The sequence below is a fragment of the Oncorhynchus tshawytscha genome, linkage group LG17 (genome assembly GCF_018296145.1).
Source record: "Oncorhynchus tshawytscha isolate Ot180627B linkage group LG17, Otsh_v2.0, whole genome shotgun sequence".
NCBI classification, from domain to species: Eukaryota; Metazoa; Chordata; class Actinopteri; order Salmoniformes; family Salmonidae; genus Oncorhynchus; species Oncorhynchus tshawytscha.
This window is the reverse complement of record NC_056445.1, coordinates 5,396,941-5,469,029: the sequence shown is the minus strand read 5'-3', so window position 1 is coordinate 5,469,029 and position 72,089 is coordinate 5,396,941. Positions and strand designations below refer to the sequence as shown.

Here is a 72,089-nt window from a genome sequence, read left to right as displayed (position 1 = left end):
CATGATTGGTTGACGGTAGGTGAGGGTGGGAGATCCTGTACAACACAAACACACTTCCTTGACAGCTTCCTTCGCAACAGCTCTCTGATGCACCGCGAAGTATGAATGCCCTTACTTCTGTAGTGGCCATATCACCATTAATGCTGCACGGCCAATGCAGACATTGGATTGACCATGGCGAGCCTTTTAGCTTCAATGCTAGTTGCCAACAACTATTGTTCCTGACGCAACCACTAGATGTAGCTGTCGACCTACTCCATCGAGCCACAGCGGCAGAAACTTAAACAAAGCATCTGTGGTGACAAATCATCGGTATCATAACACCGGGCCCTGTTCTGTTTGACCACAAGGGAAAACTCTGGGAACAAATCGCCTAACACATGCTGCATGGACAGAACCCCTGTTAACCCAATTACCTAGTAAATCTGAAAAGGCATGACTCCACATCTGAGGCTAACAATGCAGCAGTCAGCCTCATAGTAAAAGCCAAGGATATCTGGTTTAAGCCTGCACGAGTTCAGTGGCTGAGCCTTGTGCTGCTCTAAGAGGGTAAGAATGTCTCTGAGTAAAGAGTAATAGAATAAGTACTAGAACAGGGTCGTATAACATAATTTATTGAACCTTTATTTAACTAGGCAAGTCGGTTAAGAACAAATTCTTATTTTCAATTATGGCCTAGGAACAGTGGGTTAACTGCCTTGTTCAGGGGCAGAATGAAAGATTTTTACCTTGTCAGCTCAGGGACTCGATTTACCAACCTTTCAGGCTACTGGCCAAACGCTCTAACCACTAGGCTACCTGCCGCCCCAAAGAGGAGAATGTATGGAGAAACTGTGTGTGTGTGTGTGTGTGTGTGTGTGTGTGTGTGTGTGTGTGTGTGTGTGTGTGTGTGTGTGTGTGTGTGTGTGTGTGTGTGAGATAATATCATAGCTGTGGTTGGTTGAAACCCCATTCTCCAAACGAAGCTACAAGTAGTTTTAACTTCAGATCAAGCTCTGGATCAAGTTTTACACAGAATCCAGATCTTGCTGTGAAATTGGCACTCCTCCAGCAGAGGATTACAATCTCACATCACCAATCACATGCTTTTTGCATTTCCTTTGGTCTTGTGAAATAGAGCAGCCACTCACTCACCATTTGACTAATATTTTGTAGTTAAGGCTACAAAATGATGGATATGGTGATGGCCTAACAATGTATTTGTTAAGGTTTGATATTATTTACAACATTGATCAAATCAAATTAATAGTCAGTAAACTATCTGTGAACAATATTATAAATGTATCACTTGCTGTTACCACATTATCCCCCTACAAACCATCCTGATATCGCAAACTTACATTCTGTTTCGCTACAGGAACGTGTAGTGTAACAGAATGTAAACTCGCGAGAACAGGGTGGTTCGTACGACGCTAAACAACAGGTGAGGCATACCTGGAAAAACCTGTATTTATCGGGTGATAAGAATGGGGACTTTCGATTTATTTTACAAACACTACATTGTTGCTTGATATTCCAGGCAAATAAAGGTGAGCTTTTCTGCAGCAATTATTAAACAGAGTAGGCCTACCAGTTGCTGACCATAATCTGGGGTCTATTCATTCTACGAAACAGTTGCAAAACGTTTTGCAACTAAAACCAATACGTTTACATTGGACGGTAGGTACTCCCCGTTCCGTTCGCTTCCATTTAAGAACAGTTTTGCAACAGAATTGGCGGAATGAATACACCCATAGTATTTTCTTAGTTCGCAAAGAGTTTACAGTATCCGAAAATAATATTTTACCTGTCGGTCGTAGTTGTGACAGTGTACAAATCACCAGTTAATGCGATGGTGTCATAAAAGTAGAGACCGATGAATGTAGATTAGAGGCTAAATGAAAGTTAAGACAAAAAGTAGACTGAGAAGATTCAGCAAATTCAATTCTGTAAACTTCCTCCCTCTTTCTCCGTTGCTCTGCTGGGGTGGGGTGGAGTGACGGAGGGAGGGACCATCCCAGCAGATCACGCTGTTGCTGAACATACCGAAACCCCGCACAGTGATTATGAACGAGCTAGAGGATCAAAACAGCAATGTATCATGGGAAAATTGTGACCAACTGATCTATAAATATTAATGAGTAATAATTTATTATGAAAGATTATTTTGTCGATCAGTCAGTCGGCTATTCCCTGCAGTCGTTTTGATGTTCTCGAACACGGCCAATGGGCGTAAACCGAAAGTAGCTGACTGTAGACGGAAGTCGAAGAGAGAGGTAGGTCTACACCATGCACGGACAGCAAGTCTGACAACTTCTGCTGTTTCTAGGGAACGTGACAGTAGCTAGGTTTTCATCCAATTCGCGACTGATTTTCATGCAAATATTCAAAAATCTGCATAAAGAAAATATGCGCATTTTACCACCAGTGGTGTGTTTCTACCAGACGGACCAAAACGGAGTTTTCATGTTGGCCTAACGAATACAAAGTTAAAGTTCAATGTGTTTCCATCACATTTTCATAGTAGTAGTTTTGTCACAAAAACTGTTGCATTAAATAGCAAATGTGTCTACTCTAGCCAACAGCTCACCGATACAAGGCCAGTTAAAGGTTAGATAAATAGTTTTAAATAAAGGTTAAATAAAAAATAAAATAGTATACATTATGAGATTATTATGGATAAATGCAATAACACTTTTATTTGTCAAATGGTAGTCAAGCATCATGTCACCAGAATAAGACCCTCAATATGTATTAAAGGGAGCATCAAGCTCATCAACTTGCATTGCTCCTTTCCAATAAATATCGAGGGTCTTATTCTTTTGACATGATGATTGATGCCATTTGACAAATAAAAGTGTTATTGATCTTATCCATAATAATCTCATAATGTAGACTATTTTTTACAACCCTGTGAGAATTATGTATTTCTTGCAGTGAAAGTATACAACAAATGTTCATTTTGTCTCAGGAACAGAATATAAATATAGCATATTTATACACACACATATATATATAATATTTATTTTTGTCAGCATCTCTTGAGAAAATGTGAATGAGTATCATTGACACTGTTATGTAAGCAGACAGTATTTCAACCACATAAAATATGCATCCAAGACCAACTGAAATCTTATGTTATCATCTTATCAGAATCATGTTTCTTCATTTTCTCAGCTTTTAATTTCCTTAAAACAGGTCAAACTGATGACATTTGGACATTTTGCACAGGACCAATCTTTTCACTGTTATGGAGTTATTGCATTTTCTCCCCGGTTCCTAAACGAAACCAACAACTGTACCTGTGTTAGACTAAGGCATTAATTATATCAATGTATTTAGTCTTCTGGTGCAACAAGTTATGACAGAAGAGAAGCTGCATGTATCAAGCTATAGTTGACAAACAAATGGCCTACCAAATGTCAAATTATAATATGGCCTACCAAATGTTGGAAATCAGGTGAGAAAGTAGCCAGTAGTAAATTATAGTAAATTATTTATAGTAGGCAAAATTATGGTGGATCGAACAGGTTGTCTACTTTATGAAGTGATTTGTTTGACAATCAGATGAAAACATCATCACACAACACCCATGATATGTGAAACTGAGCCTGAACAGACTGCAAAAACATCAGCAAAAACAACATTAAATGGGATAAGATGTTTACATGCCATTAGATCAGCATATCCCAGGCCTCTTATCCGGGTTTCTCATAACCAAGATACAAGATTTTTTATCTGGTTATTGTAAACGGGATATGATGTTTATATGCATTAACTCAAAAACAGAATACTTGAGTAGCCTATCCCCAATCATAAGGGGATAATGGTGTGCACGTGGTCAGTGTGGAAGGACCACACAACAAATCATCGTGTGACTCCAAGTTTACTTCTATGTGGTGGTTATTATATCAATATTTGCACATCAAGGTGTTTCCACAACCATTTCTCGCAGAATTAAATTTACCTACACCAAAAGATCCCACCATTGTCCAACGAACAAATGATCTTTCAGCCTTTATACAATTGTACCGAAACTACGTTTCCATTACAGCTGTAATAATTTACTTTTATATGATATGACTTTACTTGCATAAAAATTGTGGATGGAAATGTGGTTACTATCCAGCTTTCCATCCAACCTTTTTATGCGAGTAAAGTAAAACAATTAGGCAATTAGGCTAGACAAGGTGAGATCTTTTTTTGTTGGTATAAACGCTTTTATGCACAAATATTGATATTGACAAAAATCAATATACACTGCTGAAAAAAACTAAAGGGAACACTAAAATAACAAATCCTAGATCTGAATGAATGAAATATTCTTATTAAATACTTTTTTCTTTACATAGTTGAATGTGCTGACAACAAAATCACACAAAAATGATCAATGGAAATCAAATGTATCAACCCATGGAGGTCTGGATTTGGAGTCACACTCAAAATTAAAGTGGAAAACCACACTACAGGTTGATCCAACTTTGATGTAATGTCCTTAAAACAAGTCAAAATGAGGCTCAGTAGTGTGTGTGGCCTCCACGTGCCTGTATGACCTCCCTACAACTCCTGGGCATGCTCCTGATGAGGTGGCGGATGGTCTCCTGAGGGATCTCCTCCTAGACCTGGACTAAAGCATCCGCCAAGTCCTGGACAGTCTGTGGTGCATAGAGCGAGACATAATGTCCCAGATGTGCTCAATTGGATTCAGGTCTGGGGAACGGGTGGGCCAGTCCATAGCATCAATGCCTTCCTCTTGCAGGAACTGCTGACACACTCCAGCCACATGAGGTCTAGCATTGTCTTGCATTAGGAGGAACCCAGGGCCAACCGCACCAGCATATGGTCTCACAAGGTGTCTGAGGATCTCATCTCGGTACCTAATGGCAGTCAGGCAACCTCTGGCAAGCACATGGAGGGCTGTGCGGCCCCCCAAAGAAATGCCAACCCACACCATGACTGACGAACCACCAAACCGGTCATGCTGGAGGATGTTGCAGGCAGCAGAACGTTCTCCACGGCGTCTCGAGAATCTCACGTCTGTCACATGTGCTCAGTGTGAACCTGCTTTCATCTGTGAAGAGCACAGGGCGCCAGTGGCGAATTTGCCAATCTTGGTGTTCTCTGGCAAATGAAAAACGTCCTGCACGGTGTTGGGCTGTAAGCACAACCCCCACCTGTGGACGTCGGGCCCTCATACCACCCTCATGGAGTCTGTTTCTGACCGTTTGAGCAGACACATGCACATTTGTGGCCTGCTGGAGGTCATTTTGCAGGGCTCTGGCAGTGCTCCTCCTGCTCCTCCTTGCACAAAGGCGGAGGTAGCGGTCCTGCTGCTGGGTTGTTGCCCTCCTACGGCCTCCTCCACATCTCCTGATGTACTGGCCTGTCTCCTGGTAGCGCCTCCATGCTCTGGACACTATGCTGACAGACACAGCAAACCTTCTTGCCACAGCTCGCATTGATGTGCCATCCTGGATGAGCTGCACTACCTGAGCCACTTGTGTGGGTTGTACACTCCGTCTCATGCTACCACTAGAGTGAAAGCACCGCCAGCATTCAAAAGTGACCAAAACATCAGCCAGGAAGCATAGGAACTGAGAAGTGGTCTGTGGTCCCCACCTGCAGAACCACTCCTTTATTGGGGGTGTCTTGCTAATTGTCTATAATTTCCACCTGTTGTCTATTCCATTTGCACAACAGCATGTGACATTTATTGTCAATCAGTGTTGCTTCCTAAGTGGACAGTTTGATTTCACAGAAGTGTGATTGACTTGGAGTTACATTGTGTTGTTTAAGTGTTCCCTTTATTTTTTTGAGCAGTGTATATACAGTGGGGCAAAAAAGTATTTAGTCAGCCATCAATTGTGCAAGTTCTCCCACTTAAAAAGATGAGAGAGGCCTGTAATTTTCATCATAGGTACACTTCAACTATGACGGACAAAATGAGAGAAAAAAATCCAGAAGATCACATTGTAGGAATTTTAATGAATTTAGTTGCAAATTATGGTGGAAAATAAGTATTTGGTTAATAACAAACCTTTATCTCAATACTTTGTTATATACCCTTTGTTGGCAATGACAGAGGTCAAATGTTTTCTGTAAGTCTTCACAAGGTTTTCACACACTGTTGCTGGTATTTTGGCCCATGGGAAAAAACCCTCAGTCCTCTATCAAATCAAATTTGTTTATATAGCCCTTCGTGCATCAGCTGATATCTCAAAGTGCTGTACAGAAACCCAGCCTAAAACCCCAAACAGCAAGCAATGCAGGTGTAGAAGCACAGTGGCTAGGACAAACTCCCTAGAAAGGCCAAAACCTAGGAAGAAACCTAGAGCGGAACCAGGCTATGTGGGGTGGCCAGTCCTCTTCTGGCTGTTCCGGGTGGAGAGTCCAACGTACGAGTGGATTTGGTGGGTGCCAGGAGAACGCTACCTGCCTGAATGCATAGTGCCAACTGTAAAGTTTGGTGGAGGAGGAATAATGGTTTGGGCCCCTTACATTCTAGATGATTCTGTGCTTCCAACTCTGTGGCAACAGTTTGGGGAAGGCCCTTTCCTGTTGTGTATACAGTGGGGCAAAAAAAGTATTTAGTCAGCCACCAATTGTGCAAGTTCTCCCACTTAAAAAGATGAGAGAGAGGCCTGTAATTTTCACCATAGGTACACCTCAACTATGACAGAGAAAATGAGAAAAAAAATCCAGAAAATCACATTGGAGGATTTTTAATGAATTTATTTGCAAATGATGGTGGAAAATAAAGTATTTTGGTCAATAACAAAAGTTTATCTCAATACTTTGTTATATACCCTTTTTTGGCAATGACAGAGGTCAAACGTTTTCTGTAAGTCTTCACAAGGTTTTCACACACTGTTTCTGGTATTTTGGCCCATTCCTCCATGCAGATCTCCTCTAGAGCAGTGACGTTTTGGAGCTGTTGCTGGGCAACACAGACTTTCAACTCCCTCCAAAGATTTTCTATGGGGTTGAGATCTGGAGACTGGCTAGGCCACTCCAGGACCTTGAAATGCTTCTTACGAAGCCACTCCTTCGTTGCCCGGGCGGTGTGTTTGGGATCATTGTCATGCTGAAAGACCCAGCCACGTTTCATCTTCAATGCCCTTGCTGACGGAAGGAGTTTTTCACTAAAAATCTCACTATACATGGCCCCATTCATTCTTTCCTTTACACGGATCAGTCGTCCTGGTCCCTTTGCAGAAAAACAGCCCCAAAGCATGATGTTGCCACCCCCATGCTTCACAGTAGGTATGGTGTTCTTTGGATGCAACTCAGCATTATTTGTCCTCCAAACACGACGAGTTGAGTTTTTACCAAAAAGTTATATTTTGGTTTCATCTGACCATATGACATTCTCCCAATCTTCTTCTGGATCATCCAAATGCTCTCTAGCAAACTTCAGACGGGCCTTGACATGTACTGGCTTAAGCAGGGGGGCACGTCTGGCACTGCAGGATTTGAGTCCCTGGCGGCGTAGTGTGTTACTGATGGTAGGCTTTGTTACTTTGGTCCCAGCTCTCTGCAGGTCATTCACTAGGTCCCCCCGTGTGGTTCTGGGATTTTTGCTCACCGTTCTTGTGATCATTTTGACTCCACGGGGTGAGATCTTGCGTGGAGCCTCAGATCGAGGGAGATTATCAGTGGTCTTGTATGTCTTCCATTTGCTAATAATTGCTCCCACAGTTGATTTCTTCAAACCAAGCTGGTAACCTATTGCAGATTCAGTCTTCCCAGCCTGGTGCAGGTCTACAATATTGTTTCTGGTGTCCTTTGACAGCTCTTGGTCTTGGCCATAATGCAGTTTGTAGTGTGACTGTTTGAGGTTGTGGACAGGTGTCTTTTATACTGATAACAAGTTCAAACAGGTGCCATTAATACAGGTAACGAGTGGAAGACAGAGGAGCCTCTTAAAGAAGAAGATACAGGTCTGTGAGAGCCAGAAATCCTGCTTGTTTGTAGGTGACCAAATACTTATTTTCCACCATAATTTGCAAATAAATGCATTCAAAATCCTACAATGTGATTTTCTGGATTTTTTTTCTCATTTTGTCTGTCATAGTTGAAGTGTACCTATGATGAAAATTACAGGCCTCATCTTTTTAAGTGGGAGAACTTGCACAATTGGTGGCTGACTAAATACTTGTTTGCCCCACTGTAACTAGTTAGAAACTTGAAGAAATGTGCACTAGTCTAGTATTGACATAGTGTAACATGCTGTCAATGGTGATTTTGAATAGGCAAACAGTAAATGTGTCAGTTTTCAATAGTAATTAAAGGGTTTATGTAGGAAATGAAAAGGGATTAGGAGCAATTCAGCAGTGACAACACTACCCACACAAATTCAATAGAGATTGAATAGGCATAAACAGTAAGGTGTAGGCATTACGTAGTAATTCAATCGTGAACATGTAGGAATTTTGTTGGTACAGGGCCTTGCGAAAGTATTCGGCCCCCTTGAGCTTTGCGACCTTTTGCCACATTTCAGGCTTCAAACATAAAGATATAAAACTGTATTTTTTTGTGAAGAATCAACAAGTGGGACACAATCATGAAGTGGAACGACATTTATTGGATATTTCAAACTTTTTTAACAAATCAAAACCTGAAAAATTGGGCGTGCAAAATTATTCAGCCCCTTTACTTTCAGTGCAGCAAACTCTCTCCAGAAGTTCAGTGAGGATCTCTGAATGATCCAATGTTGACCTAAATGACTAATGATGATATACAATCCACCTGTGTGTAATCAAGTCTCCGTATAAATGCACCGGCACTGTGATAGTCTCAGAGGTCCGTTAAAAGCGCAGAGAGCATCATGAAGAACAAGGAACACACCAGGCAGGTCCGAGATACTGTTGTGAAGAAGTTTAAAGCCGGATTTGGATACAAAAAGATTTCCCAAGCTTTAAACATCCCAAGGAGCACTGTGCAAGCGATAATATTGAAATGGAAGGAGTATCAGACCACTTCTACAAGACCTGGCCGTCACTCTAAACTTTCAGCTCATACAAGGAGAAGACTGACCAGAGATGCAGCCAAGAGGCCCATGATCACTCTGGATGAACTGCAGAGATCTACAGCTGAGGTGGGAGACTCTGTCCATAGGGCAACAATCAGTCGTATATTGCAAAAATCTGGCCTTTATGGAAGAGTGGCAAGAAGAAAGCCATTTCTTAAAGATATCCATAAAAAGTGTTGTTTAAAGTTTGCCACAAGCCACCTGGGAGACACACCAAACATGTGGAAGGTGCTCTGGTCAGATGAAACCAAAATTGAACTTTTTGGCAACAATGCAAAACGTTATGTTTGGCGTAAAAGCAACACAGCTCATCACCCTTCCCCACTGTCAAACATGGTGGTGGCAGCAACATGGTTTGGGCCTGCTTTTCTTTAGCAGGGACAGGGAAGATGGTTAAAATTGATGGGAAGATGGATGGAGCCAAATACAGGACCATTCTGGAAGAAAACCTGATGGAGTCTGCAAAAGACCTGAGACTGGGACGGAGATTTGTCTTCCAACAAGACAATGATCCAAAACATAAAGCAAAATCTACAATGGAATGGTTCAAAAATAAACATATCCAGGTGTTAGAATGGCCAAGTCAAAGTCAGACCTGAATCCAATCGAGAATCTGTGGAAAGAACTGAAAACTGCTGTTCACAAATGCTCTCCATCCAACCTCACTGAGCTCGAGCTGTTTTGCAAGGAGGAATGGGAAAAAATGTCAGTCTCTCGATGTGCAAAACTGATAGAGACATACCCCAAGCGACTTACAGCTGTAAATCGCAGCAAAAGGTGGCGCTACAAAGTATTAACTTAAGGGGGCTGAATAATTTTGCACGCCCAATTTTTCAGTTTTTGATTTGTTAAAAAAGTTTGAAATATCCAATAAATGTCGTTCCACTTCATGATTGTGTCCCACTTGTTGTTGATTCTTCACAAAAAAATACAGTTTTATATCTTTATGTTTGAAGCCTGAAATGTGGCAAAAGGTCGCAAAGTTCAAGGGGGCCAAATACTTTCGCAAGGCACTGTATGTAAAGGTTTTAAGACAGGCCTGGGCAACTCCAGTCCTCAGGGGCTTGATTGGTGTCTTTATTGGTGACTTTTTCCCCAGCCCCAATAATCAACTACTCATGATCTTCAGTTAAATGTGCAATTAGTTTAAATCACCACTAGGTTTGTATAGATCTTGTGTAGTAGTGATTAAGTAGTACTCTTTCATGAGGGCTTTAGGACTAAATAACATTAGTGGAGGAACCCGCACTAACGCCCTGGATCAGAGCTAGGGCAGGCACACCTCTGCATGCTACTCATCAATAGAAGTGATGCTGCAGGACTGACATGTTACGTCTTCCAACATCAACTCAGACAACAGAACTTATGTACGGCAAATGTTTTTGGCACCATTCCTTTCCCAATTCTTCCATTTGAGTGTCAGCAAAATAGCCTGCTACTGAATTATTTCCCATGAATGCAACAATCTAGGCTTTTAGGCTACCAGTGTTTGTGCTACTGCGATCATCAGCTGTTAACCATATCATTGCCCTCTTCCACTCTTATAAATGGAAAAAAACAAAGCAGTCGCCATAGAATCATTACAACATCAGTTTTATTATAGGGTGTAAAAAAGGAACATGAAATCAATTAGAATGTTGGTTGAACCATTATAAATGCCCACACAGCTTTTAGGCGAGTGTGACTATATGTACAATAAGAAAAAGAGATGCTATTTGTGCACTTTACTGCATGCACCCATCATATTTTCACATACAGTGGCAAGAAAAAGTATGTGAACCCTTTGGAATTACCTGGATTTCTGCAAAATTGGTCATCAAATTTGATCTGATCTTCATCTAAGTCACAACTGACAAACACAGTCTGCTTAAACTAATAACACACACATTATTGTATTTTTTCTATATTGAATACATAATTGAAACATTCACAGTGTAGGTTGGAAAAAGTATGTGACTAATGACTTCTCCAAAAGCTAATTGGAGTCAGGTAACCTGTAGTCCAATCAATGAGACGAGATTGGAGATGTTAGTTAGAGCTGCCTTGCCCTATAAAAAACAATCACAAACTTTGAGTTTGCTATTAATAAGCACTGCCTGATGTGAACCATACATTGAACAAAAGAGATCTCAGAAGACCTACGATTAAGAATTGTTCACTTGCATAAAGCTGGAAAGGGTTACAAAAGTATCTCTAAAAGACTTGATGTTCATCAGTCCACGGTAAGACGTTGTTGAAAAAAGTTCTGCACTGTTGCTACTCTCCCTAGGATTTGCCATCCTGCAAAGATGACTGCAAGAGCACAGCGCAGAATGCTCAATGAGGTTAAGAAGAATCCTAGTGTCAGCTAAAGACTTACAGAAATCTCTGGAACATGCTAACATCTCTGTTGACGAGTCTACGAAACGTAAAACACTAAACAAGAATAGTGTTCAGGGGAAGACACCACAGAAGAAGCCACTGCTGTCCAAAAAAACCCATTGCTGCACATCTGAAGTTTGCAAAAGTGCACCTGGATGTTCCACAGCGCTACTGGCAAAGTATTCTGTGGACAGATTAAACTACAGTTTAGTTGTTTGGAAGGAACACACAACACTATGTATGGAGAAATAAAGGCAAAGCACACCAACATAAAACCTCATATCCCAACTGTTATGTATGGTGGAGGGAGCATCATGGTTTGGAGCTGCTTTGCTGCCTCAGGGCCTGGACAGCTTGCTATCATCAACGGAAAAATGAATTCCCAAGTTTAGCCTAACATTCTTCTGCAAAATGTCTTTATCTATCCGCCAACTGAAGCTCTGCAGAAGTTGGGTGATGTAACAGGACAGCGACCCAAAACACAGAAGTAAATCAACAACAGAATGGCTTCAAAAGTGGCCCAGTCATTGTCCTGACCTTAACCTGATTTAGATGCTGTGGCATGACCTCAAGAGAGCAGTTCACACCAGACATCCCAAGAATATTGCTGAACTGAAACAGTTTTGTAAAGAGGAATGGTCCAAAATTCCTCCTGACCGTTGTGCTGGTCTGATCAGCAACTATAGAAAATCTTTGGTTGAGGTTATTGTTGCCAAAGGAGGTTCAACCAGTTATTAAATCCAAGAGTTCACATACTTTTTACACGCTGGTCTGTGAATGTTTACACGGTGTGTTCAATAAATACATGAAAACGCATAATTGTTTGTGTGTTAGTTTAAGCAGAACATGTTTGTCTATTGTTGTGACCTAGATGAAGATCAGATCAAATTTTATGACCAATTTATGCAGAAATCCAGGTATTTCCAAAGGGTTCACATACTTTTTCTTGCCACATCCCCTGTTTTCTGACAATTCCTTTGCTACTCCAGAAGCTAGTTTCAACACCTGCACCAAAAGTCCTCGCTCCCAGGCACCTAGTCTCTTATCAGCCAATCAGATGGCTGTCTCGCCCCACTCAGCCAAATACAAGCCAGTGTCAAATGGCACCCTATTCCTTATATAGCACAATACTTTTGACCAGAGCCCTATGGGCCCTGGTCAACAGTAGTGCACTATAAAGGGAATTGTTTGCCATTTGGGACACACCCAGAGTCTCAGTGCGGGGACTGTGTGCTGGCGCTGGGGGAGTCTGAGCAATCCACCTTTATCCTGGCTTCCAGCAAGATGGGGGAGGCGGAAGAAGAGGGAGGGAGCACCCCACTCTTACTTTCCAGAGAGGAGGACGAGGGGAGGGACACCACAATGTACTTCTGGAGGGGTCGCGACCCCCCCAGGCCGCCGGACCCTCCGGACTCCAGCTTGACCAGAGGCTGAGGCGTGGAGGTAGCGCTGGTCAATGAGGAGGAAGTCCGAGTGATCACCTAAAGTAAAGGAGAGGGGAATATTACATTTCACATCACCACTACTAGGGCATCTAGATAATGATTTTTTTTAGAGAAACTTAAATGTTGATTAAAAAGTGAATGTATGGGATATTAATGACTGTATATTAAATGTTTATTTACGACCACAACATATACAGCACCAGTCAAATGTTTTGGGAACAACTTCTCATCCCAGGATTTTTTTATAATTGAAAAAAAAAAGATTCTACTATGAAATAGCATGGAATCATGTAGTAACCAAAAAAGTGTTAAACAAATCAAAATAGATTTTAGATTCTTCAAAGTAGCCACCCTTCCCTTGATGACAGCTTTGTATTCTCCCTTCCCTTGATGACAGCTTCATGAGGTAGTCACCTGGAATGCTTTTCCAACAGTCTTGAAGGACTTCCCACATATGCTGAGCACTTGTTGGCTGCTTTTCCTTCACTCTGCAGTCCAACTCATCCCAAATCATCTCAATTCGGTTGAGGTTGAGTGATGTGGAGGCCAGGTCATCTAATGCAGCACTCCATCACTCTCATTCTTGGTCAAATAGCCCTTACACAGCCTGTAGGTGTGCTGGGTCATTGTCCTGTTGAAAAACAAATGATAGTGGGACTAAGCGCAAACCAGATGGGATGGTGTATCGCTGCAGAATGTTGTGGTACCCATGCTGGTTAAGTGTGCCTTGAAGTCTAAATAAATCACTGACAGTGTCACCAGCAAAGCACCATCACACCTCCTCCTGACATGCTTCACGGTGGGAACAACACATGCTGAGATAAGACCGTTCCCCTGCTCTGCATCTCACAAAGACACGGCAGTTGGAACCAAAAACCTCAAATTTGGACTCATCAGACCAAAGGACAGATTTCCACGGGTCTAATGTCCATAGCTTGTGTTTCATGGCCCAAGCAAGTCTCTTCTTATCATTGGTGTCCTTTAGTTGTGGTTTCTTTGCAGCAAATCGACCATAATGGCCTGATTCACTCAGTCTCCTCTGAACAGTTGATGTTGAGATGTATCTGTTACTTGAACTCTGTTAAGCATTTATTTGGGCTGCAATTTCTGATGCTGGTAACTCTAATGAACTTATCCTCTGCAGCAGAGGTAACTCTGGGTCTCCCTTTCCTGTGGCGGTCCTCATGAGAGCCAGTTTCATCATATCGACTGCACTATTTGCGACTGCACTTGAAGAAAGTTTCAAAGTTCTTGAGATTTTACAGATTGACTTGTTTATTTGAGTTGCTCTTGCCATAATATGGACTTGGTCTTTTACCAAATAGGGCTATCTTCTGTATACCACCCCTACCTTGTCATAACACAATTGATTGGCTCAAACTCAATAAGGAGGAAAGAAATTAACTTAACAAAGCACACCTGTTAATTGAAATGCATTCCAAGTGACTACCTCATGAAGCTGATTGAGAGAATGCCATTAGTGTGCAAAACTGTCATCAAGGCAAAGGGTGGCTACTTTGAAGAATCTCAAATATAAAATATGTTGATTTGTTTAACACTTTTTTGGTTACTACATGATTCCATATGTGTTAGGTTTGATGTCTTCACTATTATTCTACAATGTAGAAAATAGTAAAAATAAAAAGCCTTGAATGAGTAGGTGTCCAAACCTTTGACTGGTACTATATCTGGTGAATGTAGGAGGACAGAGTGAATAGTATTTATGCTCTTAAATACAATAGTCTTTGTTACTATTTCAAAGAAAACAAAAACAACAAAACTGCCATCCACAGTACCTGCTGGGTGGAAGATGATCCTGAGCTGGTTGCCATGACGATGTACTTGGTTGCCGGGGGCGATAGCTGTGTTGGGGTGCCTGGTCGGGTGGACATGAGGGTGAGGGAGCTGGGTACCTTGATGATGCTGGCGGTACGGGACCCCCCTGACCCTCCTATTCCGCTCTGAGACACCGTTAGGGTGGGCCGAGGCTGCAACACAGAACCAGTAGAACTTCAGATTGGGTTTTGTTACGTTACTTTACACTAACAGGATGAAGTTGCTGATATTGTCAGTCACTTTGTTTTTCAATGAAGATAATTGGAATTTAAGTTTACTTCTTGAACTGACTGAATTTACATATTTTTTTACACAAAATGTCATGTTTACCTAACACTAAGCCGGGTCAATAGATGTTGACATCCATGTGCCCTACCTGTGTGATGGTGAGTGTGGTTCTGTTGACCTGCTGGGCCTGTAGTGCTGCCTGGGCCCTGGCCTTGACCACATGAGAACACAGCATGGGCCCCAGGTAACCGTAGTCTGCCCGGTACTGCTCCACGTTGTCAGGCAGGGGACGAGCTTTAGCGATGACGCTGGCACAGTGTTTCTGAGAGAGAAGAGGATATTAGTCAAGTATCTCTGTATCTCTCACAGATGGGTATGTGACTTTAAAGGCCAGTTTCCTGGACACAGATTAAAAACCATGTCCAGAACTAGGTTTCCTCTGTGTCTGGGAAACTGGCCTAAATGTACTGTATGAAGAGGTGTCTATAATACTGTGTGTTGTCTATGATCTTATTTGTGTTAACAATCAGGTACATAAGAATAAAACAAACATATTCTATTATAAAGAGGCATTGAGTATTACAATTTGAGTTAACAATAATGAGCAGAACAATAAGTTTGGCTCCTCACCAGTAGAAGGCTTTGGACGTGGTCTGCTCCTATCTTATCAATGTTGGAGACAACAGGTCCATCAGACACAGCTTTGATACGAGCTCCTTCTACAGTGAGCCTGGGCAGGATCAACGTCTTGATCACCTGGAGAGAGTGAGAAGAGGGAGGTAGATAGAAAGAGAGGGGAACATAAAATTCAACATACCATTTTGTGAATTCTTGGTTGGTGAGCGGATCCCAGACCTTACAACCATAAAGGGCAATGGGTTCTATAACTGATTAGGATCTGGCTAAAAATACTTGAATCAGTTGTAGAACCCATTGCCTTTTATGGTTGCGATGTCTGGGATCCGCTCACCAACCAGAATTCGCAAAATGGGACAAACACCAAATTGAGACTTTGTATGCAGAATTCTGTAAAAATATCCTCTGTGTACAATGTAAAACACCAAATAATGCATGCAGAGCAGAATTAGGCAGATACCCGCTAATTATCAAAATCCAGAAAAGAGCCGTTAAATTCTATAACCACCTAAAAGGAAGCGATTCCCAAACCTTACATAACAAAGCCATCACCTACAGAGATGAACCCAGTGAAGAGTCCCCTAGGCAAGCTGGTCCTGCGGCTCTGTTCACAAACTCAAACAGACCCCACAGAGCCCCAGGACAGCAACACAATTAGACCTAACCAAATCATGAGAAAACAAAAAGAGAATTACTTGACACATTGGAAAGAATTGACCAAAAAACAGAGCAAACTGGAATGCTATTTGGTTCTAAATAGAGAGTACACATTGGCAAGACACCTGACCACTGTGACTGACCCAAACTTAAGGAAAGCTTTGACTATGTACAGACTCAGTGAGCATAGCCTTGCTATTGAGAAAGGCCGCCGTAGGCAGACCGAAAGGACCGTCCTTTTCCTTGGCCGTCATTGTAAATAAGAATTTGTTCTTAACTGACTTGCCTAGTTAAATAAAGGTTCAATAAAAAAATACCACAGCAGCAAGATTTGTGACCTGTTGCCACAAGAAAAGGGTAACCAGTGAAGAACATGTTTATTTATTTACTTGAACTATTTGCACATTGTTACAACAGTGTATGTAGCCACAATATGACATTTGTAATGTTTACTGTCCAGTGGCGGCAAGCTTTACACCACTCCAGCCGACGCTTGGCATTTCGCATGGTGATCTTAGGCTTGTGTGTGGCTGCTTGGCCATGGAAACCCATTTCAGGAAGCTCCTGACTAACAGTTCTTCTGCTGACGTTGCTTCCAGGGGTAGTTTGGAACTCGGAAGTGAGTGTTGCAACCGAGGACAGACAATTTTATCATGTTACACGCTTCGGCACTCGGCGGGCCCGTTCTGTGAGCTTGTGTGGCCTACCACTTTGCGACTGAGCCATTGCTTCTCCTAGATGTTTCCACTTCACAATAACAGCACTTACAGTTGGCCCGGGACAGCTCTAGCAGGGCAGAATTTTGACGAACTGACTTGTTGGAAAGGTGGCATCCTATGACGGTGCCACGTTGAAAGTCACTGAGCTCTTTAGTAATGCCATTCAACTGCCAATGTCTGTCTTTGGAGATTGCACGGCTGTGTGCCCGATTTTATACACCTGTCAGCAACGGGTTTGGCTGAAATAGACAAATCCAGTCATTTGAAAGGGTGTCCACATACTTTTGTATGTTTCCCATGCCAATAAGGCACTTTGAATTGAAGACAGAGAAAACACTATGGGGAGAGAACATTTCTTCAAGTGTGCAAGAGACAAATGCACAACTCACGTCAGGTCCTAGTTCAGACAGTCCAGCGATACAGCCGTAGCGTGTCGTCCACTGAGTCTTGTCATCCAACCAGCTCTGAGAGAAATAGATGGAAGGTGATGTTCATGGCTAATAATAATACCACCACTTATTGTCTCAATCCCAGTATTATATGTTTAATGAAATGGTGTTCATTTTTTTTTTTTTTTTTTTTTTTTACAAAAAGTCACACACACACCCTGATAAATCGGATGCATCTCCACATACCTTGGTGAAGGTCTTAGTGATGCGTGACTGGATGTTGTTGGTGGTGGTGCTGAAGGTCTTACAGCTCTGGGCCATCAGACGGGCAGCGAAGTCCCTCAGAGCCCAGTGGTTGTCCACGTCAGGCCGCAAACACAGCTGCTTACTCACTATACACGTCACCACCGCTGGGATCAACTCATGCAGCTAGACCATCACCAGGGAACCAAGAGAGGGACACATTCATGTGTTATGATCAGCACTGAGTTGAGGACTGTCTGTATTGAAATACTCTATAAAGTTTGTTATGATTATGTTAAGATTTGGTTTTCAGTTTGTGTGTAATATTGATCTGCGTCATAGTTCGGTTTAATGCGTTTCGATTTCATTTTCAGTTGACTTTGTATGATTTTTAGCTGTGTTATAATTTGACATAATCGGAATCATGGCGGCTCTTACATATTTCTCTAGGTAGAGAGTGGGGTTGTCCATGAGGGCCTTGACCATCCTCATCAGGTAGATGAGCAGGGCCAGGTTGTTCTGCACCACGTTCACACGGACCTACAGGAGGACGTAAGAGAGAAGGCCATTCCAGAAAGATTTTTTATGACATAAGGGACTGAAACATCATATTTAAATAATTGTTGTTAAAAACAGTAGGAGAGAAACATATCTTGTCAGCTGGATCAGAGATGGTAAAGAAGCGGGCATAGATTTGGCCACATCCTTAAAAAGTACAGTAAGTCCAGAGGGGATTGCATCAATAATGATCATAGCAATGAATGACAGCTCTCTTGCATTTCATCATCACAAACCTGACATTTTTAAAGAGACAGTGTACAATTTTCATGTAATGCATCCCAATAGGAAAATTGTGCTTTTACACAATGTAGAGAACCGTTTAGAAATTACAGCACTGTTGCACATAGTCCCCCAATTTTAGGGGACCAAAAGTATTGTGACAAATTAACTTACAAACCTTTCGCTACACCCGCAATAACATCTGCTAAACACGTGTATGTGATCAATAAAATGTGATTTGATGTAGTCAAAAGTTTAGTATTTGGTCCAATATTCCTAGCATGCAATGACTATATCAAGCTTGTGACTACAAACTTGTTGGCTGCATTTGCTGTTTGTTTTGGTTGCGTTTCAGATTACTTTGTGCCCAATAGAAATTAATGGCACATAAGTGTCATTTTGAAGTCACCTTTATCGTAAATAAGAATAAAATGTTTCTAAACACTTCTGCATTAATGTGGATGCTACCATTATTACGGATACCGCTGAATGAATCCTGAATAATGACGAGTGAGAAAGTTAAACGCACAAATATCATACCCCCAAGACATGCTAACCTCTCACCATTACAATAACAGGGGAGGTTAGCATTTTATATCATACCCCCAAGACATGCTAACATCTCACCATTACAATAACAGGGGAGGTTAGCATTTTATATCATACCCCCAAGACATGCTAACATCTCACCATTACAATAACAGGGGAGGTTAGCATTATATATCCCCATTACAATAACAGGGGAGGTTAGCATACCCGCAAGACATGCTAACCTCTCACCATTACAATAACAGGGGAAGTTAGCATACCCGCAAGACATGCTAACCTCTCACCATTACAATAACAGGGGAGGTTAGCATTTTAACCCCATTACAATAACAGGGAAGGGTAGCATTTTTTCTGGGGGGGTATGATAGATTCAAACATATATTTTACCCTCTAGTTAACTGTTGAGCTATTATTAGCATGTAGGCTATTACTGTTTGTCATCTCTTGTCCCAAAAAATACATCACCGACACTCGCAAACAAGGCCATAAAGTTGATTTACTTTTTTCAAACGATTCATATAATTAAACTATTATTTTCAACGAAACAAACGATTAACTTTGCCATTGCATTAGTTGGTATTCGGTTCAATTGTGTTGAATCGAATCATGTGAATCAAAATAATAGTGAATCGTGAACATTCATTTTAGTCAAAAAGATTAGAGGTAGCCTTTCTTTTGGATTATGTGGCTTCAAAACTTGTTTTGTAGATACTTACAGTTGATTTGGGCATCCAATGTAGGGGATATTTCAACTCAATAGATGCTTCTCAGCCTGCAAAGTAAACACCTATAAAGGTAGCTAAGATAAATATGACCAAACTAGAAAAGGTACATTTTCATGAACAACATTTGTGGACATGCTTCAGCTGAATAAAATGACTTGTAGCCTACCATAGCCATTTGATATATTGAATGAGGGAATTATTTCAAAAGGCATAAAACGTATTTGTTTGTAATGTTGCAGTGTTTTACATCAAGGGTGGTCAACCATCCCTCATGAGATCTAATGGGTGTGCAGGCTTTCATTTCTGTCCCCCTCTAACAAACCACATTTGTGACTCAGTGAATTCAGTCTTCTGTAGCAAAATGTTGTTTTTTTTGTTTTGTTTTTTTACATTGGTAAAAAGTAGAGACTCAGAGCTACAAAATGGTATATCATACACTGCATTTTTGAGGAACAATGGGAACGTATTTCTGCTTTGGAAGTTGATAACAGCCCCACCCATCTCTTTAATGATTCACATGAGGTCATGTGCTAAACAGTGAGCCTACAATAAGGAAAAATGTCAGGTAAACAGCAAGTGTCCAGACAGAAATATTTGATAAATATTAGATGACGCTTTCCCAGACACACTAAATTGATGGGTCATGTGAAATAAATGCTATGACCCCCAGCCACATCCAGTGGTGGAAAAAGTACTAAATTGTCATACTTGAGTAAAAGTAAAGATACCTTACTAGAAAAATGACTGGAGTAAAAGTAAAAGTCACCCAGTAAAATACTAGAGTAAAAGTATTTGGTAAAAAAAAAAACTTAAGTAAATGGAATTGCTAAAATCTAAGTATCAAAAGTAAAAATATAAATCATTTCAAATTCCTTATATTAAACCAGATGGCCCGATCATTTTTTTTCATTGACGGATAGCCAGGGGCACACTCCAACACTCAGACATAATTTACAAACAAAGTATTTGTGCTTAGTCTGCCAGATCAAATGCAGTAGGGATGACCAGGAATGTTCTCTTGATAAGTGTGTGAATTGGACAACAAGTACTTTTGGGTGTCAGGGAAAATGTATGGAGTAAAAAGTACATCATTTTAATTCAGAATGTAGTGAAGTAAAAGTTGCAAAAACTATAAATAGTAATGTACAGATACCCCCAAAAAAAAAAAATACTTAACTAGTACTATAAAGTATTTTTACTGAAGTATTTTTGACTACTGCCCAAATGCCTTCCCCCCTGTACATTACCATACTTTATATAATGTTACACACACACTTATTCCATACATAAGTTAAGGCCATGCAACCTGAGTTGAAACCTCAGTGAGGTGCACATGTACAGTACATAAACAGATGCATGCGCCATATATTTATGTGGTGGACACTTGATATTGTGGTATGTCACAAAATTATGTTACGACCACACATATCAATAGTATACATCAATGTCTTGCTAAGTGGATGGGTCTCTGCAGAAGCTGTAAACGGTACAGCCAAATGGTTACTTGCATAGTAGCAATATCAGAAATAGAAAGTGTCAATATAAATAACATTATACAGTATGTACAAGAACAATATCAGTGAAAGATAAGGTAGTTATATGCATACAATCAGGGGAAAAGTGGCTGAGCAGCAGGATAAAAAAGAAAAATAGTAGCAGCAACGTATGGTGTGCATGTTAGGAGAGAGTCATTTGAATAGAGGCACTGCAGATAGTGCTGATGACTGGTCCGTCAGAACCACGCATGAACAAGGGAAAGTTTTAGGCCTTTTCGGAGAGCCTGTTTCTGTCCTGCCCTTGACTTTGGTGCAGGGCATGTGATGTCCATAGCCTCTTCATCGCAAAACTCCCTGATCTTCTCAAAAAGTACAGAGTCAGGTGTTGTTGCCAGTCATAGCTTTCCACCAGCACCGCATCATCCTCCAGTCCAACATCACTAACATTACACACAGTTCATACACGCATGTTAATGTTAGCTAGCAAGCCAGCTATCTAACCTCAGCTAACATTAGCTAGCTAACAGCAAGCTTTAACTTGGGGTCTTTTCTTTAACAGTAGACATGTAATGTTAATGTTAGCTAGCTAAACATTGAACTATCATCCCATACCATAGAATAATAGCAATACAAACTGATTTTCATAGCTAGCCAAATAGGTTCACTGTTAGCTAGCAAGCCAGCCATCGAACTTCAGCTAGCTAGGTAACAGCAAGCTTTAACTTGCAATGAAAACAACTTTGACAAAATTAGACATGTATAATATCCAACTGTAACTAGACTCTTACCCGTCCATATACATGGATGAAAGCTTCACGGCAAACTGCAACCCCTTTCATTAAATAAGACGCCCTGTGTCATTTCTGTTTTGTATGTACAGCTTGCTTGGCCCACTGTTTTTGTGTCAAGTCACTCTGGTTCACACTGACTGTGTGCAATGCGTGTGCAAAGAAGCATCTTAAGCTTTAGCCCCCACCCAAACTCTGACCATTTTACTCGCCCTAACAGAGCCCTAACAGAGCTGGTTAGATGTTATCCAGAGCGTTGGTGACTGTAACTGTGCTCCTGGCAACAATTTAATTACGCTATTTTGACGACTTTACTGACACCGGCCATATTCAACCGGTATTGAGCATTTGTATATTCATCAGTTATTCTGCACTCTGGTACACTTAGAGGAGAGTGATCTGAAACAGTTGTTGCAGTGATGTTCTATTGAAATAGATACTTGCATACTGGAGATTTTTGTTAAGTTTTAATACACAAAACATTTTTAAGATGTTGTGACTTGCGACATACGCCTAGTTTCCTGAAACGGGTCACATTGTAGAAATGAGCTGCTCACCAGATCTTGATAAAGTGTCTCTGATGTGTTGAGCAATACTTGAGCAAAAGCTTGCGCACAAAGTAAGTCTCCAGACTGAGGGTTGATCACGTTTCATACAGTTGCCTAAGAGGTATTCTACTTTGGGTGGGTGCCTTACTCTACGACAGGACATGTGATCCGAGAGCAGCATCCCAGTGTCGATATTACGCTTGCTTTTTAAAAAGTACAGTACCAGTCAAAAGTTGACACCTACACCTACCACCACCTAGTTTTGAGAATTACACAAATATTCATTTTCACAAAGTCTGCTGCCTCAGTTTGTATGATGGCAATGTGCATACACAACAGAATGCTATGAATAGTGGTCAGATGAATTGCAAAGTCCCTCTTTGCCATGCAAATTAACTGAATCCTCCCCCAAAAACATTTTGACTGCATTTCAGCCCTGCCACAAAAGGACCAGCATGTCAGGGATTCTCTTGTAAACATGTCAGGTATTCTCTTGTAAACACAGGTGTGAGTGTTGACGAGGACAAGGCTGGAGATCACTCTGTCATGCTGATTGAGTTCGAATAACAGACTGGAAGCTTCAAAAGGAGGGTGGTGCTTGGAATCATTGTTCTTCCTCTGTCAAACATGGTTATCTGCAAGGAAACACGTGTCGTCATCATTGCTTTGCACAAAAAGGGCTTCACAGGCAAGGATATTGCTGCCAGTAAGATTGCACCTAAATCAAACATTTATCGCATCATCAAGAACTTCAAGGAGAGCAGTTCAATTGTTGTGAAGAAGGCTTCAGGGCGCCCAAGAAAGTCCAGCAAGCGCCAGGACCATCTCCTAAAGTTGATTCAGCTGCGGGATCGGGGCACCACCATAGCTTGCTCAGGAATGGCAGCAGGCAGGTGTGACTGTATCTGCACGCACAGTGAGGCGAAGACCTTTGGAGGATGGCCTGGTGTGAAGAAGGGCAGCAAAGAAGCAACTTCTCTCCAGGAAAAACATCAGGGACAGACTGATATTCTGCAAAAGGTACTTGGATTGGACTGCTGAGGACTGGGGTAAAGTCATTTTCTCTGATGAATCCCCTTTCCGATTGTTTGGGGCATCCGGAAAAAAAGCTTGTCCGGAGAAGACAAGGTGAGCGCTACCATCAGTCCTGTGTCATGCCAACAGTAAAGCATCCTGAGACCATTCATGTGTGGAGTTGCTTCTCAGCCAAGGGAGTGGGGGCTCACTCACAATTTTGCCTAAGAGCACAGCCATGAATGAAGAATGGTACCAACACATCCTCAGAGAGCAACTTCTCCCAACCATTCAGGAACAGTTTGGTGAAGGAACAATGCCTTTTCCAGCATGATGGGGCACCTTACCATAGGGCAAAAGTGATAACTAAGTGGCTCGGGGAACAAAACATCGATATTTTGGGTCCACGGCCAGGAATCTCCCCAGACCTTAATCCCATTGAGAACTTGTGGTCAATCCTCAAGAGGTGGGTGGACAAACAAAAACCCACAAATTCTGACAAACTCCAAGCATTGATTATGCAAGAATGGGCTGCCATCAGTCAGAATGTGGCCCAGAAGTTAATTGACAGCATGCCAGGGCAGATTGCAGAGGTCTTGAAAAAGATGGGTCAATACTGCAAATACTGACTCTTTGCATCAACTTCATGTAATTGTCAATAAAAGCCTTTGACACTTATGAAATGCTTATAATTATACTTCAGTATTCCATATTAACATCTGACAAAAATATCTAAAGACACTGAAGCAGCAAACTTTGTGGAAATTAATATGTGTCATTCTCAAAACTTTTGGCCACGACTGTACACATTCCAGGGTTTTTCTATATATATTTTTTTTTTACTAATTTAGAAAAATAGTGAAGACATCAAAACTATGAAATAACTCATATGGAATCATGTAGTAACCAAAAAAAGTGTTAAACAAATCAAAATATATATTTTTTCAAAGTAGCCACATTTTTCCTTGACAGCTCTTGGCATTCTCTCAACCAGCTTCATGGGGTAATCTGGGATGAATTTCAATTAATAGGTGTGCCTAAGTTATTTTGTGGAATTTATTTCCTTCTTAATGCCTTTGAGCCGATCAGTTGTGTTGTGACAAGGTAGGCGTGGTATACAGAAGATAGCCCTATTTGGTAAAAGACCAAGTCCATATTATGGCAAGAACAGCTCAAATAAGCAAAGGGAAATGACAGTCCATTACTTCAAGACATGAAGGTCAGTCAATCCGGAACATTTCAGGTGCAGTCGCAAAAACCATCAAGCTCTATGATGAAATTCTCTCATGAAAACCGCCACAGGAAAGGAAAACCTCAAACATTGCAGCCCAAATAAATACTTCACAGAATTCAAGTAACAGACACACCTAAACATCAACTGTTCATAAGAATCCGGCCTTCATGATCGAATTGCTGCAAAGAAACCGTTACTAAAAGACACCAACAGAAAGAAGAGAATTGCTTGGGACAAGAAACACAAGCAATGAACATTAGAACGGTGGAAATCTGTCCTTTGATCTGATGAGTGTCTCTGTGGTTCCCACCGTGAAGCATGGAGGAGGTGGTGTGATGGTGCTTTGCTGGTGACACTGTCTGTGATTTATTTAGAATTCAAGGCACACAACCAGCATGGTTACCACAGCATTCTGCAGCGATACACCATTCCATCTGGTTTGGGCTTAGTGGGACTATCATTTGTTTTTAACAGGACAATGACACAACACACACCTCCAGGTTGTGTAAGGGCTATTTGACCAAGGAGAGTGATGGAGTGCTGCATCAGATGACCTGGCCTCCACAATCACCCGACCTCAACCAAATTGAGATGGTTTGGGATGAGTTGGACTGCAGAGTGAAGAAAAAGCAGCCAACAAGTGCTCAGCATATGTGGGTACTCCTTCAAGAACGCTGGGAAAGCATTCCAGGTGAAGCTGGTTGAGAGAATGCCAAGAGTGTGTAAAGCTGTCATCAACGCAAAGGGTGGCTACTTTGAAGAATCTCAAATATAAAATATTTTTTGGTTACTACATGATTCCATGTGTTATTTCATGTCTTCACTATTATTCTACATGACTCATTCAGGACTATCTGTAATCAAGGTAGCATCCACATTAATGTACAGTGGTTGCTCAACAAAAAATGTAGAGATTATGCAGCAGGATTTAGAGGTAATTTGTGTTTTAGTACGGTACCCTGTGTCACTGCTTCATTGCTCCAGACCACCACAAGGGGGAGTTAGATCACTGATTATGCTTTTGGGTTCCAAGGCCTAATGTGTCTCTACCTGACAATGAACGGGGGATATAAACCAAATAGAAACTGATAATTATGCACGACTTCAAATTGGAATTTCGATGAACTGAATGATGAGGAAGAAGAAGGTGATTGAATTTAGAACAATAGTGTAAGAATTGCTATTCCTCTGTCCTGCACACACATTATTTCATGAATTCATGAATTAAATCACTTTAGCTGACATGTTGCAGTTCATCTGATGAAGATGCACATGGGCCTATTTATATGAATTCGGAGGGCAGAAATGATTAAATATCAAAGCATTAGACCTTCTCACTAAAGGCGTTAGTCACACAAAAGATTCCAGATTGCCTTTTCCGAGCGCTCATCATCTTCAACCATCAGGGAGTCGATGCCTTGAATAGTCTTGCTGGAAATGGAATACCACTGTAGATGCTGTGTTTTTGGTTAATTGCCAGGCGGCATTGGTGGAGAGTCAGGCGGAGAGCGACCTGTTTAAATGATATGAGGAAAAAACATTCAATTTTATTTGGAATGGCTAGCCAGACAAAATTAAAAAGGTACTATTGTCTCACCCCATGTTCAAGAATGGCCTTTATCCCTTTATTCAGATTACAACCGCTCACTTTTGGTTATTTGAAAACAAAATAATCTCAAAAATAGTTATTTTTTAAACAAGGACTTGAAAATGAGATCATGAACTCTGCAAACTACGTTTCCAGTCAGAGAATGAGAACGGTAAATTACTAATGAATCCATCCACCCATTATGGGCTATAAGCAGGACAAAAGACTCTTGCCAAGGAGGGTAGGGGGAGAATTGTATCATTACGGAGATATGTTTTCAGTTGATGCCAAACAAGTTCGATTGGGTTTAAATCAGGAGACCTACATGAAGAGATGAAAAATATAGTTTTAAATATACTGTCGATTTTCCCGCGTGCCGCAGCGGTCTAAGGCACTGCATCTCGGTGCAAGAGGCATCACTACAGTCCCTGGTTCGAATGCAGGCTGTATCACATCCGGACGCGATTGGGAGTCCCACAGGGCAGCGCACAATTGGCCCAGTGTCATTTGGGTTTTGCCGGGGTAGGCTGTCATTGTAAATAAGAATTTGTTCTGAACTGACCTGCCTAGTTAAATAAAGGTTAAATAATATATATATATATAAAAACTCAGCAAAAAATAAGTCCCCTTTTCAGGATCCTGTCTTTCAAAGATAATTTGTAAAAAGCCAAATAACTTCACAGATCTTCATTGTAAAGGGTTTAAACACTGGTTCCCATCCTTGTTCAATGAACCATAAACAATTAATGACCATGCACCTGTGGAACGGTCGTTAAGACACTAACAGCTTACAGACAGTAGGCAATTAAGGTCACAGTTATGAAAACCTAGGACACTAAAGAGGCCTTTCTACTGACTCTGAAAAACACCAAAAGAAAGATGCCCAGGGTCCCTGCTCATCTGTGTGAACGTGCCTTAGGCATGCGGCAAGGAGGCATGAGGACTGCAGATGTGGCCAGGGCAATAAATTGCAATGTACTGTGAGACACCTAAGACAGCGCTACAGGGAGACAACAACATTGTCTATGGGCACAAACAACGTCGCTACAACAACGTCGCCTATGGGCACAAACCCACCGTCGCTGGACCAGACAGGACTGGCAAAAAGTGCTCTTCACTGACGAGTTGCGGTTTTGTTTCACCAGGGGTGATGGTCGGATTAGCGTTTATCGTCGAAGGAATGAGCGTTACATCGAGGCCTGTGCTCTGGAGCGGGGTCTATTTGTAGGTGGAGGGTCCGTCACGGTCTGGGGTGGTTTGTCACAACATCATCGGACTGAGCTTGTTGTCATTGCAGGCAATCTCAATGCTGTGCGTTACAGGGAAGACATCCTCCTCCCTGATGTGGTATCCTTCCTGCAGGCTCATCCTGAAATGAGCCTCCAGCATGACAAGGGAACACATAACTGTAGAAAATGGTTGCAGGTCAGAGGGACATCTATCAAGTGCAGATTGGAGGGCCATCAAGCAAAACAGACCAATGAAGCACGGGTAAACGGCGGGAGTATCTATGACTCTCTGAGGACTGGGTAGGGTAGGGGGCCCACGCCCTCCGCTTCTCCCTTCCCTCGGCAAGGGTTCTGGGCCAGGAGGGTGGCTTTGGCTCTCGCCCGAGCTCGGATTCCCACATCTCCATGTCGCCTGGGTCACCCCCTTTCCCCATTAGGCACGGCCGCATGGAGTACCCCCTTTCCCCATAAGGCACAGCCGCATGGCGCACCCTCAATATCAGGGTTCACATGGGCCTATTTATATACAGTGGGGAGAACAAGTATTTGATACACTGCCGATTTTGCAGGTTGTCCCACTTACAAAGCATGTTGAGGTCTGTAATTTTTATCATAGGTACACTTCAACTGTGTGAGACGGAATCTAAAACAAAAATCCAGAAAATCACATTGTATGATTTTTAAGTAATCAATTTGCATTTTATTGCATGACATAAGTATTTGATCACCTACCAACCAGTAAGAATTCCAGCTCTCACAGACCTATTAGTTTTTCTTTAAGAAGCCCTCCTGTTCTCCACTCATTACCTGTATTAACTGTACCTGTTTGAACTCGTTACCTGTATAAAAGGCACCTGTCCACACGCTCAATCAAACAGACGCCAACCTTTCCACAATGGCCAAGACCAGAGAGCTGTGTAAGGACATCAGGGATAGAATTGTAGACCTACACAAGGCTGGGATGGGCTACAGGACAATAGGCAAGCAGTTTGGTGACAACTGTTGGCGCAATTATTAGAAAATGGAAGAAGTTCAAGATGACGGTCAATCTACCTTGGTCTGGGGCTCCATGCAAGATCTCAACTCGTGGGGCATCAATGATCATTAGGAAGGTGAGGGATCAGCCCAGAACTACACGGCAGGACCTGGTCAATGACCTGAAGAGAGCTGGGACCACAGTCTCAAATAAAACCATTAGTAACACAGTACGCCGTCATGGATTAAAATCCTGCAGCGCACGCAAGGTCCCCCTGCTCAAGCCAGCACATGTCCAGGCCCGTCTGAAGTTTGCCAATGACCATCTGGATGATCCAGAGCAGGAATGGGAGAAGGTCATGTGGTCTGATGAGACAAAAATAGAGCTTTTTGGTCTAAACTCCACTCTCCGTGTTTGGAGGAAGAAGAAGGATGATTACAACCCCAAGAACACCATCCCAACCATGAAGCATGGAGGTGGAAACATCATTCTTGGGGGATTCTTTTCTGCAAAGGGGACAGGACGACTGCACCGTATTGAGGGGAGGATGGATGGAGCCATGTATCGTGAGATCTTGGCCAAAACCTCCTTCCCTCAGTAAGAGCATTGAGGATGGGTCGTGGCTGGGTCTTCCAGCATGTCAACGACCTGAAACACACAGCCAGGTTAACTAAGGAGTGGCTCCGTAAGAAGCAACTCAAGGTCCTGGAGTGGACTAGCCAGTCTCCAGACCTGAACCCAATAGAAAATCTTTGGAGGGAGCTGAAAGTCCGTATTGCCCAGCGACAGCCCCGAAACCTGAAGGATCTGGAGAAGGTCTGTATGGCGGAGTGGGCCAAAATCCCTGCTGCAGTGTGTGCAAACCTGGTTAAGAACTACAGGAAACGTATGATCTCTGTAATTGCCAAATATTAAGTTCTGCTTTTCTGATGTATCAAAAACTTATGTCATGCAATAAAATGCAAATGAATTACTTAAAAATCATACAATGTGATTTTCTGGATTTTTGTTTTAGATTCCATCTCTCACAGTTGAAGTGTACCTATGATAAAAATGACAGACCTCTACATGCTTTGTAAGTAGGAAAACCTGCAAAATCAGCAGTGTATCAAATACTTGTTCTCCCCACTGTAGGTTATGGAGGATTCATGGTGTAGGCTGAGTTCGTGCAGATAACCAAGAATTCTACGCCGTTTGGAATGAGACTGATGTGAGGTAAAGAAGAATTCATTAATACTAATTGATCAGATATTAAAATATCTGAAGAGTTATATTCGGAAAATTATAACTTTGTAATATGAAGATTTTCCGTGGTGCCCCGACATCCTAGTTAATTACATTTACATGATTAGTTTAACCTTTTGCGTGTAGGGGGCAGTATTTTCGCTTTGGCTAAAAAACGTACCCATTTGAAACTGCCTATTTCTCAGCCCCATAAACTAGAATATGCATATTATTGTCAGATTAGGATAGAGATCACTAAAGTTTCCAAAACTGTAAAAATATTGTCTGTGAGTATAACATAACTGATATTGCAGGCGAAAACCTGAGGAAAATCCAATCAGGAAGTATCTCTTATTTTGAAACCTCTCTGTTCCTATGCATGCCTATCCTCCACTTAAAGGGATATCAACCAGATTCCTTTTTCTATGGCTTCCCTAAGGTGTCAACAGTCTTTAGACATAGTTTCAGGCTTTTATTTTGAAAGATCACATTGCGTAAGTGGATAGGTGGGGGCTCTCAGAGTGAGTTTTGCGCTACAGAGTAAAGCGGCCATTGTTCCTCCCGGTGTTATTGAAAAACCTACACACCCGGTTGATATATTATCGAATATATATTTTAAAAACAGCCTGAGGGTTGATTATAAAAAACGTTTGACATGTTTCTGTGGACATTATGGATATTATTTGGAACTTTCGTCTGCGTTGTCGTGACCTCTCTTTCCTGTGGATTTCTGAACATAACGCGACAAACGGAGGTATTTTGGGTATAAAAATAATCTTTATGGAACAAAAGGAACATTTGTTGTGTAACCGGGAGTCTCGTGAGTGAAAACATCCGAAGATCAAAGGTAAACGATTATTTTGATTGCTTTTCGTGACCTAGCTACTTAATGCTTAGTGTACATAATGTTATGTTATGCTATGGGTAAACTTACAAACGCTTGGATTGCTTTCGCTGTAAAGCAAAGTTTCTAAATCTGAGACGACAGGTGTATTAACAAAAGGCTAAACTGTGTTTTGCAATACTGCACTTGTGATTTCATGAATATGAATATTTTTTAGTAATATTATTTGACTGTGGCGCTATGCTGTTCAGCGGTTGCTGACGAAAATGATCCCGCTAACGGGATGGGTGCGCCAAGAAGTTAATCACGTAATAATAATTACAAAGAATTGATTTGATAAAATAACAGTCTTCACCTTTAATGATGACAAAGACACGACAGTGGCCTTATCATTAAAACCATTTTTATCTGGGATATTTTTCTCCTAGTCGCAAAAGTGTTCCCAAAATAAAACTCCTTGTTGCACAGCTAAATACTTTGTTTCATATGCGACCAAATTGGTTGCACTTTAGAGCCCTGGGTGAGAGTAATTGACAGGAAAAACAGCTCACCCCTTCAGAAATAAAAGTGCTGAATCTGGGAAGCATCTGGTAGAGCCCGGGGTCTGTGGCGATACTCTGTAGGGCCTCCTGAAGGAGAGAAGAGACACATACTGGGTCAGAGACATGACATGATGCGAAAATAAGAAAACCACACACGCACACACACTGCCGTTCAAAAGTTTGGGTTAGAGTGTCTAGTTTGAGAAACAGACGCTTCACAAGTCCTCAACTGGCAGCTTGATTAAATAGTACCCGCAAAACACCCGTCTCAACGTCAACAGTGAAGAGGCGACTCCGGGATGCTGGCCATCTAGGCAGAGTTCCTCTGTCGGAGTTCTTTTGCCCATCTTAATCTTTTCTTTTTATTGGCCAGTCTGAGATAAGACTTTCTCTTTGCAACTCTGCCTAGAAGAGGAGTAGTACGCAGCGTTGTACGAGATCTTCAGTTTCTTGGCAATTTCTCGCATGGAATAGCCTTCATTTCTCAGAACAAGAATAGACTGACGAGTTTCAGAAGAAAGTTCTTTGTTTCTGGCCATTTTGAGCACGTAATCGAACCCACAAATGCTGATGCTCCAGATACTCAACTAGTCTAAAACCGGACAGTTTTATTGCTTCTTTAATCAGCAAAACTGATTTAAAATTATAAACTTGGATTAGCTAACACAATGTGCCATTGGAACACAGGAGTGATGGTTGCTGATAATGGGCCTCTGTACGCCTATGTAGATATTCCATAAAAAATTGTCATTTCCAGCTACAATAGTCATTTACAACATTAACAATGTCTACACTGTATTTATGATCAATTTGATGTTATTTCAAAAACAAGGACATTTCTAAGTGACCCCAAACGTTTGAACGGTAGTGTACATAACAGGTAACTGCTAAAATAAATGAAACACTAGTGCAAATGAGGGACACAGAGTACAAAACATTAGGAACACCTTCCTAATACTGAGATGCACCCCCTTTTGCCCTCAGAACAGCCTCAATTCATCGGGGCATGGACTACATGGTGTTGAAAGCATTACACAGGGATGCTGGCCTATTTTGACTCCAACGCTTCTCACAGTTGTGTTAAGTTGACTGGATGTCCTTTGGGTGGTGGACTATTCTTGATACACACAGGAAACTGTTGACCATGAAAAACCCAGCAGCATTGCAGTTTGACACTCAAACCGGTGTACCTGGCACCTACTACCATACCCCATTCAAAGGCACGTGAATCTTGCCCATTCACCCTCTGAATGGCACACATATACAATCCATGTCTCAATTCTCTCAAGGTTTAAAAATAATTATTTAACCTCTCTCCTCCCCTTCATCCACACTGATTGAAATGGATTTAACAGGTGACATCAATAACGTATCACAGCTTTCACCTGGTCAGTCTGTCATGGAATGTCCCTAATGTGTTGTACACTCAGTGTATATTAAAAGTAGGTGATTCCACACAGGTGTGGTTAAGAAATTAACATGCTATCATGCTTAGGGACATACAAATGCCCAGTTGGCCATTATTTAGGCTACCATGGCTAGAAGAGAACGCAGTGACTTTGAAAGAGTTGTCTCAAAGGAGCATAAAGGGTGTGTGTGTGTGTCTCAATCACATATGGGAGATTCTGGAATGGGGCCTGAGGCAGCGTATTTCACCACCATAAACAAAACCTTTAATCTTTATTTAACTAGGCAGGTCAGGTAAGAACAAATTCTTATTTACAAGGCCTACCGGGGAGCAGTGGGTTAACTGCCTTGTTCAGGGGCAGCACAACAGATTTTTACCTTGTTTGCTCGGGGATTCGGTTACTGGCCCAACGCTCTAACCACTAGGCTACCTGCCGCCTCGATAGAAGTGGCACAAATAATAGCGCACCCTGCTCAAAAATCCACTTATTCCTCTGTTATAATCAGAAATCTTTTTTTTTTTAAATACAACCTATTATCATTATGAGTTCAGTTTTATATAAGCTACCCAGGAAACGGTTAAAGTTAGCTCATATGTAGCCTCAGAAACAAAGTTCATGAGATGAGTAATTTGCTAAATCGTAGGATATATTAGCAATTTCTGAGACTCTCTTAGAAAGCACCTTTGATGATACAGCAGTAGGAATACAAGGATAAAAAAAGTTTTTTATTTTTTTTATTTTTACATCTTAAAAAAAAGAGCTCTGTCAGAGTGACCATTGGGTTCTTGGTCACCACCCTGCTCAGTCTGGCCGGGCGGCCAGTTCTAGGAAGAGTCTTGGTGGTTCCAAACCTCTTCCATTTAAGAATGATGGAGGCCAGGACTCTTCCGTTGAAGATTTTAAAAATGCACAGTAAATTCGGAAAGTATTCAGACCTCTTCACTTTTCCCACATTTTGATACGTTACATCCTTAATCTAAAATGGATTCAATTGCTTGTTTTTTCCCCTCAACATCCTATACAAAATACCCCATAATTACAAGGCAAAACGTGGTTTTTAGAACATTTAGCAAATGTATTTAAAAAAAAAAGGATATATCACATTTACTTAATTATTCAGACCCTTTACTCAGTACTTTGTTGAAGCACCTTTGACAGCGATTACAGCCTCAAGTCTTCTTGGGTATGATGCTACAAGCTTGGCACACCCTTTACTCCTGCATTGTTATTGTTGTGTGCTTAGGGTCATTGTCCTGTTGGAAGGTGAACCTTTAGCCCCAGTCTGAGTTCCTGAGTACTCTAGAGCCGGTTTTCATTAAGGATCTCTCTGCACTTTGCTCCGTTCATCTTTGCCTCAATCCTGACTAGTCTCCCAGTCCCTGCCTGCTGAAAAACATATCCACCTTAGGGATGGTGCTAGATTTCCTCCATGCCAAAGAGTTCAATAATGCTTTCATCAGACCAGAGAATCTACTTTCTCATGTCTGAGTCTTTAGGTGCCTTTTGGCAAACTCCAAGCAGGCTGTCATGTGCCTTTTGCAGAGGAGTGGCTTCCATCTGGCTACTCTACTATAAAAGGCCTGATTGGTGGAGTGCTGCAAAGATGGTTGTCCTTCTGAAATGTTCTCCCATGTCCACAGAGGAACCCTAGAGCTCTGTCAGAGTGACCATCAGATTCTTGGTCACATCCCAGACCAAGGACCTTCTCCCCTGATTACTCAGTTTGGCCTGCGGCCAGCTCTAGGAGGAGTCTTGGTGGTTCGAAACTTCTTCCATTTAAGAATCATGGAAGACACTTTGCTCTTGGGGACCTTCAATGCTGCAGAATTTTTTGGGGAGCCTTCCCTAGATCTGTGCTGAGACACAATCCTGTCTCTGAGCTCTACAGACAATTCCTTCCATCTCATGGCTTGGTTTTTGCTCTGACATACACTGTTAACTGTGGGACCTTATATAGTGTTGGGTTCTGAGAATATGAAATATACTTACTCATGTCACTGATGGAGTGCTGAGGTTTAGAGGGTCTACACCAGAAGTTAAGTGTTAAAGGAGGAATGTATATAGTGTGTGCAACTAAGCTTGGAATGTGTTGAGTTTAGGGAAGCGATTACATGTGGCAGGCATTGATAAGGGGAGAGAGCCATGAATTAGTGATGGAGGTGGGTTGATGTCAGGTCAGGTCACCTTAAGGGAGAAATAAAAGTTTATGGCCCATATCACTAGTGTCCTGCCTAGCAGTAAAGATACAATGTCTGTACAGATGTGTAGGAGGAGACTCAGCCTATGAGGAAGGGTTAAATATCAGTTCTTGTGTGAAAATGTTTTTGTCTAATGCAGCTGTATTGATCATCTGGGAAGAATAAACTTGGTTATGCTTTCATAATGTCCGTAGAGTTTTTACTCTGGGAATTAGAACATAACAATAGATAGGTGTGTGCCTTTCCAAATCATATCCAATCAATTACATTTTGCCAAGGTGGTCTCCAACCAAGTTGTAGAAACATCTCAAAGACAATCAACGGAAACAGGACGCACCGGAGCTCAACTTCCGGGCTCATAGCAGAGGGTCTGAATACTTATGTAAATAAAGTATTTGTTTTGAATTTTTTATCAAATTTGCAAATATTTCTAAAAACCTGTTTTAATTTTGTCATTATGGGGTATTGTCTGTAAATTGATGACATGTTTTAATTCAATCCATTTTAGAATAAGGCTGTAACGTAACAAAATGTGGAAAAGGTGAAGGAGTCCGAATACTTTCCGAATGCACCGTATGTTGGTCTGATGTGTATAAGGAGGAGAATCCAGATGCAGCACTTGAAAAATTTGTAAAATTATTCTTGACAATTGTTAAAAAACACGCACCTGTTAGAGCCACCTGGTTCGATGATGAATTTAACATTTTTATGAAAAATAGAATTTATGCTAAAAAAAAAAAGTCAGGCTGCTCACCTGATTGGTTGAAATCCTGTAAATTTTGAATCGGAGACTAAAGTAATTATATGACCAAAACAAAACAAATTATAAAAACAATGGGAAAATACTTTGGAGCACCTTAAATGATATTATGGGCAGAAAACCAAATTAATCTCCATTGAAGTTAATGGGTCATTTATAACAAAACCTTTGGATTTAGCCAATCATTTCAATGCATATTTCACCATTAAAGTGGACAAACTGACAAGTGAAATGACAACACTGTAACGTTCTTTGTTTCACAGAAACATAGCTCACTCGGGATGCATTATCAGAGTCGGTACAGCCACCTGGTTTCTTCACGCATCGCGCCGACAGAAACAAACATCTCTCTTGTAAGAAGAAGGGCGGGGGTGTATGCCTTATGATTAACGAGATGTGGTGTGATCATAACAACTTACAGGAACTCAAGGCCTTTTATTCACCTGACCTAGAATCCCTTACAATCAAATGCCGATCACATTATCTACCAAGAGAATTCTCTTTGATTATAATCACAGTCGTGTATATCCACCCCAAGCAGACACATCGACGGCCCTGAAAGTACTTCATGTAAACTGGAAACCACATATCCTGAGGCTGCATTTATTGTAGCTGGGGATTTTAACAAGGCTAATCTGAAAACAAGGCTCCCTAAATTTGATCAGCATATAGAATGCGTGACACGGGCTGGCAAAACCCTGGATCATTGTTATTCTAACTTCTGCGACGCATACATTTTGTTGCTCCTAGCCTATAGACAGAAACTAAAACAGGAAACGCCCGTACTCAGGTCTGTTCAATGCTGGTCCGCCCAATCGGATTCCACGCTTCAAGATTGCTTCGATCACGTGGACTGGGATATGTTCCGCATAGCGTCGGACAATAACATTGATGAATACGCTGATTCGGTGAGCGAGTTTATTAGCAAGTGCATCGATGATGTTGGACCCACAGCGACTGTTAAAACCTTCCCCAACCAGAAACCGTGGATTGATGGCAGCATTCGTGCAAAACTGAAAGCGCGTACCACTGCTTTTAATCAGGGCAAGGCGACCGGAAACATGACCGAATACAAACAGTATAGCTATTTCCTGCGCAAGGCAATCAAACAAGCTAAGCGTCAGTATAGGGACAAAGTGGAGTTGTAATTCAACAGCTCAGACACGAGAGGTATGTGGCAGGGTCTACAGTCAATCACGGACCACAAAAAGAAAACCAGCACTGTCACGGACCACAATGTCGTTCTCCCAGACAAACTAAACAAATTCTTTGCTCGCTTTGAGGACGATACAGTGCCACCGACACGGCCCGCTACCAAAACCTGCGAGCTCTCCTTCACTGCAGCGAACGTGAGTAAAACATTTAAACGTGATTAACCCTCACAAGGCTGCCGGCCCAGACGGCATCCCTAGCCGCGTCCTCAGAGCATGTGCAGACCAGCTGGCTGGTGTGTTTACGGACATATTCAATCAATCCTTATCCCAGTCTGCTGTTCCCACATGCTTCAAGAGGGCCACCATTGTTCCTCTTCCCAAGAAAGCTAAGGTAACTGAGCTAAATGACTTTCGCCCCATAGCACTCACTTCCATGAAGTGCTTTGAGAGACAAGTCAATGACCATATCACCTCCACCCTACCTGACACCCTAGACCCACTCCAATTAGCTTACCGCCCCAATAGGTTCACAGACGCAATCGCAATCACACTGCCCTAACCCATCTGGACAAGAGGAATACCTATGTGAGAATGCTGTTCATCAACTACAGCTCAGCATTTAACACCATAGTACCCTCCAAACTCCTCATCAAGCTCGAGACCCTGGGTCTCGACCCCGCTCTGTGCAACTGGGTCCTGGACTTCCTGACGGGCCGCCCCCAGGTGGTGAGGGTAGGTAACAACATGTCCACCCAGCTGATCCTCAACACTGGGGCCCCACAAGGGTATGTTCTCAGCCCTCTCCTGTACTCCCTGTTCACCCATGATTGGTTGGCCATGCACGCCTCCAACTCAATCATCAAGTTTGCAGACGACACAGCAGTGGTAGGAATTAGAGGTCGACCAATTATGATTTTTCAACGCTGATACCGATTATTGGATGACCAAAAAAGCCGATACCGATTAATCGGCCGATTTGACGTATGTAATTGCAAACAAAGGTTTCTATACCAAATATTAAGTTCTGTTTTTCTGATGTATCAAATACTTATGTCATGCAATAAAATGCAAATTAATTGGTTAAAAATCATACAATGTGATTTTCTGGATTTTTGTTTTAGATTCCGTCTCTCACAGTTGAAGTGTACCTATGCTTTGGGGCTGTTTTTCTGCAAAGGGACCAGGACGACTGATCCGTGTAAAGGAAAGAATGAATGGGGCCATGTATCGTGAGATTTTGAGTGAAAACCTCCTTCCATCAGCAAGGGCATTGAAGATGAAACGTGGCTGGGTCTTTCAGCATGACAATGATGCCAAACACACCGCCCGGGCAACATAGAAGTGGCATCGTAAGAAGCATTTCAAGGTCCTGGAGTGGCCTAGCCAGTCTCCAGATCTCAACCCCATAGAAAATCTTTGGAGGGAGTTGAAAGTCCGTGTTGCCTAACAACAGCCCCAAAACATCACTGCTCTAGAGGAGATCTGCATGGAGGAATGGGCCAAAATACCAGCAACAGTGTGTGAAAACCTTGTGAAGACTTACAGAAAACGTTTGACCTCTGTCATTGCCAACAAAGTATTGAGATAAACTTTTGTTATTGACCAAATACTTATTTTCCACCATAATTTGCAAATAAATTCATTAAAAAAATCATACAATGTGATTTTCTAGATTTTATTTTCTCATTTTGTCTGTCATAGTTGAAGTGTACCTATGATGAAAATTACAGGCCTCATCTTTTTAAGTGGAGAACTTGCACAATTGGTGGCTGACTAAATACTTTTTTGCCCCACTGTATTTGTATTGTTTTTCACAGTCTTTTGCTCATCTTTTCAAGTGTGCCAATCATTTTGGAGGAGACACAACCACACAACTCTTTCTTACATGCATGCGCACATACACACACACAAATGCACACTTGATAAACAGTTGACTCACAGCTCTCTTGGCCTCACAGGACCCGACGCAGGCCTCCGTGATCTCCTTGTAGTAGAGCTGCTGTTCCACTGAGAGCTCGTGAGTACTGCGGGGCTTCATCCTCATCAGACCATCTTTCTTTCCTGGGAATGGGGGGCAGAAAAACACACAGGGAAAGAGAGAGAGATGCAAACAAATGTTTATTAAATAGGAATTGCTTTTCCTTAAATGGGGCTATCTGCAGCTGCTACATCAATTGTTGGACTTATCATTAATTTATATGTACCTATTTATTCTTGAAGAATATAACTTATAAATGCATGGCAGTGTTGTCGTGGAAATATTCGGTCAATCATATTTCACAAATACCGGAGCCTGTGAAGTCAAATAGACTTTTTATTACTTCATAACAAAAGCAGAGCTGGTTCATGAATACAAGTGCCTTCCAGTCTTGGCACAGACTAATTATACATTTGTCCTCCTTACGTCACACTCATAGTAACTCCTCTTAACGGCTCATCCCCTCTGGCATTTAGCCACCGTTATCATATTGCCTTCATATTAGGGCATGGAACCCGTAGAGCCACAGAAATAGACACACATAGACTCGCCTTAAGCCAGGTTCATGCATGTAGGACCATAGACCTTGGCACTCTACGGGAATAACCATACATGTCATCCTGCTAACTCCTCTGAAAGAGACACCATTGTTCTGGAAAAGACCCGATGTGTAACCATAGCAACAGTACATAGTAGGCCATAACACAGTTACAGGAATAACCAGTCGTGTCTACACCCCAGACAGGTGCATGTCCAATGGTGTCCAATGACCTAGAGCACATATAGAGTGCACTAGTTTTTCTGGCTCCTTCTGAAATAAATAATTGCCACATATGTACTGAAAAATTCACAATAGTGTCCACAAAGTGGCAACAGCAACTAGCAACAGCAACTTAAAAGACACCCACCATGAGCGCACACTAAATACGCCCAGGAAGAGGCAAACAAAAGAAAAACCTACACCAGGAAGCAAACCAAAAAGGTGGAACAAAATGAAATCAGGGAAATCAGTTAAAGGATTGTTGGTCTAGAAATCAAAATAGGGAGAGCCAACTCAAATCAAATCAAATGTATTTATATAGCCCTTCGTACATCAGCTGATATCTCAAAGTGCTGTACAGAAACCCAGCCTAAAACCCCAAACAGCAAGCAATGCAGGTGTAGAAGCACGGTGGCTAGGAAAAACTCTCTAGAAAGGCCAAAACCTAGGAAGAAACCTAGAGAGGAACCAGGCTATGTGGGGTGGCCAGTCCTCTTCTGGCTGTGCCGGGTGGAGATTATAACAGAACATGGCCAAGATGTTCAAATGTTCATAAATGATCAGCATGTTCGAATAATAAGAAGGCAGAACAGTTGAAACTGGAGCAGCAGCACGGCCAGGTGGACTGGGGACAGCAAGGAGTCATCATGTCAGGTAATCCTGGGGCATGGTCCTAGGGCTCAGGTCCTCCGAGAGAGAGAAGGAGAGAATTAGAGAACGCACACTTAGATTCACACAGGACACCGAATAGGACAGGAGAAGTACTCCAGATATAACAAACTGACCCTAGCCCCCCGACATATAAACTACTGCAGCATAAATACTGGAGGCTGAGACAGGAGGGGTCAGGAGACACTGTGGCCCCATCCGAGGACACCCCCGGACAGGGCCAAACAGGAAGGATATAACCCCACCCACTTTGCCAAAGCACAGCCCCCACACCACTAGAGGGATATCTTCAACCACCAACTTACCATCCTGAGACAGGGCCGAGTATAGCCCACAAAGATCTCCGCCATGGCACAACCCAAGGGGGGCGCCAACCCAGACAGGATGACCACATCAGTGAATCAACCCACTCAGGTGACGCACCCCTTCCAGGGACGGCATGAGAGAGCCCCAGTAAGCCAGTGACTCAGCCCCTGTAATAGGGTTAGAGGCAGAGAATCCCAGTGGCAAGAGGGGAACCGGCCAGGCAGAGACAGCAAGGGCGGTTCGTTGCTCCAGAGCCTTTCCGTTCACCTTCCCACTCCTGGGCCAGACTACACTCAATCATATGACCCACTGAAGAGATGAGTCTTCAGTAAAGACTTAAAGGTTGAGACAGAGTTTGCGTCTCTGACATGGGTAGGCAGACCGTTCCATAAAAATGGAGCTCTATAGGAGAAAGCCCTGCCTCCAGCTGTTTGCTTAGAAATTCTAGGGACAATTAGGAGGCCTGTGTCTTGTGACCGTAGCGTACGTGTAGGTATGTACGGCAGGACCAAATCAGAGAGATAGGTAGGAGCAAGCCCATGTAATGCTTTGTAGGTTAGCAGTAAAACCTTGAAATCAGCCCTTGCTTTGACAGGAAGCCAGTGTAGAGAGGCTAGCACTGGAGTAATATGATCAAAGTTTTTGGTTCTAGTCAGGATTCTAGCAGCTGTATTTAGCACTAACTGAAGTTTATTTAGTGCTTTATCCGGGTAGCCGGAAAGTAGAGCATTGCAGTAGTCTAACCTAGAAGTGACAAAAGCATGGATTAATTTTTCTGCATCATTTTTGGACAGAAAGTTTCTGATTTTTGCAATGTTACGTAGATGGAAAAAAGCTGTCCTTGAAATGGTCTTGATATGTTCTTCAAAAGAGAGATCAGGGTCCAGAGTAATGCCGAGGTCCTTCACAGTTTTATTTGAGACGACTGTACAACCATTAAGATTAATTGTCAGATTCAACAGAAGATCTCTTTGTTTCTTGGGACCTAGAACAAGCATCTCTGTTTTGTCCGAGTTTAAAAGTAGAAAGTTTGCAGCCATCCACTTCCTTATGTCTGAAACACATGCTTCTAGCAAGGGCAATTTTGGGGCTTCACCATGTTTCATTGAAATGTACAGCTGTGTGTCATCTGCATAGCAGTGAATGTTAACATTATGTTTTCAAATAACATCCCCAAGAGGTAAAATATATAGTGAAAACAATAGTGGTCCTAAAACGGAACCTTGAGGAACAGTTGATTTGTCAGAGGACAAACCATTCACAGAGACAAACTGATATCTTTCCGACAGATAAGATCTAAACCAGGCCAGAACTTGTCCGTGTAGACCAATTTGGGTTTCCAATCTCTCCAAAAGAATGTGGTGATCGATGGTATCAAAAGCAGCACTAAGGTCTAGGAGCACGAGGACAGATGCAGAGCCTCGGTCCGATGCCATTAAAATGTCATTTACCACCTTCACAAGTGTCGTCTCAGTGCTATGATGGGGTCTAAAACCAGACTGAAGCATTTCGTATACATTGTTTGTCTTCAGGAAGGCAGTAAGTTGCTGCGCAACAGCCTTTTCTAAAATTTTCCGTTTCCGTTCCAATTTTCTGGAAGCTTGCTTCAGAGCTCGGGTATTTTCTGTGTACCAGGGAGCTAGTTTCTTATGAGAAATGTTTTTAGTTTTTAGGGGTGCAACTGCATCTAGGGTATTGCGCAAGGTTAAATTGAGTTCCTCAGTTAGGTGGTTAACTGATTTTTGTCCTCTGGCATCCTTGGGTAGACAGAGGAAATCTGGAAGGACATCAAGGAATCTTTGTGTAGTCTGTGAATTTATAGCACGACTTTTGATGTTCCTTGGTTGGGGTCTGAGCAGATTATTTGTTGCAATTGCAAACGTAATAAAATGGTGGTCCGATAGTCCAGGATTATGAGGAAAAACATTAAGATCCACAACATTTATTCCATGGGACAAAACTAGGTCCAGCGTATGACTGTGACAGTGAGTGGGTCCAGAGACATGTTGGACAAAACCCACTGAGTCGATGATGGCTCCGAAAGCCTTTTGGAGTGGGTCTGTGGACTTTTCCATGTGAATATTAAAGTCACCAAAGATTAGAATATTATCTGCTATGACTACAAGGTCCGATAGGAATTCAGGGAACTCAGTGAGGAATGCTGTATATGGCCCAGGAGGCCTGTAAACAGTAGCTATAAAAGGTGATTGAGTAGGCTGCATAGATTTCATGACTAGAAGCTCAAAAGACGAAAACGTCTTTTGTTTTGTAAATTGAAATTTGCTATAGTAAATGTTAGCAACACCTCCGCCTTTGCGGGATGCACGGGGGTTTTGGTCACTAGTGTAGCCAGGAGGTGAGGCCTCATTTAACACAGTAAATTCATCAGGCTTAAGCCATGTTTCAGTCAGGCCAATCACATCAAGATTATGATCAGTGATTAGTTCATTGACTATAATTGCCTTTGAAGTAAGGGATCTAACATTAAGTAGCCCTATTTTGAGATGTGAGGTATCATGATCTCTTTCAATACTGACAGGAATGGAGGTGGTCTTTATCCTAGTGAGATTGCTAAGGCGAACACTACCATGTTTAGTTTTGCCCAACCCAGGTCGAGGCACAGACACAGTCTCAATGGTGATAGCTGAGCTGACTACACTGACTATGCTAGTGGCAGACTCCGCTATGCTGGCAGGCTGGCTAACAGCCTGCTGCCTGGCCTGCACCCTATTTCATTGTGGAGCTAGAGGAGTTAGAGCCCTGTCTATGTTGGTAGATAAGATGAGAGCACCCCTCCAGCTAGGATGGAGTCCGTCACTCCTCAGCAGGTCAGGCTTGGTCCTGTTTGTGGGTGAGTCCCAGAAAGAGGGCCAATTATCTACAAATTCTATCTTTTGGGAGGGGCAGAAAACAGTTTTCAACCAGCGATTGAGTTGAGACTCTGCTGTAGAGCTCATCACTCCCCCTAACTGGGAGGGGGCCAGAGACAATTACTCGATGCCGACACATCTTTCTAGCTGATTTACACGCAGAAGCTATGTTGCGCTTGGTGTTCTCTGACTGTTTCATCCTAACATCGTTGGTGCCGACGTGGATAACAATATCTCTATACTCTCTACACTCGCCAGTTTTAGCTTTAGCCAGCACCATCTTCAGATTAGCCTTAACGTCGGTAGCCCTGCCCCCTGGTAAACAGTGTATGATCGCTGGATGATTCGTTTTAAGTCTAATACTGCGGGTAATGGAGTCGCCAATGACTAGAGTTTTCAATTTGTCAGAGCTAATGGTGGGAAGCTTCGGCGTCTCAGACCCCGTAACGGGAGGAGTAGAGACCAGAAAAGACTCGGCCTCTGACTCCGACTCGCTGCTTAATTAATTAATGGGGAAAACCGGTTGAAAGTTTCTGTCGGCTGAATGAGCGACACCGGTTGAGCGTTCCTACAGCATTTCCTTCCAGAAACCGTGAGAAAGTTGTCCGGCTGCGGAGACTGTGCCAGGGGATTTATACTACTATCTGTACTTACTGGTGGCACAGACGCTGTTTCATCCTGTCCTACACTGAAATTACCCTTGCCTAACGATTGCGTCTGAAGCTGGGCTTGCAGCACAGCGACTGCAATTAGAAGGCATCACGTTAATGTTACTACTTAGCTTCGGCTGTTGGAGGTCCTGACGAATCGTGTCCAGATAAAGCGTCCGGAGTGAAAAAGTTGAGGGAAAAAAATAAATAATAATAATATAAACGGTAATTAAAAAGTAAAAACCGTAAAGTTGTCAGGTAGCAAAATAGGTTGGCAACAAAACGCACAGCAACTCGAAAACAAGTCTGCAAGTTGTGACCGGAAATGACATTCTCAGAATGGCAAGAGTGAATCAATGGAAAGGATGAGTTTCCAACTAAAAGGTGTTAACCCTCTGCATCTATTAAAACCACTGGAGCACTTGGCCAGCCACTCTTAAATAGACCTGGGCCAGCACAGGTGAAACACCTTCCCACTAACGAGATGGCAACCAGCACATATATAACACATACTGACTATCGGTGCGCCCTATGTGCTAAAGCTAAAGTCCAATCTCAAAACAAATGGAAAAACCAAAGCCTGTAACAACCCAACATATAAGCTTGTTTTACGCCAAAGTAAATGTAAAAAATAAAACACTATATAATAGCCTCAAAACATGGTTCAAATGTTGATATCTTAGATGGTCATGTGCGCCAAATTTTTCATAACTGCATTGTTGGTTAAGTAAATAATAACAGTAACAAATCATTAAAGAAAAGCAGTAAAATAACAATAGCGAGGCGAAATACAGGGGGTACCGGTACAGAGTCAATGTGTGGGGGCACCGGTTAGTAGAGGTAATATGTACATATAGGTAGAGTTAGTGACTATGCATAGATAATAAACAGAGAGTAGCAGCAGCATAAAAGAAGGGGGGGGGGGCAATGCATATAGTCTGGGTAGCCATTTGATTAGATGTTCAGGAGTCTTACGGCTTGGGGGTAGAAGCTGTTAAGAAGTCTTTTGGACCTAGACTTGGACGCTCCAGTACCGCTTGCTGTGCAGTCTATGACTAGGGTGGCTGGAGTCCATCTCAAAAAGTTGTTTGAATAGCCTAAAAACGTACGGTAGCCAGGGGACTAATAATGAGGGAGAACAAACAATATCAATGGCGTACAGAACAATCTGGTTTAAGCTTATAAAAAAATTAATGATCCGTGAGAAGTGGACAAATCGCTCCATTTGAGGTTGAAAACCAAATGGCCAATAACCTATCCTCCTACTAGGTCTATCATACAAGCTTTAAGACAAATTCAAGTTGTGAATAGTAGCCTATTTCCCAAATATTCTAATACGGTTGCCCTAAAGTTGCCGCTTTCAAAAAGAACGAGAATGAAAGTCGAGAGTCTTTAGGCTATTCTCAAACACAGCTTTATGAGAGACCGAAGAAACAGCCTATTAAGAGAGTAGCAATTATTATCCAGTTCTTAAGACGGTAGAATTTGCTTCTATCCAGTCCATGATTTATAACTTAATTCACTTACGGTAAGACAGCCCGTTCCTCATCAGTTGCGCAACACACACACACATTCTATAATGAAGCCCCACCAGAAAGGAATATTAGAAAAGATTTGTCTGTACTTAGCCTCTGGCAAGCGTTCAACAACATCATCTTTCATCATGATTATTCCAGATGTAGCATACAATTTCGTACTATACCCTAACGGTGGTTTCAGCCCAACTGTGTTTTTGTATTATTATTTTTATGTTTGAGGTTAGGGTGCGATACCATCGTATATATCACAATGCTTTATGAGTACATAATCATGATAGGACAAAGGTTCACATCACCTAACCATAAGGGGAGCACACTTTGTTATTGTTTAAAATGCTGATTGCCACTTGAAGAATGGGTTTAATACTGAAGAATATCTTGAATGTCATTGATGTGGTTTGTTTTGTCCCACACATCAAATTAAATAAATATCTATTTAACATTTTAGAGCAAATAATCCAACTCTACTTGTGCAATTTTAAGATGGCATATAGTACCGACACACAGACGGATAGAGAGACAGTAGACATTACAAACAGAGAATACACTGACCTTTAGCCTCTGCAGATGTAGCTCCCTGGCCCTTCTGAATGGAGCCCTCCTCCTCCTGACCAGGCTTGACGGCTTTGAGAGGCTCTGTAGATTCAGTCTTCTGCTGCTCTTTGGGGGCTGAGGGAAAGAGAAGGGGACAGAGGGTGATGGTATTTTTTATTTATCCGTTATTTTACCAGGTAAGTTGACTGAGAACACGTTCTCATTTACAGCAACGACCTGGGGAATAGTTATGGGGGATCAATGAGCCAATTGTAAACTGGGGATTATTAGGTGACCGTGATGGTTTGAGGGCCAGATTGGGAATTTAGCCAGGACACGAGGGTTAACACCCCTACTCTAACGATAAGTGCCATGGGATCTTTAATGACCTCAGAGAGTCAGGACACCCGTTTAACGTCCCACCCGAAAGACAGCAACCTACACAGAGCAGTGTCCCCAATCACTGCCCCGGGGCATTGGGATATATATATATATTTATTTATTTATTTATTTATTTATTTATTTTCAACCAGAGGAAAGAGTGCCTCCTACTGGCCCTCCAACACCACCAGCAGCGTCTGGTCTCCCATCCAGGGAATGACCAGGACCAACCCTGCTCAGCTTCAGAAGCAAGTCAGCAGTGGTATGCAGGGTGGTATGCTGCGGGTGTATACAATGCATTCGGAAAGTATTCAGACCCCTTCACTTTTTCCATATTTTGTTACATTACAGCCTTATTCTAAAATGGATTAAATGGTTTTGTTCCCTCAATCTACACACAATACCCCATAAAAACAAAGCAAAAACAGGTTTTTAGAAATGTAAGCAAATTAATACAAAAAATATATATATGAAATATCACATTTACGTAAGTATTCATACTCTTTACTCAGTACTTTGTTCAAGCACCTTTGGCAGCGATTACAGCCTTGAGTCTTCTTGGGTATGACACTACAAGCTTGGCACACCAGTATTTGGGGATTTTGTCCCATTATTCTCTGCAGATCCTCTCAAGCTCTGTCAGGTTGGATGGGGAGCGTCGCTGCAGAGCTATTTTCAGGTCTCTCCAGAGATGTTCGATCTAGTTCAAGTCCGAGCTCTGGCTGGGCCACTCAAGAACATTCAGCCATTCCTGTGTGTTGTCTTGGCTGTGTGCTTAGGGTCGTTGTCCTGTTGGAAAGTGAACATTCACCCCAGGCTGAGGTCCTGAGTGCTCTGGAGCAGGTTTTCATCAAGGATCTCTCTGTACATTGCTCCGTTCATCTTTCCCTTGATCCTGACTAATCTCCTTGTCCCTGCTGCTGAAAAACATCCCCACAGCATGATGCTGCCACCACCATGCTTCCCAGTAGGGATGGTGCAAGGCTTCCTCCAGACGTGACACTTAACATTCAGGCCAAAAAGTTCAATCTCGGTTTCATCAGACCAGAGAATCTTGTTTCGCATGGTCTGAGAGTTCTTTATGTGTCTTTTGGCAAACTCCAAGCGGGCTGTCATGTGCCTTTTACTGAGGAGTGGCTTCCGTCTTGCCAAACTACCATGAAGACCTGATTGGTGGAGTGCTGTAGAGATGGTTGTTCTTCTGGAAGGTTCCCCTATCTCCACAGAGGAACTCTAGAGCTCTGTCAGAGTGACTACTGGGTTCTTGGTCACCTCCCTGACCAAGGCCCTTCTCCCCGATTGCTCGGTTTGGCCGGGCGTCCAGCTTAGGAAGAGTCTTTGTGGTTCCAAACTTTTTCCATTTAAGAATGATGGAGACCACTGTGTTCTTGGGGACCTTCAATGCTGAAAAGATCTGTGCTTCGACATAATCCGGTCTCGGAGCTCTACGGACAATTCCTTTGACCTCATGGCTTGGTTTTTGCTCTGACATGCACTGTCATCTGTGGGACCTTATATAGAAGGGTGTGTCCCTTTCCAAATAAATTGAATGTACCACAGGTGAACTCCAAGTTGTAGAAACATCTCAAGGATGATCAATGAAAACAGGATGCACCTGAGCTCAATTTCAAATGGGTCTGGGTATTTCTGTTTTTTATTGGTCGTACATTTGCAAAAAGAAAACTGTTTTCACTTTTCATTATGGAGTATTGTGTGTAGACTGCCGAGGAATTTTTGATTTATTATTTAATCCATTTTAGAATAAGGCTGTAACTTACTTAACAAAATGTGTCAAGGGGTCTGAATACTTTCCAAAGGCACTGTATACATAGTGTAAACATACACATACTGCAAATGTGGTTGTTTTAAGAATTATGCTGCTTTTCTCAAGTAGATGATAGAGAAAGACGGACACAGACAGACGTCTCACCTGGGGGTGGGTTCTCTGGTATTGCAGGCTGGACACCTTCAATACTTAACCAGTGAGCTGAGGAACAGAAAACAAGAGGAGGTACAAGAGCTTGTATAATCAACTAAATCAAAAACTGTCATAGGACGTGTAGATAACACAGTACATGTGAATCTACTTCCTCAATGCAATCAACACCTTTACCTTTGAAATAGTTTAAGATAGAGAGAGAGAGAGATATATATCTATTAGCGTTTTTGTAAAACACCCCCCCCCAAAAAAAAACTATAATAATACCTTTGAGCGAAACGTCAAGGGGGACTCTAGGGAGGGGTGTGTTGATGATGTCACTGAGGTCTACCTCCTTCTCCTCGTAGAAGTGAAGCTCTCTCCCTCCTCCACTGGCGAAGCGGAACGGGATGAATTCCTGCGACTGGAAGCCATAGAGAGGCTGTGGAGGAGAGAGGACAGAGAGGAGGCCGCTATGAACCCAAGCACTGGGATGACTAATATTGTGATGGCTGGATAGATACAGGCAAACTGAAATGGTGCATGTACCAGTGTAGTGACTTCCATCGATATCTACAGTGCCTTTGGAAAGTATTCAGACCCCGTGACTTTTTCCACATTTTGTTAGGTTAAAAATGTATTCTATAATTGATTAAATTGTTTTTACCCCCTCAATCTACACACAATACCCCATAAAAACAAAGCAAAAACAGGTTTTTAGAAATGTAAGCAAATGAATACAAAAATATATATATGAAATATCACATTTACGTAAGTATTCAAACTCTTTACGCAGTACTTTGTTCAAATACATTTGGCAGCAAATTACAGCCTTGAGTCTTCTTGGGTATGATACTACAAGCTTGGCACACATGTATTTGAAGATTTTCATCCATTCTCCTCTGCAGATCCTTATCAGGCTCTGTCAGGTTGGATGGGGAGCGTCGCTGCACAGCTTTTTTCAGGTCTCTCCAGAGATGTTCGATCGGGTTCAAGTCCGGGCTCTGGCTGGGCCACTCAAGGACATTCAGAGACTTGTCCCGAAGCCACTCCTGCGTTGTCTTGGCTGTATGCTTAAGGTCGTTGTCCTGTTGGAAGGTGAACATTCGCCCCAGTCGGAGTTCCTGAGCGCTCTGGAGCAGGTTTTCATCAAGGATCTCCCTGTACTTTGCTCCGTTCATCTTTGCCTTGATCATGACTAGTCTCCCAGTCCCTGAAAAACATTTCCACAGCATGATGCTGCCACCACCATGCTTCACCGTAGGGATGGTGCTGGGTTTCCCCCAGACGTGACACTTGGCATTCAGGCCAAAAAGTTCAATCTTGGTTTCATCAGACTAAAGAATCTTGTTTCTCATGGTCTTTAGGTGCCTTTTGGCAAACTCCAAGCGGGCTGTCATGTGCCTTTTACTCAGGAGTGGCTTCCGTCTGGCCACTCTACCATAAAGGCCTGATTGGTGGAGTTCTGCAGAGATGGTTGTCCTTCTAGAAGATTGTTCCATCTCCACAGAGGAACTCTAGAGCTCTGTCAGAGTGACAATCCCTGACCAAGGTTCTTCTCCTCCGATTGCTCAGTTTGGCCAGGCAGCCAGCTCTAGGAAGAGTCTTGGTGGTTCCAAACTTTTTCCATTTAAGATTGATGGAGGCCACTGTGTTCTTGGGGACCTTCAATGCTGAAGACCTTTTATGGTACCCTTCCCCAGATCTGTGCTTCGACACAATCCTCTCTCGGAGCTCTACAGACAATTCCTTCGACCTCATGGCCTGGTTTTTGCTTTGACATACACTGTCAACTGTGGAAACTTATATAGACAGATGTGTGCCTTGTCAAATCAATTGAATTTACCACAGGTGGACTACAATCAAGCTGTAGAAAGATCTCAAGGATGATCAATAGAAACAAGATGCACCTGAGCTCAATTACGTGTCTCATAGCAAAGTGTCTGAATACTTATGTAAATACGTGATCTGTTGTTGTTTTTTGCAAAAACGTTAAAAAAACTTTTCGTATTGTGTGTAGATTGCTCAGAATTTTTTATTTTTTTAATCCATTTTAGAATAAGGCTGTTAACGTAACAAAATTTGGAAAAAGTCAAGGGGTCTGAATGTTACCAATTGATTGATATCATGAAATTCACAAGTCTGCTTATGCAAATGAAACCTGAAATGTTCCTTTCAATAGCCTATATACTATATTTCAATGAGGTCCTGTTAAAAGTTCTCCAAAGAAAGAACCATTTCTCCATGATGTCATAGTATAGTCCCCCTCACCTCTACATTCTTCAGTTTAAGAGCATGATCTATGTCGCTGGTCGTCAGTTTACATCTCTTTCCATGGTGCATAAACTTCAACGCGTCCTGGAAGACAAAGGGGGGAAACAGAAAATATGAGCGAAGGATGACATTTCATAACACAATTACCCGGTGTTCATTGGTATTGATATGAACTGAGGTGCGACATGTCAGAGTGAGTCGTCCAATAAGATCACACTTTATCATTCTCTGCTGCAAATCATTTTGCTACGGTGTGCCCTACGGAACACGGCCCTGTTCTTACCTGGGCGATCTCCTTTATTCTGTAGCTGACCTCCTCGCTCAGGGCGGCACAGCTCTCCTCCTGTAGCTGCCCCACTCCTATGGACTCTGCCATGGCCTTCATTGACTCCGTGGGCAGAACCACAGTGCACTGCTTCGGCCTCCGCTCCTCAGCCATGGTGGCTGTTGGATAAGAGAGATAGTGCAGAGGTCAATAAGGAGGGATGTCAAGCTGAAAGAAAACGTACAGTTACTTATGACTATAACTACTGTTTCCTGAAGAAAGGAAACGAGGTAAAACACAGTTATGGGGAGTTTGCATGATTGCGCCCTCTACTGAAGAACATTAGAATCACGCCTGATAAGGCCCCCTTCCACAGGTGATAACCCGAAGCCCGGATTAATTCCTTCAATTCTGTACTGAGCTTCACCGAGTCCAGAACTGGGCGGTGCGGGCCGAACAGGTGTTGTACGTTGTTTCCCTCCTTCAGTAAACAGTAGTTATAGTCATCTGTACGTTCCCTTTTAGTCGATCAACTCGGTTCAAAACAGCTATGGGGATACAAAATCACGCCCAAGACGACCCCAGTGGACACCAAATGAAATGGTCCACGGCAGTCTACCCAGAGTTACAACCCAACAGGAAAATGTGCGGTACCCAGGTATTGCACAATCTACACACTGCCTAATGACCCTCTCCCTCTCCAGCCGTACAGTGTACGCGTTGTGTACACCGTTAGGTCGTTCCTGCCTTCTGCTGTCATATGCCAGAGAAATAGCCTCCACAATCCAGTGGGAGAGACGCTGCTTAGAAATGCTCAATGTACATGTGTAACGCTCGTACCGGACATGTAACAGCCGCTGCTCCTCAGAAACAAACAGAGGCGGCAAAAAGGGAAAAAGCTCAAAAGCTAGAGACCTGTAGGACATTCATGACCTTAAGGGCGAAGGATGCTTGATGTTACCTGTAGGACATTCATGACCTTAAGGGCGAAGGATGCATGATGTTACCTGTAGGACATTCATGACCTTAAGGGCGAAGGATGCATTATGTTACCTGTCAGACATTCATGACCTTAAGGGCGAAGGATGCATGATGTTACCTGTCGGACATTCATGACCTTAAGGGCGAAGGATGCATGATGTTACCTGTAGGACATTCATGACCTTAAGGGCGAAGGATGCATGATGTTACCTGTAGGACATTCATGACCTTAAGGGCGAAGGATGCATTATGTTACCTGTCGGACATTCATGACCTTAAGGGCGAAGGATGCATGATGTTACCTGTCGGACATTCATGACCTTAAGGGCGAAGGATGCATGATGTTACCTGTCGGACATTCATGACCTTAAGGGCGAAGGATGCATGATGTTACCTGTAGGACATTCATGACATTAAGGGCGAAGGATGCATGATGTTACCTGTAGGACATTCATGACCTTAAGGGCGAAGGATGCATTATGTTACCTGTAGGACATTCATGACCTTAAGTGTTTAATTTTAATTGGGAATTAAAACAGAGGAATAAAATTCCTTCAATAGGAGCCCAATGAAACATTTTGAGGTACTAAAGCTTTTTTTTTCTAGGTTCACTGGTGCTCCTAAATTAAAATTCCAGGTCAGGTCACACAGAAAAATATTTAGGCGCATATGCTAGTAACAGGGTTCATACACATTTTGACAGATGGAATTTCATGATTTTCCCATAACTTTTAACCAAATTTATATGACCAACAATTGGTTGTGCTTCTATATACAAAAGTAAGCGTAATGTGGAATCAACACTGGGAGGCTGCTCTCTGATCCCATCTCCTGTCGTTGAGCAAGGCACTTCATTCCACAAAGTAGGATGAATACCTGTTAGGCAACTGTATAAAACACATGTGGCAAACCCTCAGTCTGGAGAGCTACTAGGCATGCAGGCTTTTCATCAAGCCCTGCTCAGACACATCAGAGACAGTTTTATCAAGGTCCGGTTGAGCAGCTCATTTCTAAAATGTTGTTTGTTAAGGCATCCGCATGTTTCCCAGCCGAAACAGTTCGGCAGAGTTTGTGCATATATTAGCATGACATTATGTGACGCTTTTGTTCGTTTTGGACTTCGTTGACTGCACACAACATTTTTTCTGGAGGCAAGCTGAATTCGGAGTCGAAGTCTATGTTCTTTCGTCGGTGATTGGTCAACAGTAGGGATTCTTCAATAAAGTCTTTGTTGTCATTCAACAAGAGACGACTCACTTTTATGCACATTTTTTTCATTGAGAAATACAGCACCAAATATCTTAGTTAGATGTAAAATTCCACGACTAAAATCTCCTTGGCAAAATTAATGACCGATTTTGTCTTTGATACATTCTGACTATTTTGAGGTAATGTATACTGGCTATGCATTTCAAAATGGACAAACAGTACTATTGACGCTTTTTTCTTGTTTTTCAAGCTAAGGTCGTTTAAGGGAGTATGCAAGTAAACGTGTTCGGTTCGGCTAGCCGAGTTCAGCTAGGCACGAGCTGAACTGAAGCATGCTGACACCTTTAGAGGTGGACAGGAATAAAAGGCTGCACACCTATTAGCTCTCCTAAAAGACATGTTCCGGGTAGCCTCCGACAATAACATCGACGAATACACTGATAAGGTGACTGAGTTCATCAGGAAGTGTATAGGAGATGATGTACCCACTGCAACTATCAAAACCTACCTTAACCAGAAACAGTGGATTGTTGAAAAACAGAAAGCGCAAACTACAGTATTTAACCATGGCAAGGTGACTGGTAATATGGCCGAATACAAACAGTGTAGTTATTCCCTCTGTAAGGCAATCAAACAGGCAAAATGTCAGTATAGAGACAAAGTGGAGTCACAATTGAACGGCTCAGACACGAGACGTATGTGGGCATGGTCTACAGACAATCACGGATTACAAAGGAAAACCAGCCACGTATGCAAGTACAAGCTTTCGGTTCGGCTATTTGAGTTCAGCTAAACACCTTCTTCCACAATCACCCGACCTCAATCAAATTGAGATGGTTTGGGATAACTCGGACCGCAGAGTGAAGGAAAGCTGCCAACAAGTGCTCAGCATATGTGGGAACTCCTTCAAAACTGTTGGAAAAGCATTCCAGCTGAAGCTGGTGCAAAGCTGTAATCAAGGCAAAGGGTGGCTACTTTGAAGAATCTCAAATAAAAAATATTTTTGATTTGTATAACACTTTGTTGGTTACTAGATGATTCCATATGTGTTATTTCCTAGTTGTGATGTCTTCACTATTATTCTACAATGTCGAAAATAGTCCAAATAAATTAAAACTCTTGAATAAGTAGGTGTTCTAAAGCTTTGGAAATAAAATAAAAGAGAGCCGTACACTCTATGAGCTCAGATGCAAAAATGTAATTACCAACGTTTCGACAGCCAAGCTGTCTTCAACAGGCCATAAATCAGACAGCTTGGCTGTTGAAACATTGGTAATTACATTTTTGCATCTGAGCTCCTAGAGTGTGCGGCTCTCTTTTATTTTCAAGTTTTCTACTCCGCTAGCCAGCACCTCGCCTAAATAGGTGTGCGTATCTTTTTCTTCTAGATTGTTCTAAAGCTTTGGACCGGAAGTGTACATAGACTTGAAATCACTGGCCACTTTAATAATGGAACAGTAGTCACTTTAATAATACACTGCTCAAAAAATAAAGGGAACACTTAAACAACACAATGTAACTCCAAGTCAATCACCCTTCTGTGAAATCAAACTGTCCACTTAGGAAGCAACACTGATTGACAATACATTTCACATGCTGTTGTGCAAATGGAATAGACAACAGGTGGAAATTATAGGCAATTAGCAAGACACCCCCAATAAAGGAGTGGTTCTGCAGGTGGGGAGCACTGCCAGAGCCCTGCAAAATGACCTCCAGCAGGCCACAAATGTGCATGTGTCTGCTCAAACGGTCAGAAACAGACTCCATGAGGGTGGTATGAGGGCCCGACGTCCACAGGTGGGGGTTGTGCTTACAGCCCAACACCATGCAGGACGTTTGGCATTTGCCAGAGAACACCAAGATTGGCAAATTCGCCACTGGCGCCCTGTGCTCTTCACAGATGAAAGCAGGTTCACACTGAGCACGTGTGACAGTCTGGAGACGCCGTGGAGAACGTTCTGCTGCCTGCAACATCCTCCAGCATGACCGGTTTGGCGGTGGGTCAGTCACGGTGTGGCATTTCTTTGGGGGGCCGCACAGCCCTCCATGTGCTCAGAGGTAGCCTGACTGCCATTAGGTACCGAGATGAGATCCTCAGACCCCTTGTGAGACCATATGCTGGTGCGGTTGGCCCTGGGTTCCTCCTAATGCAAGACAATGCTAGACCTCATGTGGCTGGAGTGTGTCAGCAGTTCCTGCAAGAGGAAGGCATTGATGCTATGGACTGGCCCGTCCTTTCCCCAGACCTGAATCCAATTGAGCACATCTGGGACATCATGTCTCGCTCCATCCACCAACGCCACGTTGCACCACAGACTGTCCAGGAGTTGGCGGATGCTTTAGTCCAGGTCTGGGAGAAGATCCCTCAGGAGACCATCCGCCACCTCATCAGGAGCATGCCCAGGCGTTGTAGGGAGGTCATACAGGCACGTGGAGGCAACACACACTACTGAGCCTCATTTTGACTTGTTTTAAGGACATTACATCAAAGTTGGATCAGCCTGTAGTGTGGTTTTCCACTTTAATTTTGAGTGTGACTCCAAATCCAGACCTCCATGGGTTGATACATTTGATTTCCATTGATCATTTTTGTGTGATTTTGTTGTCTGCACATTCAACTATGTAAAGAAAAAAGTATTTAATAAGAATATTTCATTCATTCAGATCTAGGATGTGTTATTTTAGTGTTCCCTTTATTTTTTTGATCAGTGTATTTACATATTTTTGCATTACTCGTCTCATGTGTGTACTGTATTCTATCCTATTCTACTGTATCTTAGTCTATGCCGCTCTGACATTACTCGTCTATATGTTTATATACTCTTAATTCCATTCCTTTACTTAGATTTGTGTGTATTGTTGGGAAAATTGTTGATACTACTGCACTGTTGGAGCTAGAAACTCAAGCATTTCGCAACACCCGCAATAACATCTGCTAAACACGTGTATGTGACCAATACAATTTGATATTTTTTGTGCCTTTTGAAATCATTTGCTCATTCAATATATCAAAGATCAAATGGCTATGGTAGGCTACAAATCTTTTTATTCAGCTGAAGCAAGCCCACACATTTTCTTCATGAAATGTATATTTTTTGGTTTAGTCCTATTTATCTTAGCTACCTTAAAAAGTGTTTACCTTGCAGGCTGAATAGCATTTATTGAGTTGCAATATTTCCTACATTGGATGGCCAAATAAAGTGGAAGCATCTACAAAACAAGTTTTGAAGCCACTTAATCCAAAAGAAAGGCTACATTTAATATTTTTCCTAAAAATGAACGTGATTGAATGAATACCAACTAATACAATGGCAAAGTGAATAGTTCGTTTCTGCGAAAATAATCATTTAAATGAATTATATGAATGGTTAAAAAAAAGTAAATCAACTTTGTACGGCATTCACAAGTGTCAGTTTTTTGGGACATGACGAAAACATGAATACATGCTAATAATAGCTGAACAGTTAACTAGAGGGTACAAGATATGATTTTAATTGTCTACCTAGTTCATCTGTTCTCTATCATATTTTATAGGCCATGCCTACCTGCTGCTGTGATTCTCTCTCCTTGAGAAATGGTCCACTCACCTTGCAAACATGCAGCTGATGCACACAAACACAGACAATCCTGGCTGATATGTTGACTTATTTGATTGATAAAATATTTTAAAACTTTGCCTAAATAAATTACATTAACATTAATTATGAAATGAATTTCCAAAACTTTTCACATTTGATCATATTCCAAAACATTTCCAGGCCTGGAATGACATTTGAACATTTTTGACCATATAAACCGTGTAGTAAAATGGTGGCACTGTACGGCAAACCGGATGTCATTGTGTTCAATGTGAATGCAGTCACCAGAGGTCAAATATTTAAACTTTTGCATTCTGCTGTAGCATAGTTTTCTACCGGATGTTGATTTGCACTGTTTGTTTACTGAAATCACCATAGCAATGCATACCGTTGTGCTGGCGTGCTTTTGCCATCACCATCTTTCTTGCTTCACTATGCCGCTTGCGCGAGCGTTGCAAAATACATTTTGAAATCTATGTTATTCAATTATTGCACCCACACTGCTCGCGCGTGTCAACGAGCATCTGCGTTGCCAAGGGCTAAAATAGAAGTCCTTTCTATTTCTGAAGCAGATCGCATTGCAAGTCCTGCCTCTCCCATCTCCTTATATGGTGATTGGCATCTAAACTTTCATAGTATTACCATGACGACCGGCAACACTGTTCGTCTTTCAATCACCCATGTGGGTATAACCAAGGAAGAGATGGCACGAGGGTACCTGCTTCTATAAAACAATGAGGAGATAGCCCTTGGCAACGCACACGCTCGTTGACACGCGCAAGCAGTGTGGGTTCAATAATTGAATAACATAGATTTCTAAATGCGGTGTAGTCAAGATATAAGGCATGGAGATCTCCAACGCGTTTAGCCGAGGCCAAAGCTACAAGCAGGGTGGTCTTGTAGGAGAGGATCTTCAGATCCACAAAATCCATCCGTTTAAAAGGGTCTTCAGACAGCACAGCCGAAGCCCAAGTGGGCGCAATAGGTTTACAAACCGGCCTGAGATGGGGCACAGCTTTTAAAAGACAGGTGTTACACTTTTTCTCAATGCCAGAAACTCATAAAATAGTAACTTACAGCACCTCAAGAAAACGTTCTCATATTACAAACTCTTAGATCAATTGTTATAATAGTATAAGAGTATAATGCTCTCACTTCGGTGGGGCACATTTCATCCAAGAACTTCCACAGCTATCAAGAATTTGCTTCTCAAAGTGGATGCTGTCACTACCATTAATGTGGCTTCTAAAGCATCTAAAAACTCACAGCAGCACCAGCAGAGACCGCAAGCATTATCAATGGCATGGATATGAATTGGGTAAGTGAAAGAGCTGGCTTGCTTGCTACCTCTATGCTAATGTTAGCTAGCTATAGAGCAACCACATTTAGCTCACTTCTTCCATCTCAAAGCACTTATAAAACTAACCAAATGTAAACATGTCTGCCAGCTGTTGGTAGCTAACTGCCAATGCTGTCATAGATAGTACAAGCCCTTGGGAAAGAGATGTTTTCAAGGCATTTGTGTGGGCTGTGCGATGGGTTAATTCTGGGGGAGTTTTTTATACGGCTTGCCGAGTGCGGGCTAAACTGAACTGCAACACTTTGGACATGGATTTCACAGAAGCCCCTAACAGGCTTACTACACCGCTCGCGTCGCAAAATAAATGTTGAAATCTATGTTATTCAATTATTGCGCGCGCCAACGAGCGTCTGCGTTGCCACGGGCTAAAATAGAAATCAGTTCTATTTCTTACACAGATTGCGCTGCAAATCTTGCCTCTCTCATCTCCTAATTGGTTTATAGAAGCAGGTACCCACATGCCATCACCTCATTGGTTATACCCACGTGGGTGACTTATATTACGAACGAGGTCAGTGGCGGTAATGCACCTAATTTATGAAAGTTGCCAATCGCAATATAAAGTCAAGAGAAGAAAAGGCCTGGAAGGAAGAGAGATGACTAGAAACGATTCGATTGACCATTTTATGTGTGGATTGATTGGCGGAGTAGAGGACCTTGTGCATTTCAGGTAAAATAACAACTCAATGTTTATATCCCAGGACAAATTAGACAAATTAGCAACAGCAAGTGCAAGCTAACTAGCTAAATTTCTAATTTCTAGCTAATAAATGTTTAATGCTTTCGACCTGTCCCCGAATTAATCTAATTAATATAATTGGTTCAGTTTGTTTTGATATTTTAACCTGCGTGTCATGATTGCATTTGGTGTGGGGGAACAAAATAAATGTATGCACGATGGCGCACACGCGCAGCCGGTTTGGGTTCCGCGTTCCATGCTTTTTTTGGTGTGTTGGAATGTGGACTTTGGTCCATAGAAAAGTTTATTTTTGGATCTTAGGATCAATGTGGTCGCAGTAGGGCTGTCCCCGGCTAAAAAAAAATGTTGGTCAACCGAAAGTCATCTGTTCTTTTGAACTGTAAAAAGAAATGTATATGCATTGAGCTTGTTTGATGCTTTAAGCTCACTGAATGATGAAATAAGACAAATTACTCAAGAAGGAGCCAGAGATCAAGATAACCAGAAGAAAAAACCCTTAACCTGACCATGCTCCTGCTGGCTTTCTCTGCCAGTACTCTCCTGATGTTGCCGGTAATAGGCTACACTGAGGAGTCGGCAAACTTTCTCATGTGGAATTCCAATGTATCTAGCCATTTCTACCGATCTGCATGCCAGTTATGGTTTTCATATGCATATTTCAGTGGAACAGTTTAATTTAACTTATAATAATGTCATTTGTATCTCAATCATTGTCATGTGGTTAATAAAAAATACATCAAAATGTAAAAATGAACTTATATTGACATTGCCAACTCCGTAAAAATAGCTTACATAAAGCCAACAAATAAAAACACTGAAGCCTGCAGGTAGAAAATATGGCCTGCCTGCAACGAACTTGAAACATTGTATCAACTACTAACTTGGGTCAGGCCTGAACCTTGTACTAGCAAACTTATTTTTAAAAAGTCCCACCCCGGTGAGCTCGGGACAGACACAGCTGTAGGCTATATCCACAAGGGATAAGAAGTAATCAGGTAGGCCTATTTTATGACGTTTCCACTGGATCAGAGCATGACATTTTTACCTTTCACACAGTGGTTATTGAAAGGGAGAGAGCTGGAAAGATTTTTTAAATACATTGAGAAACTATTGTCATTCTCAATGGATGTAAAAAATAGTTTTTGTTCGCTTGCTGTTTGAGGTGAAAACATTACTTTAAGAAGCTCCACAGTGGTGGTGTGTCAAGCCAATCAAAATACCATCAGCTCCCCAAATGGGCACATTTATATGTCTACATTTACACGCAGGCCATGAAGCCGATAGTCCTACTTCTATGCATAATCAGGTGTGCGCCCATACTCAACATTGACAGGAGCACTCAAGACAATGACACAAATTGGCAGGAGAGCGGGCATTCTTGAGAGAGATGTGCATTGAGCATCTTAGCCACACACCCCTTCTTCTTGGACTGTGCCATCCCCGAGGCCTCCGCAGTGGATTATTCTCGGCCTCTGCAATGGATTAGTTCACAGACGGGTGCAAAAAAGAACGGTGTCTTGTAATATAAAAAAAAATATGAAAAAAATAGATATAATATTAGCTACTGCTCGACTAAAAAAAATATTTGTCGACCAACAGCCTATCGACCAAACAATCGAACAGTTGACTAATTGGTGTCAGCTCTAGGTAGGTCAGTTGCTTCTTGTTGAAGATGCAGCAGGTAATGTTACCTTGCTCTAGCCTCTTCCCTCATGACTGAATTAATCTGTGGCTATTTCTTTCTAGGCGGCAAAATAAGTGAGCTAGATTTTTTTTTGGTGTACTGCCATATGTCGATAACACACGTTTGTCACTGGTATGGGCTACTAAATATCCTAAACCTAGACAATGGTAGCTGCAAACTAAAACCGGGGAGAGGGAGGAGAGAATTCACTTTCTGTTTCATCCAGGGGTTGTAACTGGTTCAGGGAACAGGACCAAAAACTGGTTTGAGGAACAGAGCCAGAACCGAGAACGAAAGTGATCAATAATGTTCCAGGGCAGAACCGTTCTTTTAAAACCATGGGAACCAGTTAATACCGTTATTTTACGTTCTAGGCATTTTTTCCCAGTCCTACAAAAAATGTGCCTATGCAAAGCCCTCTCTGTTACTCAAACGTATTCCAGTGTCTGCCTGCCAAATGAAAATCTTTGCCAGTTTGTGTGTGATTAATTAGAGAACAATGGACTAACTTTTTCAATGCTAGTTAGTTATCACATTTCACAATGGACTTATTAACTACACACAAGTGTGTTAGCTAGCTCTAGTCTAGCTCTCAAAAACTCTAGGCGGAATTATGTGTAATGTAATGGAACTGAGTCATGATCAAGGGCTAGCTCTGGTCCAATGTCAGTTAAGCCAATTCTCTGAAGTTCAAAGACATTCAAAGTTCCTTCATAAAAGCCGCTCCTCCTTCGGTATAATTCTGTGGGCCTAATTCAGATGATGCCCAGCGTGCTCCTCATCTGCAAAATTTCAATTGCATGTCACCACCTACACTACACTTGTCTGTCCAATGCATGTACATAGCTTGCCCACTCCATAACAAGCTGCTCTATCTATTGATGAAGTCATTTAATGTCGAGCTAAACTGATTTGAGACATTTAAAAAGGAATAGAAAGGAACAATATAAACAGTTACTTTTGAACTGGTTTAGAACTTTATTTTGCTGGGTCGGAACAGTGGAACGGAATGGGGAAAAATTATTGTTCTGTTCAAAACTAAAATGACTTCCCTTCCAAACCCTGGTTTCATCTGCTGCTGGCTAGCTAATGTTCACTCATATGTTTTCCACATATAATTCCTGAAATTACATTTTAACTAAAAAGTTAGGTCCCACTTGGTACGCACCAGATTACCATTATAGTGGTTTATCCTTTAAAAATTGCAGCGTACTGCGGCGCAGCTTGCATGGTGCCCCAGAATTTTATGGCACGTTATTTAAATGTGAACCACTGGTACCATTAACGTTAGTTAGTGCTAGTTTGATCACCAGAGGGCATCTCTGAAAAGCATTTGATAGCCTTAAATAGTGGCTGTACTAGAGAATTTAAAACCTTTTTTTGTAATAACATAGTATATGGGACCGATTTTAAGAAATGTTTCTTAATTAATTTGATTAATATTATGGTGTTTCTATTCCAAGAAAAATTAAAACCCTCTGGGTTTCCGTTAGGATGGAACAGAAAATATGGCGCTGTACAACGTGACGATCGGGAGTAGGCTACAGTACTGGGCTATTTAACTAAAGCATCCCTGTGTCGTGCGGGAGACCGGGGCTCAATTCCCTGATGGGGAGGAAGAAGTAGGCTGTCCTTGTAAATAATATTAATTTTTTAACTGACTTGCCTAGTTAAATAAAGGTTACACTAAGAGCATAACATTTCTACCCCTAATTTTCTAATTCTAGTCTAACCAATACCCAAACAGAGATTCGGTGAAAATAAAAATGCCTTGATAAATCAATGGCCAGTCCCTGCTTGTCTCAGAGCAGTGCATTGTTTTCATTTGAACGGTGGCACAAGAACAGAACTCTCAGCTGGAGGGTTCCAGTGTAGGGGTGCCACCCTGCTGCGGACTGTATAGTAGCAATAACGTTCAAAGGTAAACCGCTTGCCATCAGATTGGACCTTTCAGGGGCCAAGTCCACAGGTTCCAAATCTCTGGTCGCGGGTGCCAGACCTGCCTGTGAGCCTGGGACAACAGGTCCCTGTGCAATGGGAATTGCCATGGGTCCCTGCCTAAAAGGCAAATAATCACTGCGAACCAAGGTGGTTTTGGCCAACGGGGAGCCACAAGGATCAACGACAAGCTCTCACGACACACCCTCCAGCGTGGGCTGAATCAGGTCCACAGAGGGAAACTCGTAAAGGAGGGTTCGAGGCCACTGGTGCACGAGAGCATCCATTCCCAATGGAGCACTCAGGTCTCTTATCAAGAAAAATTGCCGACACAGGGGCCCCTCAGGGGTGCGTGCTTAGCCCCCCTCTGTACTCCCTGTTCACCCACAACTGCGTGGCCACACATGACACTAACACCATCATTAAGTTTGCTGACGACATGATGGTGGTAGGCCTGATCATGATGAGACTGCCAAGTCTCTGACCTCCTCCCTATAGGCTGTGTGGTGCAAGGATAACAAACGCTACCTCAACGTCAGCAAGACTAAGGATCTGATCGTGTACTACAGGAAAAGGAGGGCGAGCACACCTCCATTCACATCAGCTGTAGTGGAGACAGTCAAGAGCTTCACAGTAGTGAAGAGGGCACGAGAATGTCTCTTCCCCCTCAGGAGGATGAAAAGATTTGGCATGGGCCCTCAGATCCTCAAAAAGTTATACAGCTGCAACATTGAGAGCATCTTGACTGGCAGCATTACCGTATTGGCATGGCAACTGCTCAGCATCCGACTGCAAGGCACCCAAGTCAAAGTGTCTTCTCTCTGCTACGGCAAGTGGTACCGGAGCGCCAAGTCCGGGACCAAAATGCTCCTGAACAGCTTCTACCCCCATTGTGTTTTTTTACATTGAAAAAAATGGTATACCATACACTACAGTGTAGGAACAATGGGAAAGTAATTCTGCTTTGAAAGTTGATAAACTTGTAACCTCACTTTTGAGAAAATGGCCTTTGAATGTTTTGGTACACATACTGGAGTGCTCTTCTTTGTCTACACCCATTCAGCATCCTTCACACCCTCTTAAGCTTTAGCCCCACCCATCTCTTTAAGGAGCGCTCCGAGCACACACTGTACACTCTGGAAGAGGAGTAGGGTTGATCCGATCGTTCTGTCCTAACAACAGCAGTCAAGCACTAAATTTGGCACGCTTGCTAGCTATTTCCAGACAAATGCGAGAACATCTCACTCTGACCATTTTATTCACCCTAGCAGAGCTGGTTAAGCTGTTTTTATGTTATCCAGAGCGTTTGTGACTGCAACTGTGCTGCTGGCAACAATTGAATTACGCTTTTTGACCAAAGTTTACTGACAAGGGACATATTCAATGTTTGTTGAGCGTTCGTATATTCGTCAGTTATTCTGTGCTCTGGCACACTCAGATGAGAGTGCTCTGAAGTCGGAGTAGATAGCCAGAGCGAATTTACCAGCTACATCATGAACATATTATTGAAATGGTTGCTCGCATTGTGGAGTCTTTAGTTAAGATATGTAGCTAGCTAGCTAAACAATGAACCATAATCCCAACTCATGACATTACTACCCTGCATGAATCTGCAGGTAGCTAACCAAATGGCTCTGATACGAGTAATATTACTACACAGAACGTTAGCTAGCTAACAGCACACTTTAACTTGAAATGAAAGTGACAAAATTATAAACGTGCAATATCTGAAAATATAGCTAGCTGGTAGGGGTGGGCGATATGAACAAAAATTCATATCACGATATTTTCCACTGTCCAGAAGATAACGATACAATATCACAATATACTGTTATTTATTTGACATTTTATGAGCCCTTCAAAGTAAATAAATGACTAAATATTGCTTTTAACCTTAGAGAAACAGAAAGGGGGCATTGCACTTTTTTCTTTTTTTTTTTACTTCTGTGGTAAACCTGTGCCAACATGAAACATAAACAAAGCTATATAACAGTAAAATTAAACTCTTTTTTTCCCCCTGCCAAATATAAGAAGTGCAGTCTTTTTTCAGCATAACACTGGTCATTATGAATTCAAGTTGTAAACCTTTTCAAACTAACTTCTTCAAAAAATAACCAGTCTGTATGTTTCTCAGTTCAACATGTAACAATTCACTGCCTCCCTCTTCACAAGTTCCATGCCAGGAACACCAGCCTATTGACAGTTTCTGGCTTCAAAGTTGCCCTGTGGCATGTGACCACATTGCCCCCACTGCTAAATGCCATCTCAAAGGGCAAACTTGTGGCAGGGATGTATAAGTATTTCTTTGCCAGACAACTCACTTGTGGGAAGCGTGAACTCGCCAGCACTCCAGAGGATCAGCCTGATTGTCTGCTGCCATCATCAGAGTGTAGCTGTCCAGCTATCACTCCGTGACCTGTCTCTGGGTTCTTAAGGCAGGTGCACTACTGCTTTTCTTAAAGAAGCTCCCAAGGCTCTTCTTGGACTTCTTTGCGGATTGTGGAGCAGTGGCAGCTTCCTTCTCTCTCTCACTCTAGTCCTCTTCAAGAGAGAAGTCTCCCACGGCTGTGTTCCCATACGAGGGGGGCTTCTGTCTCGGAGGCAGCTCTCACCTTCACCAGCTTCTCAGTGGTCATGTAGGTGGTCTTGAACCTTGAGTCCAGAAAGGTAGATATTGGTGAGCAGCTCATCTGTTTCAGGGTTGGTGTATTTGTCATTGAGGACCCTCATCTTAATCCCTCATCTTAATCTCTCGGGTCAGGTTGGCTTCGCCATCATTTAATTTCAGAACCTCCATATTGAACAGGCTTCAGATAGGACACACTCACGTATGTCTCTCCTGGAGGGGCTTAAGTGCTGCTGTGATAGATTCAAAGACCTCAATGTCTTGTCAGGAGGGTGCAAGGTGCCGTGTTTTTTTGTCTGCTGCCAGGACTTGTAGGTTGGCCTTTTCCTGTTCCAGGACTCTTTCCATCATCTGCAGGTGAGAACCCCACCTTGTCGGGGATTCCGTGATGAGCTTGTGGAGGGGCAGACTCAGTTTATCCTGTGCACTTATCAGGGCCTTCTGCTGCTTCCAACTATAGGAAAATGTGCTGACCACTTTCTTGCACACTGGGAAACCAGAGGTTCGTTTTGGACACTCCTCTAGCCAGGGAAACCCGAGGTTCGTTTTGGACACTCTTCTCTGAAAAATAAAAAGGTGAAAAATAATTACATATGAATCACATTGCATCTGCTGTAATTACATCAATTTACAGCATGGATACTGGACATGATTACAAATTGAATCCATTTATAGATGTACATTCAACTGTTGTGATTAAGAGAGCTATATTGCTTTAGAAAACGGGATAATTTATTGAGTAGGCTATTTATTATTAAAAGAGAGAAGATAGATTCATATATTGAAACCACAGGCAAATGTATCAATTAGAAATAAAAACAATGTAATGTTTGGATATTGCACACATTTACAAATATGATATATTTGGATAGCTGTATATATTCGGCTTAAAGTATAAGAATGATCAGGCAGTGTAGTCAGCTATAACTTTAGACAGAGGAGATAAGGAACACAATAGCTTTCTGCATTTTAAGTTGTTGTTTTTAAGTTACGTTATTTTTCTACCTAGCTCTGTGTGTTTTGGACGTTGAAACTTACCAATAGCAATGTGTAGCCTGTGTCCGAAAAAACCTAGTCTTGTGCATTTGTTCAGCTTCAATGCTGTGACCATGTTCGATTCGCTGTCGGTAGTCATACATACTTGACGCGACTCTTTCAAGCCCCAGGATGAAAGTGCCTCCCTCAGCCCAGCTGCAATTATTTCTCTGATGTGTTTGTCTGAGAAATAAGAGGCATTTGCTTTGCAGCTTCCAGTTGTCGTCATTGTAATGAATTATGAGGCTAATGTATGGCTCTGTGATCCGGCATGACCATAATTCGGCAGTGGTAGAGAAGAATGCAGCGTTACGGATTTAATTGGCAACTCTGTCCCGACATTCTGTATTGCTGAAGTATTTACGGCTCGGGATCTCGTATCTTGGGTCTGGAGTTCGAATCAACTTTGTGAAACCGTCTTTCTCCACAGTTTGAATTGGTTCCATGTCTTTCGCTGTGTGATACATAATTGCACTCGTTATCTCATTCCACTTCTTGCTCTTCTTGTCATAGGGAATACCACTAACAAATGATGCCTTGAGTGATAGCGGAGTGTGGGTCTGGCTTGAAGATGTCTTGGGACTTGCTCCGGGGGTTTGTTGGTAGATTCCTCATATTCGTGCACCTGCAGGGTTTTCAGGTGGTGAAAAAGGTTGCTGGTGTTTCCACCTTTGCCTAGCACAATGCACTGACAACTTACACAGTACTGTTTGTTGGTTGAGGTCGGATATCTTAAAGCCAAACCAGTTCCAAACAACAGAAGCCCCCTTTCTTCGAACCAATTCTGTTGTCCTGCAAATCAACCTCAATAGCGTTATTTTCCTTGTCTTCAGTCATCCTCAATGCTTGCTTACACTTTTGCGCTTGATTTTTGGACACTTTTGCTAACAAAAGGAGTTTACTTCACTAAATGTTTGCTTACTCTGCAGTTGCGCATGCTTGTTTGTTGACTTTGATTGGCAGGCCGATTGTGTGTAACGTCCATGCTTCTAATTGTTTTTATTTGCTAAAAAAGGCTATGTTCTTATTGAAAGAAACAATTTGAACTAGCGCACTAGGCTGTATGACTCAACTGAAAATTTGTGAAAAAAATGTCTTATTTCATACATTTATTAGTTTATTATGATATGCACGATACGGCAAAATCCATACCATGGCACAACGTCATACCAGTATTCACATTCATACCGGTATACCACCCACCCCTACTAGTTAGACTATCGTACATGAATGGATGCTTCTCCCTCTGCCCCAGATGCCATGGTTGCCATTCGTTTGAAGACGTAACCTGGAGACAGGTTTTCTCCATCTCCTTAGCTATCATACTCTATTTCCACTGATTTCAAAACTCAGTCCTCCAGAAAGTGGAGAGCAACACTTATGCAGTTTTAATACGTGATAACTATTTTTTTTTAAAGCCACGATAGAGAGGATTACCTACTACACATACTGACCAGCTCAAATAGACAGAAGCATTCTACACGGCAGACAAATCCGAACTCATCTCTCGGCATGTCCAGCCTACTCATTATCTCAGCCAATCATGGCTAGCGGGAAGGTTCCTGGCTTTTTCTGTGGCTAAACCAACTAGGCTCGTAATTTAACAATTGTATTTGTATTTACAGATGGTATACAAGTTTGATAGTAAGGCACATGAAAGTTCACATGTTCCAGAAGGCATTTCTACCAAAAAAACACATTTAGATTTTTAGTGACACTCGACATATGCCTAGTTTCGTGAAATTAGTCAAATATACCTCAATCACACCAACTACCGAGTACCCGAGTACACTGACTTGGTACCGGCATTCCTTGTATATAGCCTCATTGTTATTTTATTGTGTTACTATTTTTTTATTTGTTAATTTTCTTACTTTTGAATTGTATTGTTGGGAAATTGACTCGTAAGTAAGCATTTCGTGGTAAAGTCTACACCTGTACTCTGCGCATGTGACAAATAAGTTGTAGTTGCCCTTTAATTCAATTGTGCACCAGCAAGAGAGCGTTGTGTTTGGTGGCACTGTTTCTGTAGTGGTGCTTCATAGGATGGGAGAGTTTACAAAACAAATGCCCACATGATTGATGATTTCATTCTGCCAGGTAGGTCTACTTTGCAATCAACTTTTAATTGGAAAGGTTTTTGGGAAAAGCCTTTAGAAATGACTGTTTCGGCATGCTAACTGGCTACACAACCACACACAGGCGTGCGCACAAGAAGAGGCATTACTTCTTCTGATTGTTGCAGGAATATGATTTACTGATGCATTCTTTTCAGGACTTGAGAAACGAGTGCAAAGGACTACTTTTCTAATAAGTTAGTTCAATACATTTAACTTTCTGTGCTCAGTCCATTGGTGGAGGCTCCACCAATGATTTTCTTTCCTTCAGATCTACATGGTTCACGTGGCTGGTCGAGATCAAAACGGGATCAAAACGAGATCAAAACGGCATATTTGCATCCCTGGTAAAGAGCTACATCAGCCCTGCCGAACATTTTGCATATCTGGAAGCATTCTTACATTTATTTTCATTGTTCGAGTACTCATAGGATTTTTTATTTTTTTTAGGTTTTTTTTGAGTACTTGAATGGGAAAAAAATGATTTTTAGAACAAGGCCAGCACTGGAAAAGAATGCAAGCATTTATCTATATGCCAACAAATTGCAACAATGACATTAGGCATTTATAAGCAAGATAAATCCTAATTTCTACATTTCCCCATATAGAGCGCATATATTCAGTCAATGAAAAAGCAAGTTCCATTTAAGATTAATTTATTGAAACCGGAATATCAATTTGTTCTATTATATCGTGGAACACAGTATTCAATTTCGTTTATTCTACCTGTTCTTTAGAATTGTATAAACAGATGAACAATTCCACATTGAACACTGCATGGTGATGCACGGACACAACATCTGTTTGGTAAGAAGGCATGTGCTTAAGTTAATGATTCTGATGTTTAGGGTTATAGCCAAGGCTAACCAATTCTAAAATGGCACTAGCAGATAGAAAACTAGTGCAAAATGGGTTGGGGTTAGCCATCCTTTTGTTAGCCAAAGGGGCTAAGTAGCCAGCTAGCTTCCCATCCACGAAGACAAGCCCCACCCCCTCCATTTTCATAACGTGGGACTACCCATTCAACATCAGCTTGGCTGAATGCGGCTGGGCCCAGGTCATCTTAAGCTCATCGACGAAGTCTGGAAAAAGAGGCAAGCGGTGCTTGACCGATAGCAGATATTCCCCACCAAACCTGAATGCCTTCCGCCATGCAGGGAGGACGGCCACTCCACTGACAAGCGTGCAGCCGCTTGGTGACATAGCTCAATGAGAGATGCGCTAGAAGCCCGGGATTACCCTGCTACATCCGTATTAAGGATGTGTGGCTGCCCCAAAGCCAAACCCTCCATCAGTCTCAGAAAAAAAAGTTAACCAGCCAGAGAAACCACGTCGTCATTCGAACACGAGTCCTATGTAACAGTGAAAGACACCGACATAGCAGCCAGCACTATATTGCCATGCTGGGAGTACAGATCCATGTGATTCGATTACGAACCCAGATCCACCCTCGTATCCTGCAACTTAGACTCCACCAAGGTACAGGCACCCACGGGAGGAAAGTGAACTTCTGTCTCACCAAACCTTCTAAGGAAAGTTACATGCCTCTCGAGAGAGCTTAGGCGCAGCCAGCGACAGTCATCGCACGAGCTGGTTTGGTCCAGAGCAGCCTGAGCATGCAAGTTTCAATTAATCAATCAAATGTATTCATAAAGCCCTTTTTACATCAGCTGATGTCAAAGTGCTATACAGAAGTTGCACTTACCATAATATAGAATTGAATCACATCAGGTGTCATTCTAATGTTACTCAGTAGAGGGCGCTAGCGTGCAATCTCCCTAAAGTTCCCAACTCTGTACAACATAGCTGTCTGTTTTCCTATTTGAGTTCTAATGTCTATGTTATTTATAACTTCAAAATGCATCTTAGAAAGAAAGCATACTGTTCTAATTCATTCAAAAACGACTAATCTTGTTTTGAACACAAAGCATGCCTCTGAATCCAGGCCATGTCCCAGCATCTAATGTTAGGTTTCTGGCAATTCACGAATGGATAGTGGAGAAATGCAAGATTACATGCATCAACGGGGAAACATGACGTCGCACGATAGGAGAGTTTAGGAGATCTTATACGATTTGTTCTATGGTCATTTTCATGAGCTAGTCACTTTTTGTAAATTTAAGCATTTATGTAATCAGAAAAAAAACACACGCTTCATAATTCATAAAGCTCATGTTAACTGATTGCTATTATCTCAGAACATAACGTGTACGATCTCCTAAGCCTGTGTAAACCTATTTTCGGCGTTTATCCCAAAACCCGATTCTTTCCCCCCATGAACGGCTGAAAGAACCAGCAGTAAGGGCGTATTCATTATGCAGATTGTTGCCAAAGTTTTGCAACAGAACCCGTTTACTTCAAACGGAAACTATTTTGCAACGGAAAGGAGAGTTTTCATTGGACAAATTCCGGTAGGTCCCTCTGTTTCGTTCTTGAACGGTGAACTGTTTCCGTTGCAAGAGGTAATGAATGCACCCTGATGTTCTCTCATTCTGTCTGAATGGACAAAAGCTTTCAACGTATGTGTTTTCTACTTTCCATAGCATAGGATCAACAGCCTAGTAATAACATGCGCGTTTCTTATTTCAAACTCTGAGAGCAAACGGTAGTCATCGAAATGTAAACTTGCTGGCTAGTTAGTAGTTACCAGCTAACGAGACCATTCCAGTAAGTTTATCCGGTCTGAGATCATTAGCTAGCGAACTACTTACTAATCAGAACCAAAAGCAACACATACAGCAAACTCTCCAAAGTGTGTAATTTTAACCATTTATATACAGCGTGCAAGCCAGACAACTTGGTGCATTTTGTTGATTTACTAGCTGGCTAACAGTTAGCTGATGCTAGAAAGCCAAGTTGATTAGCCTAGCATAGCGCTCTTACCTTTGTAAAGCTACAAATACGGCCGTTACACACCAACAGGAGAAAGTTAAACGAATTAAAAAGAAACAAATCCTATTCAAATGTGCGATAATGGCTACTTTGCAAATCTAGATCATTACAGTATATATTCATTTGCAGGTTTATTTTAACTGCTTTATGGTCTGCAGCTCTGACCCCGTTTTCTGAAAATCCGCCATTTTGTTTTACCTTTCAAGGTCCTCAAACATGTTTACGTGAATGAAGTGACATCCTCTATTTTGAAGCGTGTTACATTTGTATCTATAGTGGTATACAGTTTTATGAAGCTGGTCTTATTGTAAAATATAGTATACATAAGGATTTCGTAACACTTTAATGCAACTTTTTTTGTGTTGAATATTTCACACTACACATCTGTAAGGATTAGTTGGATGTTTTTATCAATCGGCTAGTTCTGACTGGCTTCCATATTTACCAGCCATTTGCCCTATCCTTGTTCCTACAATGCAAACCTAACTTAAACTACAGGTCTGTTACAGGTTGTCTTTATTGCAGTCGCGCTGCACAGCTCAGAAGATCCCTATAATTCAATTCAAGGGCTTTATTGGCATGGGAAACGTGTTAACATTGCCAAAGTAAGTGAGGTAGATAATATATTTTTTTTATTTTTTTATTTCACCTTTATTTAACCAGGTAGGCTAGTTGAGAACAAGTTCTCATTTGCAACTGCGACCTGGCCAAGATAAAGCATAGCAGTGGGAGCAGACAACACAGAGTTACACATGGAATAAACAATTAACAAGTCAATAACACAGTAGAAAACAAAGGGGGGAGTCTATTTACAATGTGTGCAAAAGGCATGAGGAGGTGGGCGAATAATTACAATTTTGCAGATTAACACTGGAGTGATAAATGATCAGATGGTCATGTACAGGTAGAGATATTGGTGTGCAAAAGAGCAGAAAAGTAAATAAATAAAAACAGTATGGGGATGAGGTAGGTGAAAATGGGTGGGCTATTTACCAATAGACTATGTAGAGCTGTACAGCTGCAGCGATCGGTTAGCTGCTCAGATAGCTGATGTTTGAAGTTGGTGAGGGAGATAAAAGTCTCCAACTTCAGCGATTTTTGCAATTCGTTCCAGTCACAGGCAGCAGAGTACTGGAATGAAAGGCGGCCAAATGAGGTGTTGGCTTTAGGGATGATCAGTGAGATACACCTGCTGGAGCGCGTGCTACGGATGGGTGTTGCCATCGTGACCAGTGAACTGAGAT

At 42.1% G+C, this 72,089-nt stretch overlaps 2 protein-coding genes across 3 annotated transcripts in view; both read right to left on the bottom strand.

Moving 5' to 3' along the window:
* Positions 1 to 1,996, bottom strand: part of LOC121839763 (transmembrane protein 272-like) — a 23,924-nt gene extending 21,928 nt beyond the window's left edge. Inside the window, exon 1 of the mRNA XM_042300046.1 lies at positions 1,787 to 1,996. The gene's annotated coding sequence lies outside the window, so the exon portion shown is untranslated. The remainder of the gene's footprint in view (positions 1 to 1,786) is intronic.
* A 10,244-nt stretch (positions 1,997 to 12,240) lies between these two features.
* On the bottom strand, positions 12,241 to 71,033 carry LOC112216749 (transcription initiation factor TFIID subunit 6-like). Of its 2 annotated transcripts, XM_042300044.1 has the most exons (16): positions 70,837 to 71,033; positions 64,497 to 65,362; positions 50,744 to 50,904; positions 50,458 to 50,544; positions 48,475 to 48,628; positions 48,199 to 48,255; positions 45,906 to 46,022; positions 38,522 to 38,643; positions 31,071 to 31,148; positions 17,963 to 18,064; positions 17,528 to 17,710; positions 17,282 to 17,356; positions 15,511 to 15,636; positions 15,029 to 15,202; positions 14,613 to 14,804; positions 12,241 to 12,852 (listed from the first exon to the last, which is right to left on the bottom strand). In XM_042300044.1, exons 3-16 carry the CDS (start codon positions 50,897 to 50,899, stop codon positions 12,586 to 12,588), a joined length of 1,890 nt encoding a protein of 629 aa, XP_042155978.1. In that variant the 5' UTR covers positions 50,900 to 50,904; positions 64,497 to 65,362; positions 70,837 to 71,033; the 3' UTR covers positions 12,241 to 12,585. The 2 variants fall into 2 exon arrangements, with proteins under 2 accessions (XP_042155978.1, XP_042155979.1); XM_042300045.1 differs by lacking the exon at positions 64,497 to 65,362.
* Between the last annotated feature and the right edge of the window lie 1,056 nt (positions 71,034 to 72,089).

Excerpts from the sequence above, each read along its gene's own strand:
- LOC112216749 (XM_042300044.1), bottom strand. The coding sequence starts at position 50,899 with ATGGCTGAGGAGCGGAGGCCGAAGCAGTGCACTGTGGTTCTGCCCACG. Across the intron at positions 15,203-15,510 it reads ACGTCCAAAGCCTTCTACTG|AAACACTGTGCCAGCGTCAT; the intron begins GTGAGGAGCCAA and ends CTTCTCTCTCAG. Across the intron at positions 14,805-15,028 it reads CCACACTCACCATCACACAG|CCTCGGCCCACCCTAACGGT; the intron begins GTAGGGCACATG and ends TCTGTGTTGCAG.